The 72,089-nt window shown below is 45.4% G+C and overlaps 1 protein-coding gene and 2 pseudogenes across 1 annotated transcript; 1 reads left to right on the plus strand and 2 right to left on the minus strand.

Moving 5' to 3' along the window:
- Window positions 1-25,543: 25,543 nt before the first annotated feature.
- Window positions 25,544-28,017, minus strand: LOC123056095 (G-type lectin S-receptor-like serine/threonine-protein kinase At2g19130; annotated as a pseudogene).
- Window positions 28,018-50,713: 22,696 nt separating this feature from the next.
- On the plus strand, window positions 50,714-51,312 carry LOC123056096 (protein PHOSPHATE STARVATION RESPONSE 1-like). The gene is made up of 3 exons (XM_044479835.1): window positions 50,714-50,819; window positions 50,931-51,000; window positions 51,145-51,312. The coding sequence occupies exons 1-3, from the start codon at window positions 50,758-50,760 to the stop codon at window positions 51,310-51,312; spliced, it is 300 nt and encodes a 99-aa protein (XP_044335770.1). The 5' UTR covers window positions 50,714-50,757.
- Window positions 51,313-51,460: 148 nt separating this feature from the next.
- On the minus strand, window positions 51,461-54,618 carry LOC123056097 (CCA tRNA nucleotidyltransferase, mitochondrial-like; annotated as a pseudogene).
- Window positions 54,619-72,089: the final 17,471 nt, after the last annotated feature.

Consider the following 72,089-nt stretch of genomic DNA (forward strand, 5'->3'; position numbering starts at 1 on the left):
ATGATGCACATGATGATGAGCTGGTGCATGTGTATGACAAAGAAAACCCTGTCATTGAAGTAGGCAAGTTGTTCCCAAGCATGAAGGAGTTTATGATGTGTTTCAAGACTTATGCAGTGAAACATGAGTTTGATGCCAAGACTGTTTGGACTGATAGAAAGAAGTTTTATGCGAGGTGCAGGGGATTTGATGGTAGTGTCAAGCCTTGCAAGTGGTACATATCTGCTAGACTGCAACCTGATGGAACACTACTAGGGAAAACCTTATACACAGAATCTTAGCAGCAGCGCGGTACAAAAAGAGGTGCTACTGCTAATTAGCAGCAGCGAGGTTAGGAAAAGCGCGCTACTGATGTAAATTTAGTAGTAGCGCGTGATGTCTAAACCGCACTGCTACAAAAATCCACCGACAGTACACAACAACCTAAGTTTACCAGCAACGCGGTGTCACGAAGCGCGCTACTGCTAATGCAATAGGAGTAGCGCGCTTTTTAGTCAAGTTGCTGCTGCTAATTTTGAAATTGTCCACACGGTTGGCCCGTTTAGCAGTAGCGCGTGTGAGAAAAGCACGCTGCTGCTACGCTCTTAGTAGTAGCGCGTTTTTCCTCCCGCGCTACTGCTAAGATGGAGCACCCCACCAACTTTTTCCACCCGTCCTCCCCTCCCCCATCTCCTCTCCTCCCTTTCCCCTACCTCCCCCATCCTCCCTCTCCCACTCTTCTTCTTCCTCAATACTTCTCCCCCCATTACTCTCCCTCTTCTACCTACCTTTTTCTCTCTTCATTACTCCTAGCTAACTACACCACCTTCATTAATGCATCTCCTTTCTCTTTTTCCTTCCCCCTCCACTAGTTGAAGTTGTCTCCTCCCAAATTAGCTAGCTAGGTAGATGTAGCATTTAGTTAAGTGACCTATTTGCCCCCTAACTAGATCTATCTTTGTCAAGAAGAGCTTTGTGCACTTTTGATCTCCCTACATCATCATCTCCACCGTGTGCTCGATCTCGAGATAGAGGTGATTAAAATTTCATGCTTTTGCAAAATGGAAATATGTGTATGTGTGTGTGATATGATAATTGGGAAATATGATGAAAATTGTGTGTGTGGCATGTGCGCCAAATTGTGCTTTTGAGTTGCCTATGTTTTGCCGAAATGTCGATTTATTTCCCTTTCGGCGAATTCCGGGCAAACTCTAGATCTATATATGTCCTATTTTTAGGGAAGGTCATGCCGAATTTTTGTATGACTTTGATGCATGCACACATTTTTATAATCAATTTGTTTATTATTACCGTGCAGACATTCATGATGGTCAGTGGAACGATGGTGGACAGGTGGTTGCGGTCGGCGGTGCAGAACATGAAAGAAAATAACCGGACAGAGGTTTTATGTCCGTGTCGAAAATGCAAAGGAATAGTTTGGCTCGACCCCTATGACGATGGTCGTGTCGAAGCCCATCTGCTCATGACTGGTTTCATGGATGGCTATACTCGGTGGATAATTGAAGATGAGGATGACGATGTTGAGGACGCCGACGGGGCAGGCAATGACGACACGGGGCAAGACGAAGAGATGATCGATAATGGCGGCGGGGAAGAGGCCGGACATGGCGGCGGAGAAAGGGCCGGACATGGCGGAGTAGAAGGGGCCGGACATGGCGGAGTAGAAGGGGCCGGACATGGCGGCGGAGAGAACATGGACTCCACGCAGCAGAGTTCGTCGGTACTAAGTTCAATCGTGCGGGACCCTCATGTTCAAGCACTGCTTCGCAAGGAGACGAGTACTGAGAGAGCTGCTTCTAGAGAGGAGGCTAAGCTGGAGCAACTGGTGGTAGACTCGAACACTCCATTGTATGATGGTTGCAATCCTGAGGTGACCCGCTTGAGTTTCACGCTCCAACTCCTGAAGACGAAGGCTAAAAACAAATGGACCGACACTAGCCTCGATGAGCATCTCAAGTACCTAAAGGATGTTCTTCCCGTGGGGACTCTATGTCCTTCTAGTGATGAGGCCAAGAAGATCGTGTGCCCTCTTGATCTGCTGCATGTTAGATACCATGCATGCATCAACGATTGCATAATTTATCGGAAGGAGCACGCGGAAAAAACAAGCTGTCTGGTGTGCAATGCTTCTCGATACAAGAAGGCCGGGAAGAAATGTCCCCAGAAAGTTGTATGGTACTTACCGATCACTCCCCGTCTCCAGCGGTATTTCATAGATCCCAAGGAAGCAAAGCGAATGCGCTGGCACGCGGAGAGGAAGAAGCCCGACGATGGAGATGATCCGAAGCTGAGACACGTCAAGGATGGAAGCCAGTGGAGAGCGTTGAACAGCTTCTATCGGTATTTCGAATGTGATGCAAGGAACATCGTGCTCGGCGCGTGTACCGATGGCATGAATCCGTTTGGCAACCAGAACACCAACCATAGCACATGGCCCGTGTTTGTATGGATGTACAACCTCCCCCCTGGTTGTGCATGAAGTCGAAGTACATTCACATGAGCATGCTTATTCAAGGGCCGAAACAACCAGGAAATAATATTAATTTGTATCTGGGGCTACTTCAAGAGGAGTTAGACGCTTTATGGAAAACACTGGCCAAGACATGGGACGCCAGCAAAGGCGAGTATTTCTACATGAGAGCCGCGCTGATCACGAGGTGCATGACTATCTCGGTTACGGATATGTCGCAGGCCAGGTGTGCCATGGATATTGCGGATGCACGCGGTGCATGGATGATACGACGTCTCAGCAGCTAACGTCAAGGAAAGATGGCAGGTCTGGGAAAATCGTGTACACGGGGCATCGAAGATGGCTCGAACAGGACGACCCGTGGAGAAACCGTGGAGATCTATTCAATGGTCACGCTGAGCATCGAGGACCTCCACGTAAGCGGAGCGGTGCCGAAATCGATGAGATGTTGAAAATCTGGAAGGAGTGCCCCGCGCCGGGAAAGACGATGAAAAAGGCGCCGGAGCCGCTGCTGAAGGTATGGAAGACGAGGTCTGTGTTCTGGGACTTGGAGTACTGGCACAAACTCGATACACCTCATTGCCTTGATCAAATGCACATCTGTAAGAATGTCCTTGAGAGTTTGCTCGCGACACTGATGAACATGCCGGATAAGACCAAGGATGGGCCGAAGGCAAGAAAAGACTTGCAAGATTTGAATATCAGGGAAGATCTGCACATGCCGCCCCGTAAACAGTCAGACGAGACAGAGACGGAGACAGAGGCGCGGGAGAAGAAGGGCAAGAAAATAAAGAAAGATGATTATTGCCCCCTTCTTGCTTCACCTTAAGTCAGGCTGAGATCGATCAATTCTTTAAGTGCCTTACTGGAGTCAAAGTTAGTTTCGGTTACTATGGCAAGATAAGCAGATATCTAGAAACAGACAAGAAAAGGTTCAGCGGGATGAAGTCCCATGACTGTCATGTGATGATGACGCAGATACTACCTGTTGCCCTTAGAGGGATAATGGACAAGCACGTCCGTGACACGCTTATTGGTCTCTGCAACTTTTTCGACGTCATCTCTCGAAAGTCGACCAGTCTAAAGCAGCTCCGAAGGCTACAAGAAGAGATCGTTGTGATACTGAATGAGCTTGAGATGTACTTCCCGCCCGCGTTCTTTGACGTGATGGTGCATCTGTGTGTCCATATTGTGGACGACATAATAGACTTGGGGCTGTCATTTCTGCACACAACATGAGGCCGTTTGAGAGGATGAATGGGATCATCAAAGGATTCGTTCGTAACATGTCCCGTCCGGATGGAAGCATCGTCCAGGGCTATCTGACACAAGAGTGCATCTCTTTCTACGAGAATTTTCTATATGGCACAGACCAGCCGCCTGATGTTAGTGTTGGTTTGCCCGTTAACAAGCACGGCGGGAGGCTCGAAGGAGAAGGTCACTCCAACGGTCGCAGGGAACTGCACGTGGCATACTCAGATCGACGCATCAACTTTGACATAGCAAAGTTGGTAGTGCTACAACACCTAGACGAGGTAGATCCTTTCATGGCACTACACAAAGAAATTATCGCAAAGAAGTATCATGACCGGGGGGTATGCAGGACGGACGCCGAAGTTACTAGAGGGCACAACTCCACTTTCCTGCATTGGTTCAAAGAGCATATTATTGCTAATCCCCCGGAGGAGGGCTCTAAGGACGGATTGCTCATATACGTCTTAGCACATGGCCCCTCGCCCAACCTCCTAACCTATCAGGCATACAATATCAACGGATACATGTTCTACACAGAGGCCAAAGATATGGACAATGATGATCAGAACTCAGGGGTGATGATGGAATGCATGACCGGCATCGACAACGGTGCATGAAGAAATTGCCTTTCAAGTTCAACTACAAGCAAAGATATTGCATCCGCAAGGCTACTAGTTTTGTGAAGAATAGAGACACCCATAATGGGCAAAGCTCCAGCACAAGTAAAGAAATCTTGAATAACTCCTTTCCCAATAATATTGCCACTACCGACTCGAAACTTTTTGGTGTGCAAGATAGTAGGTTCCTCAAGAGGATCATCGAAAGCATCAAAGGTTCCCAAGTTATTATTATTGCCTTCATTGGCGATGACCTCCCCAGATTCAGACATGGCGAAAGAAAGACGAGCGAAAAGAGGCAAACGAAAAAGAGAGGGCGAATAAAACGGCAAGGGTGAAGTGGGGGAGAGGAAAACGAGAGGCAAATGGCAAATAATGTAAAGCGGGAGATAAGGGTTTGTGATGGGTACTTGGTATGCTGACTTTTGCGTAGACCTCCCCGGCAACGGTGGCAGAAATCCTTCTTGCTACCGCTTGAGCACTGCGTTGGTTTTCCCTTGAAGAGGAAAGGGTGATGCAGCAAAGTAGCGTAAGTATTTCCCTCAGTTTTTGAGAACCAAGGTATCAATCCAGTAGGAGGCTACGCGCGAGTCCCTCGCACCTACACAAAACAAATAAATCCTCGCAACCAACGCGATAAGGGGTTGTCAATCCCTACACGGTCACTTACGAGAGTGAGATCTGATAGATATGATAAGATAATATTTTTGGTATTTTTATGATAAAAGATGCAAAGTAAAATAAAAGGCAATGAAAATAACAAAGTGTTGGAAGATAAATATGATGGAGAATAGACCCAGGGGCCATAGGTTTCACTAGTGGCTTCTCTCAAGAGCATAAGTATTTTACGGTGGGTGAACAAATTACTGTTGAGCAATTGACAGAATTGAGCATAGTTATGAGAATATCTAGGTATGATCATGTATATAAGCATCACGTCCGAGACAAGTAGACCGACTCCTGCCTGGATCTACTACTATTACTCCACACATCGACCGCTATCCAGCATGCATCTAGAGTAATAAGTTCATAAGAACAGAGTAACGCCTTAAGCAAGATGACATCATGTAGAGGGATAAATTCATGCAATATGACAAAAACCCCATCTTGTTATCCTCGATGGCAACAATACAATACGTGCCTTGCTGCCCCTACTGTCACTGGGAAAGGACACGACAAGATTGAACCCAAAGCTAAACACTTCTCCCATTGCAAGAAAGATAAATCTAGTAGGCCAAACCAAACTGATAATTCGAAGAGACTTGCAAAGATAACCAATCATACATAAAAGAATTCAGAGAAGATTCAAATATTGTTCATAGATAAACTTGATCATAAAACCACAATTCATCGGTCTCAACAAACACACCGCAAAAGAAGATTACATCAAATAGATCTCCACGAGAGAGGGGAAGAACATTGTATTGAGATCCAAAAAGAGAGAGGAAGCCATCTAGCTAATAACTACGGACCCGAAGGTCTGAGGTAAAGTACTTACACTTCATCGGAGGGGCTATGGTGTTGATGTAGAAGCCCTCCGTGATCGATGCCCCCTCCGGCGGAGTTCCGGAACAGGCCCCAAGATGGGATCTCGTGGGTACAGAAGGTTGCGGCGGTGGAATTAGGTTTTTGGCTCCGTATTTGATCGTTTGGGGGTATGTAGGTATATATAGGAGGAAGGAGTACGTTGGTGGAGCAACGTGGGGCCCACGAGGGTGGAGGGCGCGCCCAAGGGGCGCAGGCGAGCCCCCTACCTCGTGGCTTCCTGCTTTGTTTCTTGACGTAGGGTCCAAGTCTCCTGGATCATGTTCGTTCCGAAAATCACGTTCCCGAAGGTTTCATTCCGTTTGGACTCCGTTTGATATTCTTTTTCTGCGAAACTCTGAAATAGGCAAAAAAAGAGCAATTTTGGGCTGGGCCTCCGGTTAATAGGTTAGTCCCAAAAATAATATAAAAGTGAATAATAAAGCCCAATAATGTCCAAAACAGAAGATAATATAGCATGGAGCAATCAAAAATTATAGATACGTTGGAGACGTATCAAGCATCCAAAGCTTAATTCCTGCTCGTCCTCGAGTAGGTAAATGATAAAAACAGAATTTTCGATGCTGAGTGCTATTTGGCATAATTTCAATGTAATTCTTCTTAATTGTGGTATGAATATTCAGATCCGAAAGATTCAAGATAAAAGTTCTTATTGACATAAAAATAATAATACTTCAAGCATACTAACTAAGCAATTATGTCCTCTCAAAATAACATGGCCAAAGAAAGTTCATCCCTACAAAATCATATAGTTTAGTCATGCTCCATTTTCGTCACACAAGAATGCTCTCATCATGCACAACCCCGATGACAAGCCAAGCAATTGTTTTATACTTTAGTAATCTCAAACTTTTTCAACCTTCACGCAATACATGAGCGTGAGCCATGGACATAGCACTATGGGTGGAATAGAATATGATGATGGGGGTTATGTGGAGAAGACAAAAAAGGAGAAAGTCTCACATCAACGAGGCTAATCAATGAGCTATGGAGATGCCCATCGATTGATGTTAATGCAAGGAGTAGGGATTGCCATGCAACAGATGCACCAGAGCTATAAATATATGAAAGCTCAACAAAATAAACTAAGTGGGTGTGCATCCAACTTGCTTGCTCACGAAGACCTAGGGCACTTGAGGAGGCCCATTGTTGGAATATGCAAGCCAAGTTCTATAATGAAAAATTCCCACTAGTATATGAAAGTGAAAAAACAAGAGACTCTCTATCATGAAGATTATGGTGCTACTTTGAAGCACAAGTGTGGTAAAAGGATAGTAACATTGTCCCTTGTCTCTTTTTCTCTCATTTTTTTGGGCCTTCTCTTTTTTTATGGCCTTTCTCTCCTTTTTTTATTCCTCACTTGGGACAATGCTCTAGAAAATGATGATCAACACACTTCTATTTATTTACAACTCAATGATTACAACTCGATACTAGAACAAAGTATGACTCTATATGAATGCCTCCGGTGGTGTACCGGGATATGCAATGAACCAAGAGTGACATGTATGAAAGAATTATGAATGGTGGCTTTGCCACAAATACTATGTCAACTACATGATCATGCAAAGCAATATGACAATGATGAACGTGTCATGATAAACGGAATGGTGGAAAGTTGCATGGCAATATATCTCGGAATGGCTATGGAAATGCCATAATAGGTAGGTATGGTGGCTGTTTTGAGGAAGATATAAGGAGGTTTATGTGTGAAAGAGCGTATCATATCACGGGGTTTGGATGCACCGGCGAAGTTTGCACCAACTCTCAATGTGAGAAAGGGCAATGCACAGTACCGAAGAGGCTAGAAATGATGGAAAGGTGAGGGTGCGTATAATCCATGGACTCAACATTAGTCATAAAGAACTCACATACTTATTGCAAAAATCTACAAGTCATCAAAAACCAAGCACTACACGCATGCTCCTAGGGGGATAGATTGGTAGGAAAAGACCATCGCTCGTCCCCGACCGCCACTCATAAAGAGGACAATCAAAGAACACCCCATGTTTCAAATTTGTTACATAACGTTTACCATACGTGCATGCTACGGGACTTGCAAACTTCAACACAAGCATTTCTCAAATTCACAACTACTCAACTAGCACAACTTTGATATCACTACCTCCATGTCTCAAAACAATCATCAAGCATCAAACTTCTCTTAGTATTCAATGCACTCATAAGAAAGTTTTTACTATTCTTGAATACCTAGCATATTAGGATTTTTAAGCAAATTACCATGATATTTAAGACTCTCAAAATAATCTAAGTGAAGCATGAGAGATCAATAGTTTCTATAAAACAAATCCACCACCGTGCTCTAAAATATATAAGTGAAGTACTAGAGCAAAAACTATATAAGTCAAAAGATATAAGTGAAGCACATAGAGTATTCTAATAATTTCCGAATCATGTGTGTCCCTCTCAAAAGGTGTGTACATCAAGGATGATTGTGGTAAACTAAAAAGCAAAGACTCAAATCATACAAGACGCTCCAAGCAAAACACATATCATGTGGTGAATAAAAATATAGCTCCAAGTAAAGTTACCGATGGAAGTAGACGAAAAGAGGGGATGCCTTCCGGGCCATCCCCAAGCTTTGGCTTTTTAGTGTCCTTAGATTATCTTGTCCTTGTTCCATAATCCATAAAATCTTTCACCCAAAACTTGAAAACTTCACAACACAAAACTTAGCAGAAAATCTCGTGAGCTCCGTTACCGAAAGAAAACAAAAGACCACTTCAAGGTACTGTAATGAACTCATTTTTATTTATATTGGTGTTAAAACTACTGTATTCCAACTTCTCTATGGTTTATAAACTCTTTTACTAGCCATAGATTCATCAAAATAAGCAAACAACACACGAAAAACAGAATCTGTCAAAAACAGAACAGTCTGTAGTAATCTGTAACTAACGCAAACTTCTGGAACTCCAAAAAATCAGCCAAAATAGGACGACCTAGACAATTTGTTTATTGATCAGAAGCAATTGGAATCAATATTTTATCACGTTCTGGTGATTTTTAACAATTATTTTCGCGAACAGAAAGTTTCTGGAATTTTCTGCAAGATCAAATAACTATCATCCAAGAAGATCCTACAGGTTTAACTTGGCACAAACACTAATTAAAATATAAAAACACATCTAAACAGAGGCTAGATCAAATATTTATTCCTAAACAGAAGCAAAAAGCTAAAAGCTAAAAATAAAATTGGGTTGCCTCCCAACAAGCGCTCTCGTTTAACGCCCCTAGCTAGGCATAAAAGCAAGGATAGATCTAGGTATTGCCATAATAATGGTATGGCAAGTCATGAAAACTTTTCTCATATTCTCTACGTTCAGCAGCAAGTTTTCTTTGAGGAAAGCAAAAATAATCAAAAGGGCTAAATTTAATGGTACAAAAGTCCCCAAGATCAATCTCGGGAGGTATGGGTTCCTTCCTTGGCCCTTTGTATTGCACAACCAATTAATCATTACAAGCATTTTTTTGGCAAAAAGTCACAAGCCTTCGTTCAAGAGAAAAACCTAATCCATTATTCTGAATAGCAAAATCATCATTAAGCTCGGAAATTCTATCAACTAGAACATCGGATGGAACCTTTTTCCTAAGATTTTCATTATAAGCAACGTGATCCAAAGATTGTAAACGCATCATGTCTTCTTGATTGAAAAGGATAGCTTCTATGGGAGGATGACTAGCATCTACCCTATAATGCGCAAAGATTTCTCTAGCCTCTTTCATTATGAATCTAAACTCATGAGCCAAAAAGATAGTGGCGGCACGCTTAACAGAAGAATGCTCAATATTAGAAAATTGTAGGAAATTTTTTGTATGCAAGGATGAATATGAAGAAATTGCCTTTCAAGTTCAACTACAAGCAAAGATATTGCATCCGCAAGGCTACTAGTTTTGTGAAGAATAGAGACACCCATAATGGGCAAAGCTCCGGCACAAGTAAAGAAATCTTGAATAACTCCTTTCCCAATAATATTGCCACTACCGACTCGAAACTTTTTGGTGTGCAAGATAGTAGGTTCCTCAAGAGGATCATCGAAAGCATCAAAGGATCCCAAGTTATTATTATTGCCTTCATTGGCGATGACCTCCCCAGATTCAGACATGGCGAAAGAAAGACGAGCGAAAAGAGGCAAACGAAAAAGAGAGGGCGAATAAAACGGCAAGGGTGAAGTGGGGGACAGGAAAACGAGAGGCAAATGGCAAATAATGTAATGCGGGAGATAAGGGTTTGTGATGGGTACTTGGTATGCTGAATTTTGCGTAGACCTCCCCGGCAACGGCGCCAGAAATCCTTCTTGCTACCTCTTGAGCACTGCGTTGGTTTTCCCTTGAAGAGGAAAGGGTGATGCAGTAAAGTAGCGTAAGTATTTCCCTCAGTTTTTGAGAACCAAGGTATCAATCCAGTAGGAGGCTACGTGCGAGTCCCTCGCACCTACACAAAACAAATAAATCCTCGCAACCAACGCGATAAGGGGTCGTCAATCCCTACACGGTCACTTACGAGAGTGAGATCTGATAGATATGATAAGATAATATTTTTGGTATTTTTATGATAAAGATGCAAAGTAAAATAAAAGGCAATGAAAATAACAAAGTGTTGGAAGATAAATATGATGGAGAATAGACCCGGGGGCCATAGGTTTCACTAGTGGCTTCTCTCAAGAGCATAAGTATTTTACGGTGGGTGAACAAATTACTGTTGAGCAATTGACAGAATTGAGCATAGTTATGAGAATATCTAGGTATGATCATGTATATAGGCATCACGTCCGAGACAAGTAGACCGACTCCTGCCTGCATCTACTACTATTACTCCACACATCGACCGCTATCCAGCATGCATCTAGAGTATTAAGTTCATAAGAACAGAGTAACGCGTTACGCAAGATGACATGATGTAGAGGGATAAATTCATGTAATATGATAAAAACCCCATCTTGTTATCCTCGATGGCAACAATACAATACGTGCCTTACTGCCCCTACTGTCACTGGGAAAGGACACGGCAAGATTGAACCCAAAGCTAAGCACTTCTCCCATTGCAAGAAAGATCAATGTAGTAGGCCAAACCAAACTGATAATTCAAAGAGACTTGCAAAGATAACCAATCATACATAAAAGAATTCAGAGAAGATTCAAATATTGTTCATAGATAAACTTGATCATAAACCCACAATTCATCGGTCTCAACAAACACACCGCAAAAGAAGATTACATCGAATAGATCTCCACGAGAGAGGGGGAGAACATTGTATTGAGATCCAAAAAGAGAGAGGAAGCCATCTAGCTAATAACTATGGACCCGAAGTGAAGGAAATATGCCCTAGAGGCAATAATAAAGTATTATATATTTCCTTATATCATGATAAATGTTTATTAGTCATGCTAGAATTGTATTAACCGGAAACATAATACATGTGTGAATACATAGACAAACAGAGTGTCACTAGTATGCCTCTACTTGACTAGCTCGTTAATCAAAGATGGTTATGTTTCCTAGCCATAGACATGAGTTGTCATTTGATTAACGGGATCACCTCATTAGGAGAATGACGTGATTGACTTGACCCATTCCATTAGCTTAGCACCCGATCGTTTAGTATGTTGCTATTGCTTTCTTCATGACTCATACATGTTCCTATGACTATGAGATTATGCAACTCCCGTTTACCGGAGGAACACTTTGTGTGCTACCAAACGTCACAACGTAAATGGGTGATTATAAAGGTGCTCTACAGGTGTCTTCAAAGGTACTTGTTGGGTTGGCGTATTTCGAGATTAGGATTTGTCACTCCAATTGTCGGAGAGGTATCTCTGGGCCCACTCGGTAATGCACATCACTATAAGCCTTGCAAGCATTGTGACTAATGAGTTAGTTGCAGGATGATGTGTTACGGAACGAGTAAAGAGACTTGCCGGTAACGAGATTGAACTAGGTATCGAGATACCGACGATCAAATCTCGGGCAAGTAACATATCGGTGACAAAGGGAACAACGTATGTTGTTATGCGGTCTGACCGATAAAGATCTTCGTAGAATATGTGGGAGCCAATATGGGCATCCAGGTCCTGCTATTGGTTATTGACCGGAGAAGTATCTCGGTCATGTCTACATAGTTCTCGAACCCGTAGGGTCCGCACGCTTAACGTTACGATGACAATTTTATTGAGTTTTGATGTACCGAAGGAGTTCGGAGTCCCGGATGAGATCGGGGATATGACGAGGAGTCTCGAAATGTTCGAGACGTAAAAATCGATATATTGGACGACTATATTCGGACTTCGGAAAGGTTCCGAGTGATTCGGGTATTTTTCGGAGTACCGGAGAGTTACGGGAATTCGTATTGGGCCTTAATGGGCCATACGGGAAAGGAGAGAAAGGCCTCAAAAGGTGGCCACACCCCTCCCCATGGTCTGGTCCGAATTGGACTAGGGAAGGGGGGCGCACCCTTCCTTCTTTCTCCTTCCCCCTTCCCTTCTCCTACTCCCACAAGGAAAGGAGGAGTCCTACTCCCGGTGGGAGTAGGACTCCCCCCTATGGCGCGCCTCTCCCCTTGGCCGGCTGCCTCCCCCTTGCTCCTTTATATACGGGGGCAGGGGGCACCCCAGAGACACAACAATTGATCCTTGAGATCTCTTAGCCGTGTGCGGTGCCCCCTCCACCATATTACACCTCGATAATACCGTTGCGGAGCTTAGGCGAAGCCCTGCGTCGGTGGAACATCATCATCGTCACCACGCCGTCGTGCTGACGAAACTCTCCCTCAACACTCGGCTGGATCGGAGTTCGAGGGACGTCATCGAGCTGAACGTGTGTAGAACTCGGAGGTGCCGTACGTTCGGTACTTGATCGGTCGGATCGTGAAGACGTACGACTACATCAACCGCGTTGTGATAACGCTTCCACTGTCGGTCTACGAGGGTACGTGGACAACACTCTCCCCTCTCGTTGCTATGCATCACCATGATCTTGCGTGTGCGTAGGAATTTTTTTGAAATTACTACGTTCCCCAACACGAAGGTCTAAGGTAAACTACTCACACTTCATCGGAGGGGCTATGGTGTTGATGTAGAAGCCCTCCGTGATCGATGCCCCCTCCGGCGGACCTCCGGAACAGGCCCCAAGATGGGATCTCGTGGGTACAGAAGGTTGCGGCGGTGGAATTAGGTTTTTGGCTCCGTATCTGATCGTTTGGGGGTACGTAGGTATATATAGGACGAAGGAGTACGTCGGTGGAGCAACGTGGGGCCCATGAGGGTGGAGGGCGTGCCCAGGGGGCGTAGGCGCGCCCCCTACCTCGTGGCTTCCTGCTTTGTTTCTTGACGTAGGGTCCAAGTCTCCTGGATCATGTTCGTTCCGAAAATCACGTTCCCGAAGGTTTCATTCCGTTTGGACTCCGTTTGATATTCTTTTTCTGCGAAACTCTGAAATAGGCAAAAAACAGCAATTCTGGGCTGGGCCTCCGGTTAATAGGTTAGTCCCAAAAATAATATAAAAGTGAATAATAAAGCCCAATAATGTCCAAAACAGAAGATAATATAGCATGGAGCAATCAAAAATTATAGATACGTTGGAGACGTATCTGTTATGAATTTAGCTAGGTTTTTTCTTCAAATTCTATATTTTTCTTCCTTTTATATGCAAATTTGAAGTGGACATGTGATGTTTTGGACATGTCATATTTGGAAATTTGGACATGTCATTTGGACATGATGATTATGTGCAGGGTAAATGATCCGAGTGGCCTATGTTACGCCGGAATGTTGATTCATTTCCGTTCCGGTGAATTTCAGGCGCTCGATATGTCCACTTTTTTGCAAAGGTCATGCCGAAATTTTTCGTGAATTTTGGCATGATTTGTGCTAGATAGTAGGCATATCGAGTGCTGGGAAATGACATTCCGGCAAACATAGATTTCTTTTTTATGCCAGTTCTTATTTTTTCATAGTTTTAGAATTAAACGAGGAGACTTAATCATAGGAAACATGTCGAACAACGAAGAAACTGGGCCTTTTGACCAAGATGCAGACGAGATGGATTATGAGGGTGAACAAGAGTACCTCAACTTTTTGACTGCTAAGAAAATGCAAAGTCAAGGTTTGCAGGTCGGCCTCGATGATGGTACTGACGCAGACATCGACACCGACGGCGCCGAGACCGGCGGGGAAGGTACCGGCGAGGAAGATACCGGCAGGGAAGGTACCGGCGCCGATACCGCTACCGAAAAGAAGAAGCAGAAGAAGCAGAGGATACGAAAACCTAACAAACTAGGGATTGGACGACTGGTGATCACAAAGATGGCACCTGGCAAGTTTGAGCCATTAGAGCCGGAAGAACCTCGCAAGTGCTATGGGAACCAAGTAGGATGCATCCTACGGGAATGCGCGAGCATCAACGACGATGACTTAAGGAGTAAAGAACATTTGACGCAGTTGCTCCTAACGAAGTTGCACAAGAGATTCAAGTTCCCCGATCGGGATGATAACATAGAAGAACCGTGGGATGACCCGAAGATGAAAAAGATTAACAATCACGCCATGGGAATGTTCAGCAATGATTTGGCCTCCTGGAAAGGGAGGGTGAAACGAGCTATTGAGGCTGAGTAACCCCTGTCCAAGATTCTGGAGGAAAATCCGACACTTACGGAAGAGGAGTTCGAAAAGTTCAAGGACACTTGCACTACCGAGGCAGCCAAGTCTAAGGCTGCGAAATTCAAGACCCTTCCGCAAAGGAACACGGGGAAGCATCGCCTCGAAAGCCGTGGCTACCTCGGTAAAAGGCCCATATGGGATAAGGAGGACGTAGAACGTGAAGCCGCGGGTATCCCAGACCCCTTCGCGAAGTTCACCAACCCCTTGGAGCGTGACTTCATCAGGGCCCGCTACAAGTGGGACAAGGAAAAGAAGGTTTTTTACATGGACCAGATCATGAGGAAATTGATTAGACTATTGGTAATTATTCTTTTACCACCTTACATTTAGCTCTAGATCTAGTCGACTACACATTCCTAAACGGTTCACGCTCCTTTTGTAGGAGAAGCAACACCAGCTTGCAGCCGAAAGCCCTACTTCTCCGATGAGGCCCAAGTGAGACACCCCTCTCAACCGGGCCTTGAACGAACTTAAGGGACTCCCTTTGGGCTAGCGGCCGCAATATGGTCGTGTGCACGGCACTGGAGACGGCGCCACGTGGAAGGTGTTTTACAACGAGGGTCCGGAGGCCAAGAAGCAGAAAAATAAGTTTAGTCAGGCGGACATCGACGAGAAGGTGAAGCTTGCAGTCGAGAAAAAAGCAGCTGAGGACGCGAAAAAAACAGCCGAGGAGAAAAATGAGTTGCTACAGCAGGCAGTCAATGCAGCTGTAACTGCCTGCAGAAATGATTTCGCTACTAACTTGGTTCCAGCTATCATCAACTGGACGAAGGAAAATCCAGACAAGACGGTACATGATTTCCCGTTGCCCAGTTTCGTCGGGAGCAACTCCGTGAACAACAACAACACCGCACCATCACTTGCTCACGCAACCGGGCCTCCTCTCGCAGTCGCTCCCGCTCATAGCAGCCCGTCCTCAGTCTCTGGTGCTGGGCCTTCGTCTTTGGCTGAGCTCGACACCCTCACGGTAATTACATGTCGCACCAACATATATATATGTATATATATAGAATATTCCATTTTCGTTGCCTTTCGGATGTTTTATGCCACAGACATGTGTTTGCAGGCCGAAGAAACCCCGTGCACCATACTCTACTTGATCAAAGGCCAGAAGGTGGATGTGGGAAAGCGGATGATAATGAACCCCTTGCAACCCACGTTCCACAACCACCCGATCCCCGCTGGGCACTTCAGAGTTAACTTGTCCAGTGTGAAATCGGGGCACGAGCATTTGCCTCCTCCAGTACAGCCTGTGGGAGAGGACGACGAGACCCCGCCGCGGATTGGAAGCTGCAAGGGTTGGGTGCTGCTATGGCCGAAGAATCTTATTCGTCTGGAGCCGGCCGAGAGCACACCAATCACCACACATCAACAACCATGTGCGGAGACCACCACCCCGCCTACGCAATTACCAGCTCTTGTAGTGCCGGGTGAGAGCGGCGGACGACATGATGAAGGGGGTGCAATAGTACTGGCTGATGTAATCGGTCCTGTAGAACATAGAATGGATGATGAGACGGAGGTTGACCCAATGGGTTTCCTCAATACAAATGCGTATGACTGTGACATAGATATGATGAGTCAACCATATGACGAATCGGGCTATCAGCATGCTAATGAGGATATGGATGATCTGCCCGGGCAGGAAGGTCGTAGTAGGGATTGCAAAAAGTCTCTCTTCATGAAATCCTCACAGGACACGCCTGAAGATGCCGCCTCAACACATGCTCAACTAGCGGAGGGTCGTACAGTGCTTAGCCCGGGAACACTGGGGCAGGGCTTAAGGAAGGGTCTGGAAGGTGTGCCCAAGAAAAAGCAAAGGAAGAGATCGGGGAAGATAGCTGCCTCCAAACAAGCCAGAGCACATAGCAGCCAGATGATGGATTTTGAAGAGCGTGTACCCGTGAAAGGTGCGGCCATGTTCCATCTCACGGGCGAGCCGATGCTACCGTCGAAACCGCTGGAGGCACTATCAGGGGATCTCAGGAGACTGCACGACCATGTGCTGTCGACTGAGAAAAGCCTACTAGCCTCAAAGGATCCAGGATATCCGAGATACGCATCTCGTGTGCCTGAGGGGAAGTGCTACGTCGACACACGGCCCGCGGAGGTGTTCTTCCTGCGGTTTGACCATATCTTTGAGATGTTTCTGACAAGGCGGCTCGATTTTACAATCGTCCGCCTTTTTGCGCTACATATGAGCTCTGTCATGAAGAGAGAAGAAGTCTCGCAAATTTGTGTGGCGGATCCGTACTACATGCACGAGTCTTTCTTGAGTCTCGGCGACTTTGAGCGTGAAACTGCTAGGGACTACCTCCAAAACTTCATGGTACAGAATAAGGACCAGGAAATTGTCCTCCTGCCTTAACATCCAAAGTAAGTCAGTTCCGGACAACCCTTTCGTACATTTCAATCATTCCTTCTCGTTCTTTACCCGCGAGTCTCCCACGCCGTGTATTTCGACCCTTCCAGAGACTACGAGAAGAAGGACTACACCCACATAATTAATATTCTAGATGATGCTCTCCAAGGCTTCAGCATTAGAGGTGGCAACATGCAGATCAGGAAACAAAGGAACAAGAAGATGGGTTTCGCGCATAAAACTAACTTCTGCTGCATCCATGTCCCAAAACCAAGCAAGAAGGATGGATTCTACATCCTCCATCTCATGATTGAGTTTAACACGGATCACCAAAAGCTTGGCGTGACAAGCAGAAATGATGATCATATCCACAAGTGGCTAGAATCTCATGGAGAAGCGGATTATAAACTTAGAGATGACTTCTTTCGCATCCAAAGGGACATTGCGACGATCATCATGAAAGAAGTCGTCGATGAGAAGGGGATGTTCCACCACGGCCCTATATCGCGAGCTGACGTCCGAACTCGCATAGGCATGCAACGTCAAGACCTCACGCCGTTCAAGAAGCTAGGGTCCATCCTCGATGATATGGAAGGATGGAACTTCTAGTGATTTACGATTCCGATGATGATGATATGTGTCGGTTGAACTTGTATACTTTCTGTAGCGATGAAACTTTGTGATGTCCACGGTCCCTGCCGAACTTGCGTAACGCTACTTTGTTTGTTTGGGTACGATGACCTGCGTACCTCTAGTTAATTAGTTTGCATACTGTATGTTGCATCTAGTTGCTAATTAACCCGTTCTTTTTCGTGTTGCTCTAATATATTTTGTTGCATATGATTGTACATCCTCTTGATGAACATGCATCTCTAACAGGTACCTAGTTTCTTGATCGCGAGATGGCGGTGCTATGTCGTGTACAAAGGGAAGGTTCCGGGGGTGTACAACGAGTGGCCTGAGTGTCAGGCGCAAGTGAATGGGGTCTCGGGCGCCAGCCATAAAGGCTTCAAAAGCAGACAAGAAGGAGAAGCTAGTTACTTGAGGTTCACGCTAGCGCGAGAGAGGACTCGTAACCGCCGCCTCATGTACTGCATAGTTCCGCTCTCACTCATAGTGATAGCTCTTCTCGCGTATACCATTGTTTAGATGGATGACATTGTAGTTGCAAGTATTCGAGACTTGCATGTATCGCTATTTTCGAGATGATGACGAGATACCACTTTGTATTGGATGATGATTATGATGAGACTATTTGTATGTATATGCTATGATTACATTTGTGGTCTCGCAGCCATTTGTATGTGTATCATGATGACATTTGTATCTGCTAAAGATTCTTGTATAAAGCCTGTTCAAATACAAAACAAATATGCAGAAAAAACAAAAACTACTAAAATTAGCAGTAGCGAGTGGAGAAAAGTTAGCAGCAGCGCCACAGTAGCAGTAGCGCGTCCCGACAAAGCGTGCTAGAGCTATTAGCAGTAGCGAGCTTCCACGAAGCGCGCTGCTGCTACACTTGTATAGCAGTAGCGTGGGTGTGCACGCGCTACTGCTACGGGTTAGTTGTAGCGCCTTATTAGTAGCTCCAGTCCCCGCGCTACTGATATACCTAGAACCAGCGCTGCTGCTAGCCTTTTCCCTAGTAGTGGAAGTACTGTCAGGGTTAACCAAATCCCCAATCAACATACTTGTATTACAAGTTCACAGAGAGTATCAACCATGACATCACAACTTTTGGTTGCAGAAAAGATCACCCCAATTTTAGCCAAAACACCAAACACTACTGCCAAGAAACTCAAAGTAGACTTGGAAAAGATGTACCCCATTAAACTGAAATATACCACAGTGTGGAAGGCAAAACAAAGGGCAATGAAAAATTTATATGGTGATTGGGCAAATACATTTAGGATGCTTTACAACTTCAAAGCAGAGGTGGAAAAGAGGTCACCTGGCAGTGTTGTGGAGATAGATACTGCGGTATCAGCCGAAGGTGAAGTCAAGTTCTCCAAGTTTTTTATGGCTTTGAAGCCTTGCATCGATGGCTTCAAAGCAGGGTGCCGTCCATATTTGAGCATAGACTCGTCATTTTTGACAGGCAAGTGGAATGGTCAGTTGGCAGCATGCAATGCTCTAGATGGACACAACTGGATGTTTCCTATTGCTGTTTGCTTGTTTCAGTCAGAAACAGAGGCTTCATGGACATGGTTCATGATCCAGTTGAAAAGATGCCTAGGGCCAGTGTCACCTTTGGCTATACACATAGATGCATCTAAGGGGCTGGAAAATTCAATGAAAAATGTTTTCCCACATGCTGAGCAGAGGGAGTGCTTCGGTCATCTGTGGATGAATTTGATCAAAAAATTTAGAGGAGAAGAATTTGGGCGCATGTGGCCAGCAGCAAGATCTTACACTAGACAAACACACAAATATCATCATGATAATATAATGGCAGCATGCGATGAGTTTGGTCCATGGCTGAACACCTACCATTCTTTGTTATGGTACATGTCAGGATTCAACACTGCCATCAAGTGTGACCGCATCAACAACAATTTGGCAGAGAGTTTCAACAACAAGGTGAAGGAGTTAAAAGATTTCCCTGTGCATGACATGGTTGACCAAATCAGGATAATGCTCATGCGGTTGTGGGAATTGAGAAGAAGGATAGGTGATTGTCTGCAAGGTGATAAGCTTCCAGCAGTGGCACAACAGGTGGTCAATAGGAGCAGAAGTCTTTCACATTTGTTTGTTGAAAAATCTTCACCTTGGGGTGCTGAAGTTAGAGATAACAAAACTGGAAGGAGACATGTTGTTAACACTGAATTGCATGATTGCACTTGCCTCGAGTGGCAACACACTGGTAAACCATGTGAGCATGCCATTCTTTTTCTTAGCATCCCAACCGAAGATAACATGCACCCATATTTGCATGAATATTATTCGGTAGCAAAATTCAAAGCTGCATATGCTACTCCAATTCCAGCACTTACAGATCAGTCTCAGTGGCCTGAAGTGAAGATTGAATTTTCCATGTGTCCTCCCTTGACGAAAAGAAAGGCTGGCAGGCCTAAACAGAGTAGATTCAAGGCATGGTTTGAGAAAGGTGGGAGTAGTAAGAAGGGAAAGAAAGATGGAAAGCGAAAAAGGGCCAAAAAAGGTAACAAAAACAGATGCAAGTTGTGCCAGAAACTTGGGCACAGAGTGGGATTTGTCAAATGCCGTTACACTCCTGATAAGCCAAAGTACGTTCTTGTTTATTTGTCTGTGTTTTGATTTGGTGCTTTTTTCCAATTACTATATCTATAACATTTTCCCAATGGCCAGGAGGAAGCGCGCAAGTCAACCCCTTGTTGTTGAACAGTGTTGGCCAACAAAAAAAGCAAGAGTCAATGGCTGTAGAAAGAAGAGAAGTGTGCCTGAGCCTGAGCAGACTGAAGAAAATCCTGCTGCAGTCAACATTCAGAATAAAGAATCTGATGTCGAGGTGCACACCGAAGAAACTGAAATTGCAGTCAACATTCAGACTGAAGAAACTGCTCTCGAGGTTGAAACTGAAGATGAGTGTGTCGAGGTTCAGACTGAAGAAACCCATGTTGAGGTACACACCGAAGAAACTGAAACTGCTGTCAACATTTAGACTGAAGACACTGATCTCGAGGGTGTTGGCGAGGTGTTGAAAAGACCAGTGAAGAAAACCAAGATGATCAGTGAACTTGTGTGTGTAGTAGAACCAAAAACAAGAAGTGCTAAGGCGAAGAAGGGCACACGACGTGGTAGGAAGAGGTAGAACAGAGAACTGTTTGAAAATTTGTGTCATGTAATAATATTTGTAACTTGTTGCGTACTGGTAGTCACTATGTATCCCTGTATTTCTATTCGAACTTGTTTGTTGGTCATTGTTTTAAATTCAAATTTGAATTACGGATGGGGTATTGATGTTTTAATGCTATCTAAAGTACCTCAACTGAAATATGTTTGCTTGCTGATCAATCCGAGCCCTTTTGGTAAGTTGAACTCATAGTCATGAAAAGTGTGTTTCAAATGACCTCCAAAGGTAGGGTAAACGACCTCATATTTAAGCAAGTTTTTTTGGCACCTTGTCTAAACCAGCCAAATAATTTTTCACATCTATTCTACCTACATAGTGTAAATCTAAAGTCTCACTATTTATTGAATTAATTTTCTATTATTTTATTTTCTTTTTGAAAAAACAAGGTTAATAGAAAATTATATATAAAACAAGTTTAAAACATGAAAATGAGAAAGTAAGTTAAGATCTTTCTTAGTCAATCCAAAATGAAGTTTTGGTGAGGTTTTCACACTTTTCATTTTCAAAACCCCACCTACTCTCGGGTGCCCACTACTCTCTCCCTTGAACTCCATACTACATTGTTCGAGGAATGACAATTTAGTGAAGGATTTTTCGTAAAAATGTATGTAAACCATATTTATATATTTTTCTCATTACTATACGACATAATAAGACTATGTGCGCAAGTTATATATATTTTTTGATTTTTTTTTTGAATTAGTTATGCTCAACCCTAAATCCCTAATCACTCAAAACCCCTCAAAACCTCTCAAAACCCCGCACACTACCGGGTCGTCGATCGTTGTGCGTGGACGGTTAAGGTCAGGCGCTAGGGTTAGCTACAATGTCCTTCGATCCGCATGAGACGCGCTAATTGGTTGAATCAGTGGGGTTTGGATCAGCCTCTCTCGCTGGGGCATCAGTACCGTTCATTTGAATCCAACGACACGAGTTGACGCGGTGCATGGACCAAGCCTACGCAGTGCCCTTTCCATCGTTGCATGCGTGCCTACCCGCAGCGCCGGCGCCCGTTGCAGCATGCATGCCCACCCGCAGCACTGCGCCTGTTGCATGCATGCCCTCGACGTAGCCCTGCTCCACCACCCCTCTCGACGCAGTAAGCTGTCGCATGCCTACCATTAGCATCGATGTAGCGTCGCATCAAAGCATGCACCCGACCACAATGCAGCAGTCAGACCGCGATGAAGAGACAACCAAAATGCCAACGGTGCATGGGGTGCTCCTCTTTGAAGGACACAATACTGACATGATGGGTATCGATGCAGTTCAAATGACGTGCTGCTCGTTACAAGATGGACAAATTAAGGCGTCCATTATTGTCACGTCTCCCATCGACCGAACGTTGCCCTCTAGCCAGGCCCTAGCAAGCAGGCTACATTGCCATGCATGCATGCACGGGCGGCACACGCAGAGAACCCGGGGCAGGCGTGTCCCCTTGACCCACGACGGCACAGACGCGTGCGTGAGCCCGTCCCCCTTGACCCGCGACCGGTGCCACAGAAGTGTCGCAGCCCGTTTCCCACGCTCGTGTACACACTTTGATGGGGCGCCACCAAACGCCGCTAGCCCATTAATTCTACCTAGTGAAACCACTCGAAGAAATCAAAAACCACGTCGCACTTGGGCTATTTAAGCCGGGCACTATCGTCTTCCTCTCCCTCCTCATCTATACCCCGTCCTCTACCTCCTCTACCCTCCTTCCTTCTTCTCCGTCAAACCCGATCGAGCCCTCGACCACCATGCAGTACAATGCCCCCACCTACCGCTTCCCCCCAACCGTGCCGGAAAGGCTCTACCCGGTCGGAGTCTATGTAGAGAGAACCCTTAGGGTGTAGGCGATCTCAAGGTGGAGGGGCGCAACGGAGTTAACGGAGTTCTTCCTTGCGGCCGGCTTCCGCCACCTCCCCCGCAGCTCTCCAAGGATGTACCATCTTGAGGAGGTCAACCACAATGGCATTGTGGTTGGACTCCTCGCTACGTTCACTAACCCCTTCGATGCTTTCCACCTCCTCGGGCGAGTGTATTGGCTTGGTTGTGAGTTCATAGCTTTCACCACCCATAATATCTTCACCGACTTCAACAGCATCTTCCCCAACAACGGCGTTATGCACACGCTCCCGTACCCCATCAACAACGGGGAGGAGTGAAGGGTGGCGCCCGGAGGAGCTAGGTGGCGTTCACTCGGAGGAGGAGGAGGAGAAGAAGAACCCGAAGAAGAACCCGCATTTGGTGCCCCCTGATCTATCTAGCTTGCTATATATCTATCGTATTAGTATTTTAAGTTGTAATCGTTATGCTACTATTATTAAGTTGTATTAGTATTTTAAGTTGTAAGGCTATCGTGGAGTTGTAAGGCTATCGTGGAACTATGGGTTGCAATCGTTATCCTTCTATATAATCATTATGCTACTATATATATTGTGTGTTTCGTGCTATTATTTGTAGATTGCTATGGGTTGTTCTTGCTATTATTTGTGTATTGCTATGGGTTGCTACGGGCCCGGGTTGCTACACCCCAATCACCACACACACCATCTTCAAAATATTGGCCAAATAATGGGTCATGACCCAAACCATGGACATGCAACTAGGAGCCCCATGCAAACCCACTATGGACATGCAACTAGGAAATGGAAACTAATTTACTTCATGCAAGCATGCAACTCATTTAGTTCATGGAACCGTAGACATGCATAAAAAACAAGTAATATTTAGTTTTAGTGCATCAAAAAATGATCCATCACAAAATTTAGTGCAAGAAAATGGCCAAAGTAAAAACAAGTAACATTTTATTTGCCGAAGTTAGAGGTGGGCTGGTGCCCCTACGCGGGTGGGCTGGTCTCTATTTGGGCATGGTTATTTTCTCACGGCCCAACATCTATTTGGCAGCCCAGTTTTGTTTTTTCTACTAGAAACTGAATTTGGGTGTGTACTCTGTTAACCGAAGAACAAAAACAGAGGAAACAGAGCATGAACACTGAATAATTTGTGTTCCAAATTGCTGCTTCAATTCAGATACATAACTTGGCATGGCGCACAGATCACATCCTCTACCCTGACAGGCCTAAATGCCCATTCTAATGACGGATGAACAACAAATAAAACAAAACAGAGCAATGATACAACAATAGAACCCCCCTGCCATGATATTTGCTTGCTTCTGTAAATCGATCATCTGCATTAGATGTTTCTTGATCTTCTTCAGTTCCTCGGTCAGTTCGGACTCTGCATGCAGTTCAGCATTACGCGCATACATCGCCATCGGCACGACTCTGCCCGCCCCTCCGCCCGAGCTCCCCGTATTCTCCACAGCAATCGGCGGCACCCCGCCCAAATTGAGCTCCCAGGTTGCGGCCACGCTCGAATCAACGTAGCCCTCAAACTGAATCCTATCAACATATTCATCAATCCACTCGAAATGGTAACATTTCTTCAAGATCTAAAAAGAACAACATGAACCCTAAATACCAAATTCGAGGAGAAAAAACAAAATATGGAGAAATCAGAGCAAAAGACAACGAAAGAACGGGCTAAGAACTGAGATCTAACCTTGCCATCCCTTCCTGCCATTGGTTTGCTCAAGCATTTCACAAATTCCCGCCCAAGATTGCCATTGTCATCCCTCTTAGTGACCAACCGTTTAAGAGGGTCTGGGCGTGGGCAGTCAGGGCACCTTGTGAGCAGCACTGGTCCATACTGTCGCCATTTTAAGTGCGTAGCGGAGGAGGTAGACATTTGCGCTAGGTCGCCGGAGAAGAGAAAGATTGGGGAAAGGGGATGAATGGGCGGCGGCGGGCGGACGGGCACGGGCGCTCGTCTCTTCTAGCTGCGAGGAGGTGGGTCCCGCGAGTAGACAAGTGGTGGGTCCCGCGCTTACGTGGATAAGTGGTGAGTCCAGCCCCCAACAGCTAACGAGGGCATCAGTTCAGTTTAACAGCCATGTCGTGCGTGGGCTATTTACCTGCTCAAAATTGTCGCACCACAGCCATTCGCTTGAACAACGTCGCACTCTTGCCAATTCACCTTAAATGTGTCGCACATGAGCTATAAGCCCCAAGGCCCTGGTGGAACAACATTGCCGGTGGCCGCGAACCCACGCCATGCGCCGATTTCACCGCACCACCGGAAAAGGGTCGATGGCTAACGACCATCCAGCTGGGTTCCATGGCGGCATTGTGGCCCCGTTTGCCGGAGGAGCGTGCCTCGGCCAGAGACCTAGCTAGCGCTGCCCCGTCGAACGGCGCTAGCCACATCGCGCGCGTGGTACAAGGCGGAGGAACGACGGGGAGATGGTCGCCCGTGCCGGGGCGACATTAGGAGGCGTCGGTGACGTGTGCGGTGCGGAGGCCGCGCAACGTGCTGGTCCAGCGCCTTTGTTCTTTCCGCATGCCGTCCGGGGAGACGGTGGCGTCGCGGCCGTGCGGACCCGACGGGCCAGAGATGTCGAGCGGGGTAATCAAGGTAGGCATCCTGAGGCCAAGCATTTCGGTATTGTCCATTTTAGGGCTCGGAATTTGGGAAGAAAAAAAAATCTTAGGATTAGCGTTTCATGATTTTGGGGGGGAATTTGACATTAGGGTTACTGGAAATATCTGCAATTCCCCTCTTCTTTGTGCTAACCGAGTCCCAAATGTGCTAACATTAGCATGACTCCGATCATGACATAGTTGCATTGACCGAAAATATGAAAGCATGAGTGTGCTTAATGTGCAGCGTAACTAATTCTGCCTCAGCCCAAATGTAGCCAGGCCTTAACTGAATCTTAAGATTAGCATAGTGGTTTTCATAGCATGTTGGGGAGACCAAATTACAAGGGAAAAGCAATACGCGCAACTACCATATAAAAAGGGAGATTTAACCAGAATCCAAGCTTAAGGACTACATTATCTTCTGATTTGGCTGTCCTGCAATAGCTTGAAGTAACCTTGGTACTGGAGGTGTCTCAACTTCAGACAGACAGTCGAGAAACTGCACCACCTCAGTCATCGTCGGTCGATCAAGCTCATCATCTTGAATACACCAACATGTGACTTTGCAAACTCTTTCAAGCTCCTCCAGATTCACATCACCCAGCAACTTCGCATCCACCAGACTTGCAATGTCCCTATCAACAAGACTACGTGCAACTTGCACCGGAAAATATCCTTCATGAGCACCATCTTGGGAGGATGCTTGCTTGCTGGACTTCCTGCTGCCCGATACAATCTCTAACAGAACCATCCCGTAGCTGTAAACATCAACTTTTGATGTGATTGCAGTTCCGCTGATCCATTCAGGAGCAAGGTATCCAATGGTTCCCCTCATTGTGGTAACGACCTGACTGAAATCCCTTCCCAAAACTTTGGCCATTCCAAAGTCCGCAACTTTAGGGGTGAAAGACCCATCTAGAAGTATGTTCTCTGGCTTGATATCAAAGTGTATAATGCAGCCCCGGCAACTTGAATGCAGATAGGCTAGTCCTCTAGCAACGCCAAGGGTTATTTTGTGTCTGATGGCCCAATCCAACACCATGCCATTTCTTTGGAAGAGATGGTGATCCAGGGAGCCATTGGGCATATACTCGTACACAAGCAACCTCCTGTCACCTTGGCAGCAAAAGCCAATCAGTTTAACCAAGTTGACATGCTGGACGACTCCGGTTGAGCTCATCTCAGCCCTGAATTGCCTCTCCCCTTGGCGGACTCCATCAAGCCTTTTCACTGCTATGGCTGTCGAGTCACTCAGCGAACCCTTGAACACTGAACCAAAACCGCCGGCCCCCAACTTCTCTGAGAACTTTTTTGTTGCATACTGTAAATCGGCGTATCGAAATGCAATGATCCCCATGCCACCCTGAGTATCATCACCATACTGCTTCTTTTTTCTCATCCAAATCATCAGTAGAAAGATCAAACCCAAAGCGGCAGTGCTTGCACCAACAGCAACGCCAATGATCAGTCCCCTTCTGTTGGTTTTACTGCTTGGCACTTCTTTTGCAGCGAGGCGGAGGTGAAGAACACTGTTACCTTATTCCCGAAAATTGAGTAGCTTGTCGTGCCAAATGGAGTAGGCACCTTGATCGTACGAATACGCAGTGCAGGAGCAGCTTCCCAGGCACGCAAGTGAGCATTCATCTGCAGTGGTGGCCGTCCCAATGTTCCTGGCATCAGCAGGAAGTTGGACAGAAGTCATAGGGTAGAACTTATCTGTCTCGCCGCCGGCTCTACTACTGTTGTTGCTGTTGCAGTAGAGTGGGGTATTTCTTACGCATCCAGCCGACCGATCATCAAGCTCCCAGTCTTGAGGTGACCGTATGGAGTAGCCCTTCATGCAGCTGCAGGAGGGGGACGGGACATCGCTGCAGACCGTGAAAGGGCCACAGGTAGCATGGACATCACACTGAGATTTCGGCACCGTGTAGACGGCTTGCCAATCTTGTGAAGACCCCTCGAACCACAGGAGCACCTTCATTTGACCGGAGACGTCCATTATGCCGCGTGACAGCACTGTCGGATCCTCAATGGCATACTGGACGTACTACTCTTCTTTGTTGCTGGTGAACTGAAGCGAGAGCCATTTCTGCCCCACGCTCTCGGGGATGTTGCTGAAGTATTGGCCGCCCCACTCCCCGCTGGACCAATATTGCTTGGACGAGTTGAACGTAGAAACAATGGAAGTGTCACCACTGTGGCCAAATAACTCGTAAGAGTACATGCCGGGAGTCTGGTCAACGGCGTTCTTCCTGGAGACGAGACGGCGGATCAGGCCGGTGGAGTTGTTCCAGCCTATCTTCCCACCTTGGAGAACAGTGTCGGTCGGGTGATCGTAGCTCTGCCAGAAAACATCAGACGAATTGGACGCGCCGCTGCCGCTGCGCAGGACAAGGTTTCCATTGTCGAGGAGAGCGGCGACGGTGGTGTTGGACGTGGTGTTGGCATTGTGGACCAGACCGTGGTGTTCTGGTGGTGGACGGCAAGGTTGCCGTCGCGGGAGAGCACGAGCTTGCACGCCGTGAGATTGGCGACGGGGTTCTCGCCGTTGGCGACCCACACGGGGTGAATTTGGGGACCGTGTGGAACCAGATCCCGAGGTACCACTTGGGTGTGGTGCCGTCGGAGAAGTTGCTCCCGGTCTGGAAGAAGCCGAGCGCGAACCTGCCGTTGAGGGAGACCAGCTTGTCGCGGCCGGCGAGCTCTTGGTTGGGCGAGAGGGTGTCCGTGGCGGTGTGGCACAGAGGGAGGACGATGAGCAGGAGAAGCCCGAAGACCGGCGGAGACATGGCTGGATGCATGGAGGAAGAAGACGAATAGTGGGAAGGAGGACTACTGGCGTGGTGCTTCTCCTACGCTTGGAAATGGCGGTGTTTTATAGAACCACCTTTTATAGAGAGCTTTTTTAACGGTACCCTATACTGCTGAAGTAAGAGGGACCAGTATAATACCATTGATTTCTTGAGGGTAGGATATGCATCAAAATTAAGGGCGACATGTTTTCCTTTTGCCACGGGCCTAGGTTTCAGCCCATTTTGTACGCACACAGCATACCCAGTCGCGCCACTCGATTGATTCGCCTCCTTCTCCCTGCCACCGCCGCCAGTCGCCGCCGCCCGCCTCCTTCTCCCTGCCGTGGGCGCCGCCGCCAGTCGCCGCCACTCTCCCACGCACAGCCCTGCTCCTGCGGCCGCGCCACACAGCCCTGCTCCTGCGGCCGCGCCACCCTAGTCGACGTAGCTGCTTCCGCCCTTGTATATCCACGCTCGCCGTCGTGGACCTCCGCGGCGCGTCCCTGTATCTCGACGTGGTAAGGATTACTCTTGTGAACACTACACTAGAATTGGCATGTCTTCAGTTCATGGACAAATCATGTTGAGTACTGCTGCAGGATGGAAAAAATCATAGTTAATTAGATCCTGCATGATGGGGAAAATCAGAGTTAATTAGATCCTGCAGTGCACGCTCGTCAAAAGAAATGTTCTTACGGAATGCATTGTCGTCTGGTACATGGTGTTTATCAGTGAGTAATTTGTGCTGGACAGTGGGGGGGAGTAGCCACGGTTTATTAAGTGTAATGTTGTTTTGTGCTATAATTTTTATGCATGTGTACTGCTGTCTATGAACGTCAAAACATAATGGCTCAGTTTCGGACGATAACAAAAATAGTACCAAATGCTGTTCAATGACATACTGGAGTATATGTAATGTTCTGTTTGATTATATACGCAAGCATTGTTACTGATGCATTTTGATCTTACTGTTCATACTTTTAGCTCGACATACTAAGGCTATCTTATTCTTCGTACTGAAACGAGTTTCAGTTTCACAAGTGGAATTCAAATAAGTTAGATTTGATTCTTTATTAATTGCAGTGTTTGACATGGAATATGGGAGTGCCACCCTGGAGGACATTGCAGAATATGACACGGTGATCAGTCAAATTTTTGGCAGCGAGGAAGAAGGTTACAATTACTATAATGCATATGCTCGGTCAAAGGGTTTTGGTGTTAGAAAGGAAGAACTGACTAGGAAGTCGGACACGAACATAGCTTTTCGGCACCTCTATGTCTGCTCTAAAGAAGGATATCGGGCGAGGAAGCACTTTGAGAAAACTAAACGGGTGCGAACTCCTAGGCCGCTGTCACGTTGTGGATGTGGCGCTCGGATGGAGATCGAGCTTCGTATGGATAATGGTGAATGGTTTGTAAAAGATTTTTTGGACGAACATAACCATCCACTCGCTAAGCCTGAGCAGACAACTTACATAAGGTCACATCGTGGGCTGAGTGACGTGCAAAAGGCTGATGTCATTGAGTATGGAATTGGTGGCCTTCGAACACATCAAATAATGGAAGTAATGGAGAAGGATAGTGGTGGTTTCAGCAAGGTAGGCTTTACACCTCGGGACCTGTATAATTTTGTTGCCAAGTACAAGAACGAAAGGATAGAAGGCCGTGATGCCGAATTTGTGCTCCGTTATATGGCAGCCCGAAAGGACATGGATGGCGAATTTTTTTACAAGTACACCACTGATAGTGAAGGGCATCTGCTGAACATCTTTTGGGCAGACGCACAGTCTCAGATTGACTACGATGCCTTTGGTGGCGTCGTGATCTTTGATAGCACTTACCGTGTGAACAAATACAACCTGCCATTTGTCCCCTTCATAGGAGTGAATCACCATCGCAGCACAACCGTGTTTGGCTTCGGTATTGTCTCAGCTGAGACCGAGGCATCTTTTGTGTGGTTGCTTGAAGCATTTTTGGAGTCAACTCAGCAGAAACATCCTAGATCAGTAATCACAGATGGTGACCATGCAATGGCGAAGGCAATAGCGGCGGTTTTTCCCAATACAGATCACCGGTTGTGCAGCTGGCACATCGAGCAAAACATGATACGACACCTACGGAAGCAAAAGCTCAAGGATTTTAGGAAATTTGTTTATCACATCTGGGATGTCGATGAGTTTGAGAGACGTTGGGTTGAGTTTATGGTGGATTATGATATCTCTGAAAAAGATGCTTGGATTATGACGATGTACGAGCTGAGGAAGAAGTGGTCTAGGGCCTATACGAAAGGTAGATATTTCCTTGGCATGCAGAGCAATCAGCGTAGCGAAAGCCTAAACTCTAGGCTTCATAAGAATCTGGATAGGAGAATGTCACTTGTTGATTTGCTAGAGCACTCAGATCACTGTTTATCGCGTATCCGCAAGAATGAGGCCGAGTTGGATGCTACAGCTTCACTGACAGTACCTTTTACTGAATTAACAGCTGATCCACTTGAGAGAAGTGCTGCTCTCATTTATACTCCAGTGATGTTCAAGAAGGTAAAACATCAAATCATGCAGTTGTCAAAATGGGAAGTAGCAGAAGTGACCAAGAATGATGCTTTTGTTCTGTATATAGTTGCTCGCAAAGAGAGTAGGCATGTGACGTATGATGTGAGGTTTGTCATGGCAGGCCCGTTTCTTCAGAGTGTGAATTGCCGTTGTCTGAAGATGGAATCGGAGGAGATCCCGTGCGCTCACATTTTTTCTGTTCTAAAATACCTTGGCTTAGTCAGCATTCCTAGGTGTTGTGTCTCAACAAGATGGACGATGGTAGGCAAGTCCGCATTTGACTCAGAGAGGAATGGTAATATGCATGAATGGTCTGAGCGGATGGATCGTTACCATGAACTCCGCAACATTTGTAGTCTGTATTTATTCAAAGCTTCAAACAGCCAGGAGACGTCACAGAAGGTGGTGGATTTTCTCAAGGGTATTATAGCTTAAGGCGGCGAAGATGATGGGAAAAATGAGGCGGCATCACTGGGCCCTCTTCCAGCATATTTTTCAGGGTCAAGCCAAGCATGTCCAGGAAATGTCCGGAATCCAAATATAATTAAACCGAAAGGTGCTCCATCCAAGACATCCAACAAGAGGTGGAAACCGTTTAACGAGATTTGGAATGAAAAAAATGTTCCGAAGAAGTGAGTTTTATTTTTATAATGCCTGACTTTTATAATGCCAGACTTGTATGAATTGATTTTTTTAGTGGTGGTGCCGCTCATGTACTCGTCTACTCATGCTATTGATGCATCTCCTGAAACCATTATTTTGTTGCATTGTGTGGCAGAAGATTTATTGTGTTGGTGTTTCCTGAATGATTTATCTTATGGCATGAAGGTCATTTTATTGGGATTAGGAAGTGCATAGTAAGCGTGTTCATATGATCTCGCGAGTCAATTTCTAATTTCTTGGGTGAGTTATATATTCTGTTCTTGAGCTGAAAAGTTGGCTATGGCGGTATCTGGACGGATGGTTGCACATGTATGCAAAGTATACACTGAAAAGGAGGCAATAGGTGAAAATCACAAAATGAATTATCGTTTTGAGCTACAGATAATAAAATATAATTACAAGCAAAATATAAATAATGTCCATAATGGGATTCGAACCCGTGACCTTGAGGATATTAGTACACAACCTAACCAGATGAATAAATATTTTTTATGTAAATTTTCAGATATATAGTTATTTATGTCACTTCAGATAGCTCACAATAAAAAAATAGGAAAATATTATAACTAGGCTCGCAAATTATTTTCTACAGATAATTGGAGTCACCTAATATCCCTCTGTACATCCTAAAAATTGGAAAAAGTTTGGGCTCATTTGGTTGAGTTGGAAAAGAAAATGCCTTTGAGACTTGGCCTCCGGCAGATCTGAACGGTCCTGGTTGCACATGATGTACGTGATGGCATGCATGAAATGACACCAAATTTTGTCAGCATGTGTGCATGCCCTATCTATAACCCCACGCAAAATTTGGACGAAGCCGGACACTGAACGCAAGTTGCGTCACGTCCGGGCAGTGTTTTAGGGGTTTTTCACCGGGAAAACCCTAGAAAATGCATCAAACGTCGGGAATCAACGAACATTGGCATGCTTTCTTGCCATGGTGCTGTGAGGGCGTGGAAAAAGTTTGGGCTCATTTGGTTGAGTTGGAAAAGAAAATGCCTTTGAGACTTGACCTCCGGCAGATCCGAACGGTCCTGGTTGCACATGATGTACGTGATGGCATGCATGAAATGACACCAAATTTTGCCAACATGTGTGCATGCCCTATCTATACCCCCACGCAAAATTTGGACGAAGTTGGACACCGAACGCACGTTGCGTCACGTCCAAGCAGTGTTTCAGGGTTTTTTCACCAGAAAACCCTAGAAAATGCATCGAACGTCGGGAATCAACGAAAATTGGCATGCATTCTTCCCATGGTGCTGTGAGGGTGTGGAAAAAGTTTGGGCTCATTTGGTTGAGTTGGAAAAGAAAATGCCTTTGAGACTTGACCTCTGGCAGATCCGAACAGTCCTGGTTGCACATGATGTACGTGATGGCATGCATGAAATGACACCAAATTTTGCTAGCATGTGTGCATGCCCTATCTATACCCCCACGCAAAATTTGGACGAAGTCGGACACCGAACACACGTTGCGTCACGTCCAAGCAGTGTTTTAGGGTTTTTTTTCACCAGAAAACCCTAGAAAATGCATCGAACGTCGGGAATCAACGAAAATTGGCATGCATTCTTCCCATGGTGCTGTGAGGGTGTGGAAAAAGTTTGGGCTCATTTGGTTGAGTTGGAAAAGAAAATGCCTTTGAGACTTGACCTCCGGCAGATCCGGACGGTCGTGGTTGCACATGATGTACGTGATGGCATGCATGAAATGACACCAAATTTTGCCAGCATGTGTGCAAGCCCTATCTATAACCCCACGCAAAATTTGGACGAAGCCAGACACTAAACGCACGTTGCGTCACGTCTGGACAGTGCTTTAGGGGTTTTTCACTGGGAAAACCCTAGAAAATGCATCAAACGTCGGGAATCAACGAAAATTAGCATGCATGCTTGCCATGATGCTGTGAGGGCGTGGAAAAAGATTGAGCTCATTTGATTGAGTTGGAAAAGAAAACGCCTTTCAAACTTCATCTCCGGCAGACCCGAACGGTCTTAGTTGCACATGATGTACGTGTTGGAATTGTTGAATGAAAATTTCGTAAGAAATAAAAAAATACTTGAGATATGAAAAAAAATTGAGGGGTAGTCAAGATACGAAATTGGTTAGTACGTAAACCCGATTTGCTACCACAGTGAGGGGATATATATTGGAGTTTTTATTTAACTTTTTTGACACTTGGGATATGTATTGCAGACTGCCATGCACGGGAGTTAGGTATAGCTGTCCCGCAAAAAAAAGGGAGTTAGGCTGCCAATATCCTGAGAAAGAAATAACAGAAACCCATCGTACTACTAATACGCTCGATCTAATCTCCCTCCAGTTTCCGCCGCCGCCGTTTCCACGTCGTCCTCCAGAAAGTTGCCTGTGTGACATTGCATAGTTCGTTCATGGAGCATCGCTCTTATCATCCGCCACCACGGAAGACACCACGAGGGAACCCGCCACCACCGCCATCAGTGAACCCGCCACCTACGAACCAGCCACCACCGCCATCAGCGAACCCGCCACCACCGCCAGCACCCAACCCGCCACCTGCGAACCAGCCACCACCGCCATCAGCGAACCCGCCACCACCGCCATCAATGAACCCGCCATCAGCGAACCCGCCACCACCGCCATCAGTGAACCCGCCATCAGCGAACCCGCCACCACCGCCAGCACCCAACCCGCCACATGCGAACCAGCCAGCACAGAACCTGCCACCAAGGTACCAGGCACCAAGGAATCCGCCACCTCGGAACACGAACGACAAGGCGAAGTCAACAACACCACAAGGGAAATCACAAGCAAAAAGGAACACTGTAAGGAAATTCAGTACCTGATCAATATTACGGCAGAGTATTCTGTTACGTAGATGTGCATATTATATCAGAGTATTTCGTTTCTTAGATTTGTATATTAGAGGAAAGTATTTTGTTTCGTAGGTTCTGACAGATTAATATCCACGCCTATGTTTCCCAAAGATCAATCTTCATCATCCATATTACTGTTAGACATGGTGAAACTCTAATCTATCTGGCAGATGTGCATAATAGATCATAGCATCTTTCGAAGCTAGATTAATGACATATTCGAATACGAACCTATATGTTTCCCATAGAGTAATAAGCATACAAAAGAAGGGTTAACTTATATACGATGACGAACAGTACATGCTAAAAAGCCTCATATTTGTCTTTTTTGTGTAGCTCACATTTTAATGTATTTCAAACTGATTTCATAGTTGTCAGATGTGCAATCAAACTTGGGTTGAAGGAATTGTATAGTAAAGATGCATGGTTTACTGCTACTATCTTTATTATGTAATAATGCTAATTGATATCCTTTTTGATCCAATGATCAGGAAACACAAGTCTGTTCCCTTGTAGCATATCATGGAGTTACTAAAGATTTCACTACAGACCAGACAAGAGCCATAGAAGAGGTCGACCTAGGTGGCCTACTGAGGATCCTTCCTATCAAAATTCACCGGAACATGTGCAGATCAATAGCGGAGCTATACGACCCCACCTGTGATGCCTTCATCATTGATGGGGAACCACTGTCGATAACCACACGGGATGTGGAGCACATATTTGGTATACCTACAAGGGAGGTAGGGGTTGAACCCGAAGGAAAAGATGTCAACCGGGCATACAGTGTCTTCCGAGAATATGGAGACGAGAATAGCATTTGCAGAGCTGCAGAATATGTTAAAATCACATATAAAGACAAACACACATGGAATAGAGTTCCTCCAATCCTTCATTTTATATTCAATTGGGATCGTACTGTGCCCAACAACTCAAAGATACGTTAGCTCAGCTTATGTGCCGCTTGTGCAGACAAAGGAAAGTATCAAGGCCATAAACTTTGCAAAGCTCACGCGTGATCATATAATGAAGTGTATTATAAAGTATAATGAAGCGAGAAAAATCCTGAAAAAATAGCACTCCAGGGTACAGTAAACCTTGAGGGAAACCTTCCGTTGCTGCAGGTTGACCCTCACACTAATCATATAGATGTATGATTGTAGCACAATATTGTACAATGACTAACGTCCACATTTTGCAGTTTTGGTTCTGGGAGAAGCGTCATCTAGATAGATTAGACAGAACAATTGATTACAGCAAACGAGATAGACCACTCGTACAATACTGGGACGAGCTGAAGGTGCGCAAAGTCTGTGCTATTTTTGATAAGCACGGCCTTCAGGCCGGAGAGGTACATAAATTACGTATTGTACAACATTTGTATTTATTCTTCCATATTTATTTTCATTATAAAATAGGAACTAATTTCATCAATTTATTTCAGACCGTACATGACCTAAAGGAGCCATGGGAGGTACCAAGGTCGCCGACACCTGAGTTGTTTGATGAATTGCCACCGACAGATTCAAAGGTAATTTGTTATTCTTCAGTTTTGTACTTCTTCGTGCACCAAAGGGTTAATAATTTTCTCATTAATATGCCTGTAGCTGGTGATGAAGCTTCATGATCTCGTTTGCCGAGTGAGAACAGACTTGATGGAGCAGCACCTTCAGACCCGCGTACAAATGTTGCGCAAATTCAGGCACCTAGAGCAGGAAAATGCAAATTTGAGGAACTGGTTATACGCCAACCTGAACGGCAATGTAAGTACCCTACCATCCAAACACGCACTTAATCACTCGTTTCTTCCTATGTACAAAATAATGACAACTAGGCACCTATGCAGGACTATTGGAGCCGACCAGAATACGAGTACAATGACAGCGACAAATTTGTTGCGTCGCCCCTTCATGGTCGTGACTTGGCCTCAGACTTTGATGTAATTTAGTAACTATATTAATTATATGAGTTATTTTTCTCATTTTACAAGCTCCTCCCTATGACTTGCAGGGTGCTCAGGATGACATCACTAGTGAGCAAAACTTTCAGGGTGCTCAGGATGACATCACTAGTGACAAAAACTTGCAAGGTTCTCAGGATGACATCACAAGTGTGCAAAAGGAGTTTGAGAGAGACGATGCACGAAAGTCAGACGTAAGTAAGTATATTAATTATGCGAGTCACTATTTTTTTATTAAATCTCCTACCTTGGACACGCAGGGAACAGGAGGGTCTACGATGACAGGACAGAAGAAGAGACAAAGGAAATCCACATTTGCAAATAATGAGGATTTTATTTATTTTGATGAACCCAAACAAACTAAAAGAGGCAAGAAAACTCCGAAAGACATGAGTACTCCCATAACGGGAACGGATGATGCTTCAGATGAGAAGATAGTTGAAAGGTCATTGAGTATGTCAATACATCCCCCTCTTCGAAAGTGTTGGTACAAATTGATGAAATTCATCTCTATCGCGCTGATCTTAGATGCTTGACAGCACCAACCTTTCAAAATAGTACGGACGGATGGCTGCAATGCAAGGTATGTGCTAACTTCTTAAATAGTTAACAAATTGTTATTTTCTATTTCGATTCCTTACTACTTTGCAATTCAGATCTTGGATGCAGCCATAACATGGCTACGCCACATGCGCCCCAATCCAGATGTACGGGCCGACGGGAATATCTTCCTAGAGAGAGCATCAGTAAGCAGTGTGCTAGTCAGAGACGGAAGCGTTCCAAGTTATACCCATGCTTTACGGAACAAAACGTCTACTAGTACTTATGGCAAAAAGTACCTTTCCCATGATATGGTAAGTCACAGTAGTCTAAGTCAATTACTAAATGGTACATAACTAATTATGTCTAAAATGCAGGTTTCTCTTCCTGTGAATATGATGAATAAGCATTGGTACGTGGCGGTTGTCAATGCCAAAAAAAGAGCAGTGCAAGTTCTGGATTCAATGCCATCAGCAATAAAACAGTTTAAGAAAGGCCACCCGGAACTAGAAAACATGGACATTTTTCAATGCTTAGTAACTACATACCAAGAGTTAATTTTCATATTATATGTCTTATGCTTCTTAATTTATTATAGCTCAAAGGCATGCAACTCCATATGGAAGTAGCATATCGGCATGGTGGCCGAAAAGTCGATACTTGGAAGGATTTCAACATCAGCACTTGGAAAGTTCAAGTTATCAAAAACATACCACAACAGAAAGACAGGTACTGTACACATCATTTAAAATCACACATTTAGTATTCATAGTAAAAAAATATTTATAAACAATCCATATGATTGCAGCATGTCATGTGGGCTTTTTGCGGTAAAGAATATGGAAAAGTTTACAGGCAACAATCTAGATGGAGCCTACACAGCGGTACGATGTCCACACTTAATTTAACCATACCATTCCCGTTGTTACAACTATAAGACTGACTCCACCTATTACGCAGGATGACATCCCCGGGTTCAGGAAACAACTCACTGCCCTCCTAGTGGAGTCTCCACTGAACATGAAAGGACGGCGAAATGGCGAGGACTAAGATAGTGAAAGTCGTGAAGGAAGGATGAAGAGAGCTGAATGCTGTTACAATTTGCTACTTTTTCTAGAATAAAATTTGGATTATGATTTGTTTAAACTTTACGCTCGTATTTTTGAAGTTCTGATTGAACTTTATAAAGTTTTACAATTTAGAATTTGCCACTTTGAACCATCCACTTGTAGGATTGCAGCTTACTTTGGGAGATGAACTAAATTTGTCTATGAACTATTGCATTTCTAGGCTTCCTGTAATGCTCTATCATGTATTTTAAAAGCATGCCTTGGGCAAGCTTCTATATCACCACCCTTCTCCACACAAGGCATGTTCAAGTCATAAGCTAGTGTTGGTGTTGCTGTAATTCGTATGGTCAATCAGGTAATCAGTGCAAGATGCTTGTCATATGTGTGGATGGAACCGAGAGTGCATATGCACATTAGATGTTGTGAATAAAAGGTTGTGTGCTTGGTCAGTAATTCTAATATGCGAGGCCTCCATTGGCTATGTATCATATAATGTTCTCTTGCCATGTATGTGTTGAGTGTTGGTTAACAAAATGATAATGCTAAGTGAAATTCTTCAATATCAAACGAATTCTTTGTACAGAGTTTGTTAGTGTCTGTTTAAAGCAAAATATATTGTTTGTGTCTCCAAAACCTTCATATGACAAAAAAGTTCTATCAAATGTAGACATCATTACAAAGTGGGAACAAATACTGCAACGATGAATTTATGTTTACCTGCTAGTGCAAACCATCAAGTTCAGCATCAGAGAATTAACTCACATGCCATTTCAAGCAATGTTGAGCCAGCAGGTGCTACAGCTGGAAGAGGTGCCTGGAAAAGGTTTACATGTTAGTCTGGTTATCAATCTTACTTGGAATCTCGATTATCAGTGTATAATTTGAACCAGACTGGTATTTCAAAGTAAAAAATAAGTCAGCAAATAGATCGGTCTAACATCACTTGGTCATAATCTGTGAGTGAGAATTGAGATTTATATTTTACGGGACAATTGGTATTTACTTTGGGCCTGTCCGCCATTTCTAGATTTTTTGCCAAACAAGTCACGCTAGATCATAAAACGGACACAGGGGGGGTTTGGACTCCAAACATCAAGTAAAAAAGACATGGTTGGCTATCCAACATTACCCTATAACCTCGCAAAGCCAAGCCGGCATTACCATATTACCGCCCTAAACATACATCCTGTACACAGCTACAACTTCGACACCACACATATAACTAAGCAGCAACCCATGTCCTCTCCTAAGATAACCTGGATGCTCCTCTCAACTGATGTTAGTGACCAGCCATCTAACCTTCCATCACTCACAGTGGCAGACCACATATGTACATTCACAAAACTGAGCCAAAAGCCAGCTGTTATTTACACATGATCATCGCGCCCCATACATATAGGGCTGCTCTGTTCTCGACGCCCAAATAAAGAAACAGAGCCGACAAGGTGAAGGACAAACCAAGCATTACTTTCTGTATTTCACCATATCAGTGCTGCATTGCCTAGCCAAGCTCGTAGCTTTGTCGCATGACCAGCGTGTTACCGAGCCATGCTCGTAGCTGCGCCGCCTGGTCCAGCTCTGGAGCTGCCCCCTTCTCGTTGCTCACGCAAGTAACCTAGCAAGGTCTCAGCCTGCAAATCACACAACTGAACATATAAGTGGCTACGAAATTCAGGAACAATTTTTAGCTTGATCTAAACTAAATAGAAGGCAGTCATGGGGTGCGATCCCTATTTTTGAATCATTTAGTCATGACAAAGTAGACAGACTCTAATGGAGAAACTTATAATTATAAAGCACGTACATGAGTATTTCAGTGGGAAATCTCAAGCACATGGTTTTGCACGGAATTTTAAGTTTGATCGGTTTCTAATGACAGCAAGCATTGTTTGACCTGGAGGCCTCTTTGACCTGTAGGAGAGAGAGCACTCATCCTCCTGTACTTGCAAGGTTTAGCAGATCCTGGACTGTAAATAACAAGTGTGAAGTTAAACAAGTGCATATCTCGGCCATGTGAACTGAATGTACAAGTCAACACCTTCTTGATCAGTACTACCAGATAGAAGAAATCTACCAAACACTCAAGTACATGCACGCTCAAAGTGACGATTTCGTTCCACACTGTTCAGTACAATGACAGTTGCATCACAAGCTCAAACCTTAGACTGATATGTCAATAAGTACTCATACCAATAGCCAGTTGTTGCAAATAGAATAAAATTAAGCAAATCACATCCAATTTCAGCCTAATATTTGCAAGGAGGATTAGAACGTATACATAGAGCTTGGCACGAGCAGAGCCAGACTGTGACAGCGCAATATTGAAATTGCCGTGGCCGCCAACTGGGTTCGGGCGGCGCGTGCTGCCGGAGGGGAGGTCGGCCCACGGCTCCGGCGTGGGCCGACGGCAGGGGAGCTCCGTGGAGAAGACGAGCCGAGAGAAGTCGGGGGTGAGCGCCGGCCTGTCCCGGAGCGTGACGGGGTCCAGGAGAGCAGCGGCGTCGGGGGACGGCGAATCCTCCTCGAGCGCCTCAAATGGCAGCCCCTCGTCGGCGGCCGCCGGAACCCTAGTGAGCGCGGTGGAGAACGAAGGCAAACGGTGGGGAACGAAATCGGAAAACTTTTTTTTGAGGGAAGGAAACGAAATTGGATGGGGAGGGCGGGGTGGGCTAGTTGGACACGAGGGGCGGATGGGCCTGTTCGACACGCGGCCGGGCTGATGCCTTTTCTACCTCTGTCAATTTTTTCTTCCCAAAATGCCCTCAGGACATCTATACTGGAGGACGGGAGCTAACCAGTGCATGGTCTACCACTCGCGCGAACTGGCGCAGTATGTGTCACCACACACCGTACGATTTCACGAACTGACGATCATAATTTACCCCAGGGTACCATAAAAGAGCTCTTTATAGAACCACTAGAACCCCAACATGGTGATCGAATGATTCGTTTCTCATACACATACACTGGATGAGAAACATAGTGGCCAACTGGCTTATGGAAAAAGGCTAGTGCTTTAGCCGCGTTCGCTGCACAGAGGCACAGTGGGCTAGTGGCACGCGTCAGGATCATCCATGGGAACCCAGTGGGAGGGTTGCCGGAGACTTCAGGTCGGGTCACCGTCAGTGCAATGCATGCGCGTGGGTCTTGGTCAACGGCTGGTAGCAGCCGTTGGGGCCAGTGGATCATAACAAGACACTTGTATCAATCAATCAATCAATCAAAAGATTATTTGAACTGCAACTTTGTATTCTAAATGTATTTTCGTCAAGCTAATCGGTGACTATCCTCGTGTTTAAGTACACACACGCTGTTGATGAATCTTTCTCGACCTGTTAATTTTTTACTTACTGTTGGTTGATCATCGATGGTATGGGCAGTATCAGTGATGGGATGCCCTTTTTTGCCTCAAGTATATGTATGCTGTTCGAATTTCCTCGAGTATAAACATGTCGAGTAGCGAATAAAGTATGTGTGTAGCTTATGGCAAACAGAAAGAGCAAAGCTAGTTGAGTCTAGAGCAAAGCTCCTCTCTTCATCCTCCAGCAAAAACAAGAAAATGTCTCCACTCATGCCGTACCCGAGCCTTTGGAAAACACTTGCACATGCCGCGTTCGTTGTACTTGCACATGCTGGGAACCAGGGATCAAATGGGACCGAGCAAGACTGACCCGTGGGGTCTGCAACTTTCACACGTTTCATCACACATATGAATCTTGTTCACATGCATTTCCGCTAGCTACACCGCAATTAACATGAAGCACTTCTAATAACATTTTTCTTACTTTATGAGTGTATTTTATATTCATAATACTTCTTACATGACCACCAAGAGGGCATACATTCAATCAAGATGATTCATACTTAAATGACCACCAAAGAGAACATACAAGATGTTCACATGTGAGCTCTTGTGCGGTACATGAACCACAAAACGAATGAATACCGAGCTCTTGTACAGTTCATGAACCACAAAACGAATGAATACCGTACTCACATGCAAGCTCACACCTGAAGGATGCCATCCCTGTACTATATATATATATATGCTTCTAGGAAGTTGCTTGAAACAAACACTACATGTAGATCAAGCGTGACAATTCGCGCTAATGTGTTATGCTTTGCTTGCATTCGTTTCCACCCCCATTCATATATGTCCATGAGTTCTGAGATACTGGAGGAAAACCGAGGAAGTGGAAGGCCCTTCATTCAATTTATTTCTCTGTTGTTGTACCATGCTAGCTTATTCACGTAGTGTGGTGCGACTTGTTATTGCTTTTTCAACATAGTGGGTGACCTTCTTGATCGAAGTATTGTACAATACGGAAGCAGTGGCGGAGCCAGGAAAGTGGAGTATGGGTGTCCGAAGTGTTGTTTAGCTTTGTTGGGGAGGGCCAGCTCATCAAATTACACCATTTTAGCAGGAACTAATCATCTTTTAACGTGCATATCTCTAATACCTAAATAGTTCATCCCATTAACCTATTTTTGTTGACATGCAGCCTATCCACCTCAGCAGGTCTGCCACGTCAACATTTCATACCGGCTTACGAATGGGCCTGACCACAACACCAGTCCGGCCACATCAGCTTCTATTACTGCTTGGCCAGCAAACTGAACCGTCCTTCTGCATCGCAACCCAGCCCTCAAATCGTTTCCCTGTCTACACTAGAGCGCACCCACCCACCCTGCTTGGCCACCGGAGCGTCGACAAGCCTACTCGCCGTCTCTTGGGTGAGATGCGCCACCCACCCACCTGGCCTCTAGAGTCTAGACCTAGAATCCAAAATCCCAAATTCAATTTTCACCACGGAAATCGCTCGCCGTCCCACTCGAATCCGCTCGTATATTTTTTCTGTTCGAAAAAAGTATACATAACCCCCTTAAGTATCACGTTTCAGCCACATCACCTCCTCACCTCTAAAACCAGATTCTTAATCCCATGAAGTTTTTAAAACCGGACAAAACACCCCCTAAGCCTGTTTTAAACGGTTTCTGTGGGCGGTGTTGTCTATCCGGCAGTCAAAGACCAGTCAATGGCTCTGGGCAGCCGTCGATGCGGCACAGGGCAACGTGGAGTCGTTGGGCTCACCAGCCAAGGGCCGGCCTCGAGAGTACGTGCCCTCGCGGAGCCCCGGTGCAAGAACTGGTTGCGGAAGCAGGTGGCAGTTAGGAATCCTCGACGAGCGGCTCCTGGTGATGCTGGCCGCCTCTTTGCCGGTGAGGGGGTTGCCATGTACGAGAGGGGCGAGGGCGGGGGCTTGCGCTGGCCACGGCGTCAAACTCGTGCGCCGGTGCGACACGCGGGTTCTCGTCTCGTGTGTATTTCCAGCCAAAAAAGCGATCGAACCGACCAGCTTCCATGTACGTGTGCGTCTATGGATTGATCAGCTAGCTAGTTCATGCAAGTGAATTCTCTAGGCAACCAGAGCTAACTTTGGGTACCTGCCTGTTAGGTATCGGAGTCGAAAAGTATGCGATGAGCTGGGCAGGCCTATGCCAACAACGGACACCGGCGTGGCATCGTCCGTCGACGCGGGCAACCTCGTGGACCTCGCCCCCGTGGAGTCGGGGTGTGAGCCCAAGCTGGTGATCACCAGTTCATGACCTACGTCAGGCTGAACAGGTGCCGGTGTCATCCACGAGACGGGTCATACAATGCTGCACCCATTATCGAAAAAGCTTTCGCCCTGCTTTATATACTAGAAGATACCCCGCGCGTTGCTGCGGCAACCATGATGATAAAACGAATGCAAAAATTGGCTTTATATACCTATCTTTAAAAAAAAAGGAGTTACAGTTTGTAATATAGATACATGAAGCAATTTAGTAAATCCTCCTCAACTGTTCCACTATAAAAAGAAGTGACTTTCTCAGCAGCTATCCCAGAAAGTATATACAAACTAATGGGAGGAAGCATACAATGAATCAACTGTTGTGTGTACCTTATATCGATAAATTTGACAAACTTTGCGATGAACAGTCACAAACCTGAGATATAGGTTGTATCAGTATAACCATTAACTTATCACATGTTTCTTTTATACCCAACAAAAGAAATCATGTGTGTGTCAATGGAAATGGTGACAATTAAATTTATGTAAAAAGTGGACCAAGATGTTACTTTGTGAAATCAATTAACCTATGTGTTTTTTTCTTGCAAAAGAAAAATAATTAACCTAATATTTTTTTCAGTAAATTAACCCAATGGTTAAGAAGGTTTGTATTGATGCAGCAAGATTGTCGGATAGGCTATGTAACACACATAAGAAATCAAATGATTTTGCTATCTAAGATATGCAGAATCAAATGCAAAGTGCACGTGTTGGGCAAATTAATAACAAATTGAAATTTTGGGAAAAGATGGGGCTTGTACACACCAATCCTGCCAGATGGTTATATATGAATTTCAGAATTAGGATTAGGTTGCACATCAAGAAGCACTAATTCATTTTCTGACCCTTGAAATTATCCCAAGAATAGCAAATAGAATTGGGCTGCACAGGGGTTGCAGCATGTACATCTGCACAGGAGAAAAATCAACTGAACAACAGGAGCACATGACCTTAAACTTTAGAAGCGTTATTGGTCGGAGCTGTGCAGACCACAGAAATCGAACAAAAAAGACAGAAGATTAATCATCCAAAGCACAACCAGAAATCCAAAACTACACCTGCTAATGAGTGCATGAAGTGACGGCCCAATCACCAGGAAAAGAGAGGCTTACGTTCTTCTTTAGTAGGGCTTGCGGGCGTTCATCGTGACGTCGAGAAGGCAGGGGGAGGCCAGCGGGCTTCTCATTCCCGAACTCATCCGCTGGAACCAGGGGGGCACGGCGGGGATGACCGTGGTACGTCTGAGAACGTCGGCGTGAGGAGGGCATGGAGAAGAGCAACACGTGCAGGCTGGCTCACTGGGCTTCGCGGAGATGCCTACATCAGGCGCGACTGAGGCCGCCAACATGAGGAGGCATGGAGCAGAGTGTCCCACTAGAATCAGGGCCGCCACGGAGATGGCCGCGTCTGATGCGCCCGTGGACGCCAGCGCGAGGAAGGCCCGCAGCGAAGCAGCGCGTCCGCCGTCCGAGCTTGCCGGCATGAGGAGGTCAGGAGTGCGCAGAGGTTGTTTTGTCTGCGCAAGGATGGCCACATCGATGACACCTTCCATGGAAAACGTGATATGGATCAAACGTGAGCGCCAACCCAGGATGGATAGCTAGAACTCTGATGTGCCTTAAATTGGAGGGCATTGGCGTCGAATTGCATGAATCGTCCACTGGAGATTGGGGATCGGGGAAGTTGAGGGGAGGGAAGGGGAAGAATAAGCGGCGGGCCAAGAGGGGAAGCTGGGAAGGCCAACCCACTCGTTTGGGCTTCCAAACTTGTATTGATTGCGTGGCTCGGGAAGTCAGAAGTAGAAGATACGCTGAATTGTGCCGGTGAATTGTGTCGAGGTGAAGAGAGGAGGTTGCCTTAGATTACCCACAGTGGGAGTAACATAGGTGGTAACATCACACTTATTTAGACAAAATAGATGATGTGGCATGTGATTAATGAAGAAAGAGAGGCATGTGATAACATAGCTAGTTACTGTAACATCACACATATCAAGAAAAGATGAGTCTACAACGTAATAAATGAAGTGATGTATGACACAACACATATGTTACTAGTCTAAGTTACTACCCATTATGACTAGTGTTAATCGGATGACTGCCTATGATGCATATCTTGATCGATGGCTATAATTAATTGGGGTGATGTGGCTAAGGAGAGGCTAGAGAATTCCATGTATGTGGGGAGCTCCTATTTAGATATAGTAGATAAAGCAATGATTATCAACAATCCGGTACAAACACATGCTACCACAACACACACCCAAGGCAGGATATATAGGCGCTGAGCGCAGCAACACCATCCCTAGCACTAACACCATCACGAGGAGATGAAGCCGCATACGACAAACCGTGAACTGCAAGGCGGCGCCTTCAGGAAGGTTACGACACCGGAGTGCCGCCATCGCCCGATCCGAGGATCAGAATTTCCTCCGGAGCAACATGACGGGCAATGTGAGCCGCGACAACGCCTTCAAGAAGAAAACGAGTTTCGCCGCCGCCGGTCCGTCTGAAAATAGAATAGGCTTTCACCCCGACCAACACTCTCCGCCACCGAACGCCACACCTCTCTGCTACCATGCCTTGTACGGTACATGAACCACAAAAGGAATGTTTATGAACTACAAAACAAATGAATACTGTACTCACATGCAAGCTCACACCTTTTAGAGGATGACATCCAGGTACTATATATATGCTTCTGAAGTTGCTTGAAAACAAGACTACATGTAGATCAAGAGTGACAATCCGCGCTAATGTGTTATGCTTCGCTTGCATTCGTTCCCACCCCCATTCAATATGTCAATGAGCTCTGAGATACTGGAGGAAAACCAAGAAAGTGGAAGACAATTCATTCAGTTTATTTCTCGGTGGTTGTGCCATGCTAGCTTATTCACGTAGTGTGATGCTACCGGTTATTTCTTTTTCAGCATAGTGGGTGACCTTCTTGAATCTTGATGAAAGTATTGTACAATCCGGAAGGAAGGAGAGTCTGTGCATAGCATGCCGCCCCTCGGTGTTAGCTCTACCATTTGGAAATCAGGAAGCCAGCAACGAGAGAGTTCGCGGTCATCTCATTTCTCCAAATTCACTAGTATTTAAATGTATACATAAGTGTCTATGAAACACAAGTAAAACACTCAATTCTATGAATGTTGATTTTGACACTTATCCTCAAACATTGTTTGCGATGGAATACTTATTTGGATTAAAATTTTAGTATTCTCAAAATGATACTCTGACTCTGAGTGCTTGTTAGCAGCTCTCACGATTTGAGTGAAAAACACATTTTTGTGTGGGCAATGCAAACATGGTTGGGCTGGCTGCCCAGTCAAGAATTCAGAACTGCCTGGTACCTAGGAAGGATTCTCGCCCGTCGTCGGTCACTCGTGCAGGCCGCCATGGTGCCAGAGCAACATGGGCACACGACGGGTAGTAGGTGAGGATCTGGTAGCCAAGACCGGCACGCCACATTCCCACCTTCAGTGTCAGGCTACGAGGACGAGTCGGCATGAGATGCGGCTTCAGGTGTCCCAGGGGCTCGGGCATGAGATGGCATCCCACAAACTTGAGTACTATTACCCCCGTTCCGAATTACAAGATGTTTTAGATATTTCAATGGACTACATATAGACTGAGAGTGAAACACACACTAAAACGCTTCTATATACATCAATTCAAAAAGAAAGTTAGAACATCTTATAATTCGGAACAGAGGGAGTATGAGCGATGGGCCGTTGGGGGGTTACAACAATAGCAAGCAAGCGTTCCAGCTTAGATTTCAGCTTCTTCTCTAGGTGGTGATGTGCTCTGTGAACCACTACACGTGCATTATACCAGCTTAGAACTATGGAGGGAGAGTTTATACTTCGTGTTGCTAATCAACTCCCGTTTTTATTGTCTTCCGATGATTTCAGCTGTCGTTTCGTTTGCATGAACACCTACCCGACTCATTACCAGACACTGTCGTCTTGGTCACATTTCAAGCCAGGAAGATTGTTCTTATCAAAGTATAGCCATGCACACGCCCCACTCTCAGTCAGTGTCACAAAGAATGGATAAGTTGAGTTTCTCCTCGCACAAGCACTCAACATCATGAGACAAGTCACATTCGACGGTTGCTGGTTGCATGCAGGGCCACACTCCCTTCCTCTCTTCCACACCTTCTATCCCCATCATATCCCTTTGAGAGTCGACAAGGGCGGGCGACCCGATCCCCTGCCTCTTCCAACAGTGTCATCGGCCGAAGATGGCTTGGGAGAGGAGCTCGACATCCTCCTGTATATATTATGAGTAGTTTGTGTGTTGCCTCTGTTGTGTTTGTGTATATATTAGATGCCTGTTCGGAGGGTGTTGTCGGGGTTGCAAGCGGCCTCCGATGCATGGCAACCATCTTCATCCTCTTCGCGGTGCTCCTAGTCCTACGGATGGAGCCAGATGCGTAGAGAGAGTACTACTACGGATGGACCCAGACCCCCTGCATCTTTCGACCTCTTCCAACAGCCATGGTGGTCCATGGAGAAAGGTGGATGAAGCGAGGCTCCATCTTCACCCTTCACCGAGCTGCAAGAGCAATTCTTTCCTGGAGTGTATCAGGTGGGATTCAGGGGCAAGCTACGACGCCTATCGCTCATTCCACTGGCGATGAGCTCGCAAAGATGTTGCAGTAAGACCTCCACTCAAGTGGTTCATCCCCAGTGGCGGTAGTCTTGGTTCTTGGCGATGGCTCTTAGGTAGGATTAAATTGCCATGATTGTAATTTGGGGTCCTTTCTATAAAAGGTTAGGACTAGATTGCAGTTCATAGTTTATGTTGAGTCCCTCTGTAATATGTATTGATATTGCTTATCTAATGAAACCCGTGTCCTTTGTGAGTTGTGAGTTGTGACCCTTCCACCATTAAAAAAAGTGCAGGGCCACATGGTACATGCTAGACGAGTGATCACCCCCATCCTTCACCACAACCAACACCATGCACCACAACTAAGACCAAGCACAAATAATATTTGTTACCACTCAAGTACAATTTTTTAATCACGGTTTGACCACCAAAAGAACATGCTATGTGAATGAATGCGAATCTCAACTGCAAGCTCACACTTCTAGAATTTCTTCTAGGAACTTGCGTGGAAGCAAAGCAACATGTAGATTGAGAGTGAAAATCCTTGTTAATGTGTCATGCGATTCGCAAATTTCTTTTTTCTTCCTGTGCAATATACATGTGATCCTTGAGATTCTAGAAGAAAACAAACAGACTGTAGCATGGACAATCTATCAAATTAATTGTGGAATCAATCAGACTAAACAGATCTGTAAAGTTGATTTATCCATAAAGGTAGGATGTATGTGGCCCACAATTTAGACAACATGACATTATCACTCAATAAATGAAGGCATAGTAAGTGTTTTCACTTTATCACAAAGGATATTGCAAATTGCAAACATGCTTTTTGAAATTGGTGCCGAAATGGGGCAACCGCGATGAAACTCAAAATCATCGATTCATTGTTAAATTGATAAAATGAGATGGGACAATATTGGTATTAGTATTAGTATTTGTGATATATCAGCCTCAAGGTAATCATGTTCTTGATCTGGTGGCCCATAATCTTGCTTTGGTCCTTAATTGTTGGAATCATAGTGTTCCATGAAAATGGAGTGCCTATTTTTTAGGTGATAAGGTCATGTTTGGGACTGCTCCGAACTCAAGCCAAATGGGATAGCAACATAATGCCACGCTCCGCAAAAAAAACTAGAATCTGAGATACAACTCAATGTTTTTCATGAAGCTCTTTAGAGGGTGCTCCAAAAACTCTAGTTCAAAAAAAGAATCCTCGTGGAGTTGGGAAAAATTACCCATCACTGCCACCGATAAGTGGGCAACCCTTCGCCCCCCATGCCACATATCCCCCAATAGATCTTCCCCACCAAATTTCTCATTCTTGAAGCTGTAGCTAGCTGCAAGCCAAACATGATAAACTGCTCTATGATGGAGCTGCAAAGCTGGAACTGCTCCAAAGTGGATTTGATGGAGTGAAGCATTCCCAAACAGACCCAGAAATGATTTTTCCTCCGTAGTATTTGTTGTAAGGGAGATTTCTGGGATACTGATCAAGGGCTCTCAATCCTCATCGGATGCACACCGGAATGCCAAAAGATAAGAATTTACCAGTCATGAAAGATAGCGTTTTCTTTTCTTTCGAGAAGGCATGGAAGAGAAAGTTATTCGGACACACATGACCCTATAAAAGGCACACCGTGAGTCATTTCTATCTCATCCCCCCCCCCCCCCCCCCTCTACATGAAAAAAGATTTCTCTAAAGGTGTAGCCTAAACCTTCTTTGAGGATATCTATTCGGACAACTGGGTTGGAGTGAATGCTACTCGATCATTGGGCTCAAGTGGAAACAATAGCTAAGGAAGTCATTTTTATGTCGATAGATTGTCCGTTGATAGGTCTTTAGGTTGACATCTTGTACACATCTTCTCCAAATTTACATAACACAGTGAATTGAAAATCCAAGCAAGTTCAAGGCCACTAAGTTATGACCCACTTTTCACTAGTTATGCAAATGATATTTGATTCATATATAAAAAAGTGATGGCGTTACAAAGTATTTTTCAATATAGAACCAATGGTGTCACTTTTCTAACACAAAATCCACATATTACTAGTGAAATTTACCTTTGTGTACTGTACGTGGGACAACCCCTCTTTTCGTTCACATGGTGAACGAAGAGCGTCTCTTCGTCCAAGGGAACCAAGACATCTCTTCGGCCTCTACATGAACGAAGAGACGCTCTTTGTCCTTCACGTGGACGAAAGGTTACTCTATATCTGCTAGAAGAACGACCGGATCATAGAATTGAAAAGGATTTAAAGCAGGGCATATTTCGAGATTTCACTATTTTTTCAAAAAAATCACATGCTATTTGAGTACGAAGCTATCAGATCCAGCTGCTATAACAAATTTCTCGATGTGCTGCATTGTGAGAGCAGAAAAATAACTAATAATGCTTTGCTAGTAGGGGCTGTCTCAGTAAGATGTATGATTCCCTCATTTTCATCGTGGCTCTTGTAATGCAATGTCTTGATTTTGGAGGCATATGTACAGATCGACATCACATCCAGGAAAAACTAAGTTCATAATCTCGCATGTCTATGTCGGGATAGAAAAATACAAGAACATAGAGAAGAATTGGATACGGGCGATGAGCTAGAGGCTATAGAAGGGCCAAGGCAACCCCAACAAGGATAAGGAGGAGAAGGGTGAAAGCTCCAAGGTGGCCGGCCAATTGTTCCCTACTCCATTGTCTGACGTGTCTGAATGAAATGTATATATCTATATCTTTGCATATTTATATTCTTGGCACTTGCTCGACCGGTTGTTAAAAGAGAGCCATCTCTGCACTCATCCTTCAATCCCAATTTTCCCAATTCTCCCACAGATTCCAAATACAGTGTGTAAATAAAGTTTCCACCCATGGCCTGTCATGATGTGAATCAACAGGAGGAAATGGCCGTGGAGAATCTGGACCCGAAAGCGTACGTATCTTTCGCTATAACTACTAGCAACATCTTTGATGGAATCCTCCTGCCGTGTGACCATGGCATGCACTAATGGTTTAATGGTGTCGATACTCGTTCTGTGTGCAGTGGAATGCGCTTCACGGAAGCGCTCCGCGTCCAGCTCGACGTGCAGCGCCGCCTCCACGAGCAGCTCGAGGTAAGAGGAAATTAGCTCAAGCACAAAAGTAGGCTCTACATGCGAGTGATACCCCGCTCGGCTATCGATGGCGTTTTTCAGAGCAGTTCGCTGGCCTTAGTAGTCTTGTCTGACTTTGTTGGTCTGCACTTCCTGGTGCTGCAGATTCAGCGGGGTCTGCAGGTGAGGATAGAGGAGCAGGGTAAGAGGCTGCAGAAGATGTTTGAGGACCTACTCAAGGCCCGCGGGAACGTGGCAAGATCGCCAGAGCCGGATGTCACTGTTGGCATCCACATAGAGCTGCAGGACGTCGTCGTCAACGACGAGGCGTAGCTTCTGTCCTGGTTTTCTCTGTTGACAAATATTTGTAGTTCTCTCTGACCTACCAAGAGCAACAAATATGTTAAATCTGAATGGATGTCATGTGAATATAAGCACTAAAATTCTACAGACCGTAGATGTTCAGAACGTGAGATATATATTATAATAAACAACTAGGGCATTGCGTTGCATTAACTGAATGTTTGTCTAACATCATGAGGTTAGCCTTGTGGCCAATACGTTCTCTGGTAATCTTTCAAGTAAGACCTGACTTCACGGTTTCGTCAGAGCTGGCCTCTTTCAAATCTTCAGCTAATGTAAAGCTGAACCTAGCAGCAATCCGGATCGCTCGAAGAACCCTGAGGGGATCATCCAGGGACGTAGCTCTGGCACGTAAAGGAGTAACAACAATAAGGCCTTTTTTCAGATCTTCAAGACCTCTTGCAGTAAAACCTTTTGATGATTCCGTGTTGATAGATACTGAAAAATAAGCTATTGACTGTTTGGTCCCTGCGAAATGCATCTTCTTCGGCCACACGGTTCTCCACAGTTAGGTCTCTGTTTTCAGCGTATTTTTCAGACCTCAAGTTGGCAAAATCAACCCAGATGCCAAATATAAGCATCCCTGAGGTTTCCAAGTGCCTAGATTGGTCCGGATTGCATCGCATTATAACAACTCCTTTCTGCTCCTTGCCGTTCAACTCCCCGTACTCATTTACTTTCTGACAGAAACTTTGGCCAGTCATTTTATCAAGCGTGATGTCCATGTCGGCAGTCTTTCCCCAGTAGCTTGTCTCTGATCTGGGTGTTGAATAGCGCAACAAATAGCAGCTAAGCCAACCACATATATAGAACTTCTAACCGGGGGTGAGAAACCAATGGAACTAGGACATAACCGTCGTTGCCCAAGTTCGAGCTGCCGTCGTTCCTGAAGGTCCACCCAAGCCAGAGCTGCTGGCTTTCGCGAAGCTGGAGACTGCAAATGACCTTCAGAAGCATCTCCTTACATTTCTCCGGGAGCAGCACCCTCCAGTGCGACAGGAAATCAACAGTTTTAAAGATCACCTGGAACGCTGAAGAACAAATTTTCCATTCAAAAACAGCATCATTCGCATTCCGAGTAATCGAAATAGACCGAAAAATCTCCCACGTTCCAGAGTTCGACTTGGCCCCCGCCTGAGCTAAAAGGAATGACCACAAAGTCATTAACATCCCTGTGTATAATTTTAGAAAGCAGAAAATGGGTTTCATTATTTGGATAACGATGCTAGCTAACTCAATGAAGGCAAGGGGGGAGGAAACACTAGCTAACTTCATACTTTGGCTTGCCTCCGGTTGGATGCACAGGGAATTTTTTTGTGCGTAAATAAATTAGTGGATACACAACAAGTATGTACTGTAGTAAACGGATAAGAAAATGATTTAACTGGTACCCGAAAGACACTCAACTAGAATGAACAACGATGGTCCTCTTAAGCGGAACTTCATTTGAAAATCTCACAACCCTGCGCGGATGTGTTCTCATTTGACACACCAAAAACAGTAGAGAGAAGATCAGCCAGGCCAGGGCCATGTAGTATTACTACTAGATCAAGCAGGGCTGTGTTCAGACATCTCCAGATGAATCAGGCTTGAAGTTACTTTTTAAGTGCTGAATTGAATGGAATCTTGTTGGCTAAATAGTTAGGCCTCGTGGATTCTGGACAGTGATCTTTTCCTTTTCAGGTCACGACGTTCTATGATACTACTGGTACACAATGCCGGCAATTTAGTGATAAATGTATCATTATTCGTGTGAGTAGTTACCAACACCGAACCTTCAATATCAGGGTTAAGCCCCTGCTATGAGCTTGTACATTGTCAAGCCCACAGTAAAAATGCATGCTCGAGTATTTTGCATTTGATCCGGTCGGACGTTCCAACTTGGCATCTTCGATTAAGTAGTGACAAGTTAAAGTAACAGTCTGAAAAAGGACAGTCCTGAACTACTAAATCAATGCATCATCCTCCAAGATATAGATTTTCAACTAATAGCTGAATTTGTGAGGAAACAGAGATCTTACGTCAGTTCTACCTGAACTTTATGCTTCCCTAAAGTTTAGAGAACCCTCCAAAAGAAAGGTTCAGATACCAATTTGTATCATGATAAAGGCGGCAAAACTAAAATGCTCTGAAACCTTATGTAAAGTGCCAATTCCACATATTTTCTTTTCCACCCCTTCTATTTATTTTTTACAAGCAACCCAATAATGTTAAACTTCGGATTCTTGAGCTTTAGAATTTCAGAGGCCCCACAAATTCCGCTCAGGTATTTTATACCATTGCTACAGTAAAGTACATATAATATTTTAAATCTTTCTATACCTGGCACTTAGATTCAGTTTTCTAATCTTTTTGTTTTCTACCAAGATATTCTTGACCTGATGTTGCTCACAAGAAAAGAGCTACTCTCTGAATCCTTTATCTATTTATACCGCAAATTAGCACTCTGATGCCGGACTTGACAAGTGATCACACTGTGTTGGAACCAAGGATCGACAAGAACACAAGGATACGAATTTTGCTGGGCGACGAACACCCACCCCGGCGATGAACGCCGGGGCCTTTTTCTTCCTCTGTATTCACTCGGCTCCAACCGAACAAGTCCATTACATTGGCTTATATAGCCTAGCACACAGACGCACGCCCAGCCATCGCATGCATCTGGCCACTATCCACGCACGCACGCACTAACTGATCGGCCTAGCATGCACTAACCACTAAGCCACATGCACGCAACGCGGCGCCTTCACTCTTGCTAGCCCGCCCGATCAGCACGCCATAGCCGGCTCGCACGACCCGCTTTTACGCGCTTGGACTCGCAACAGATCGTCTACACGGTGGACTCAGGTGCACACACACCATCGCGACACACGCGCACACACGCCCTGAACGGACCGCACCCGGCGCACCAGACGCCGGTCGCCAACGCACGGACATGGCTTATTGCCAACACACTGTTATTTGCTGGAATCTGCAAGTTGAGGAGCTCACACTCAAGAACACTGTACCAAAACCCAAAACACAAAAAACAGTGGCGAGAACTCAGATATAACAGGCAATTACACAAAAATATCTGTATACACATACTTCATATGTATATCAAATACCTGCTGCAAACTGCCTAATCTTTTGCACCAATAATAAATAAGCTTCACATGGAGCACTTCCTGAATATCTTTCATATATGTTCAAGTAGTTCACTGTCTCATCCTCCACGCACACGTCGATGCGCTGCCCAACCTGCCTTTGCCCAACACAACCACACACTGTTGGCATGCAACATTAGACAAGGAGCTACCAGATCTTAACCTCATCAGTACTAGCAACGAGCTCTCCTCCCAATTAAGTCCTACTATATTTGCCAAAAATAATAATCAAGTCCTACTATTAATCCTAGCATGAGTATGATTAGGCCTAGCAACAACAAGAGTAACGGTGATCAGGACGAAAGGGATCAAACCAACACCCCCAAAAAAAATGAAAACTGAAAACCGAAAATATTGTATTCCAATTCTATACTTCCTCAAGTATTTACCTGGGTAAACCTTTAGTATGTATAGATTCCTCAATTTATAATTGCATCAAGTAATCATTCCAGATCAACAATAATTCCACAATAAAGTAACTTCCAAATGAAATTAAATAGTTGTAGGATACATAATTCTTACATTACTAGTAGAAAAGAGGGCTTTGGTTCAGGCCGGGTCAGCCCATTAGTCCCGGTTCAGTCCAGAACCGGGACCAATGGGGGCACTAGTCCCGGTTCGTGAGGTCAGGGCCTGCCGGGCCTCGTGGGGGCATTGGTCCCGGTTCGTCTGGCCCCTTTGGTCCCGGTTGGTGGGACGAACCGGGACCAATGGGCCTCGCTCCTGGCCCACCACCATTGGTCCCGGTTGGTGGCTTGAACCGGGACCACAGGCTGCCCTTTAGTCCCGGTTCATGCCACGAACCGGGACCAATGAGGTGCCTATATATACCCCTCGCCCGCGAGCAGAGCACTCCAGTGCTCTGTTTTTCTCTAGCCGGCGAGGGGAGGGCTTTGTGGTGCTCTAGCTCACCTCCTATGCACATGAGGTGTTCGATGAAATGCCCGAGCCACACTAGTTAAGCTTTCTCCTCTCGAAGCTCGACCTCAAAGCTTCATTTTCCTCGAGATTTATCTAGGTTTAGCGGCCCGTCACGTCCCATTCCCGTCTTCACCGCCGTCGATCGCCCGCGCCGATCTCGTTGCCGACACCACCGTGGTGAGCCTCTTGTTCTTATCTTCTTTCTGGAAGAAAAAAATTCTTATTTTAGATAGATACTTGTCTACACTAGTGCAGAACAGGCCTTTATCACTGGTTCGTAAGGGCCTTTAGTGCCGGTTCTGCAACCGGCACTATGGAGTGGAGACTAAAGGCCCCCCCCCTTTAGTACCGGTTCGGCACGAACCGGCGCTAAAATGCCACCACGTGGCACGAGCCAGGCCCGGGTGCTGGTAGACCATTAGTACCGGTTGGTAGCACCAACCGGTACTAAATGTTTGGGGGGGGGGGTTGGTTTTAATTTTTATTTTTCTATTAATTTTGTGTTTTCCATTTAATTCTTTTTTGTTTGCTGATATTTTACGATACTACATATTGTACACATTATGCATATATATAAATAGATTTTCTCGTAGAACTGATCATATATATAATCAAATGTCTCACAACCACCATTAATTATTCACACATACACATGTATATATATACAATTTCTCCTACATGTTGCCTTGGTGCCTTCGGAGCACGACGACAAGTGGTTCATGGGGGCGGTAGCGGGTAATAGTATTCTCCTTTGGGATCTATGACCTGGTCGAGCAAAAATCCCGCTATTTCCTCTTGAAGTGCTCGTATGCGCTCCTCTGATAGGAGCTTGTCCCGCACCTCTTTAAACTGTTAAGAAGGAGATCAATATGCATGTGTATTAGTTGTCTGACTAGATATCGACAATCATGTAAGATTTGTGAATAGTGTTCTGTCAAACGTACCCAGTCCTGTCTATCAGATCTGCTCCTTTCGGACGCCATCATGCGAATGTTCTCGCAAACGTAGTATGCACACACTTCAGTCCCCGGCGCCTGCTTCAGGGCCTTTACGACAATACAATTTAATCAGATAATAATTAATCAAGGAAATTAATTAATTAATGGTATTGAAACAAGAATTAAAGAGATGGTAGCTAGCTAGCTAGTACTACTTAATTACTTACCTTGGGTCGATACCAACATAGCTTTTGTCGCCATTTTCCTGGAGTCACCTTGATGTACTTTGCCCAAGCCCTACCCGCCGGCAAAGAAAATTAATAAAGGAGTTATTAAAAATAGTTCATATCAGAAAATGACGAACTAAATAGGCCGAGATATAGTTAATAATGATTGAAATAACTTGTCGACTATCCCCTTCACGATGCTGTAGTCACTATTTTTTTTAAGTAGTGAGTCCAGTACTTCAACTTTTCCTTCGTCTACTTTAATGTCTAACAAGATCCAGTGGAAGCTGCATGCACATACGTTTGCATGTATAAATTAAGCGGGCATGTGCATAACACTAATCAACTATAACCCTAAACCCTATACACTTATTAACATGTAGCTAGTAAGCAAAAACAGAATTTGTAGTACAAGACAGTGTGACTCACTCGAAGTTGTAAGGAAATAGTATATCTTCATTGCTATTGAGGCGCTTCAAGAACTCTACCATATTTTTCTCTACATCTTGTCTACACCATTCCAATTTCCATGTGTATTCATTAACGGTATTTGGGTCGATGAACCCAATGCCATAGCGTCCAGCTTTTTTCATTTCATACATCTTCATCCTGCATAATACCACAGAAAAGAATATATAGTGAGGATATATAATTACAGGTAATTAATGATCAATCAATGAGCACTAGAGCTAGCCTGAGACTTAAATTACAGAAAGAAATCACTTACAGACAATAGCAACTGACGATAGATTTGTCGAGTGCATCTTGATTGAATAACTGAAATAGTTCTGAATACTCAACGGCCAGAGCTTTCTTATGGAAGTAATGATCTTCCTCGACTTGCACCATGAGGGACTCTCGATTGGAAATCTTGGTAATTTTCATGTACCAATCATGCAATTCATACATTCTCGTTGGGAGGTTCTTGACCTCCTCGGGCTCGACCAAAGGTTCGCCGCGGACATATTTCCGTTTTATTTCCTCCTCTCTTAGCGGAGGCATGGGCTCGATATCGAGGAGTTGTCCAACAGTGATCTTGAGCATTTCAGCCTGCATTATATGCTCCTCGGTTATTACCACATCGCCCAGCTCGGGAAGGTAAACGGTTTGCCCACAATAATATTGGGCGCGCGTACTCTCATGTGTTGTTGGCACAACAAGCGGGGGGGGGGGGGGTCGATTGCGCCGCCTGTTCTCCCAGCTGGGGAACGGTTTTCCCGCATTTTTTGACAGCTGCTTGTTGGCTCGAGCTCGAGCTCGCTTCTTTCTGTAGTCGTGCTCGATGTGCCTTCCTGATTTGGCGCTGGTGGTCTAGCCATACGAATGAAGTGGTCAATCTTTTCCTCAGGCACTTTCTCCCTCGGCGGCATTGCCGGTTTCGGTCGAAAATGAGCGTCCACTTCGGCCCGCACTATTGCATCGTTTTAGTCCTCGGTCATGTCGTAAGGCCTCTGAGGAAGAGGAGCGAGGCTGCTTGGACCATATTTATATCGCTTGTCTCCGCCTGTACTTTCTGTACTACCTCGACTCGTACCGCTACGCACCATAGCTGCGGCGTGTCTCTTCTGCGATTGCTTAGGCGGCGGAGACGCCTGACGTGGCTTAGTTGGAGCAGGAGGAGTGGCCTGACGCTGTGCCGGACTTGAAGCAGGAGGTGTGGCCTGACACGGTGTCGGACTTGAAGCAGGAGGTGTGGCCTGACGCTGTGTCGGACTTGAAGTAGGAGTCTGCTCACGCGTTCGTGGACTTGGAGGAGCGGGAGTCTACTGACACGGTGGCGGACTTCGAGGAGGAGTCGGCAGACGCGGTGTCGGTGGACTTCGAAAGATGATGCAATCCTTTTTCCATAGGATGAAACGATGTATGGCCTCTCCCAGTGTTTGCTCGTCGTCACCTCCAGGAATGTCAAGCTCTAGCCCCGAATATGGGCCCACCACCTCATCAACCAAGACACGAGCATAGCCCGCTGGAATCGGGGCGCAATGGAAGGTTGCGTCGGGGGTAATTGTAAAAGCAACGGCGTTCACCACCTTCATGGATATGTTCTTCATTTTGAAGTGTAGCTCACAGTTAGTGTTCTCTATGATGTCATCCAGAGGGTATGTATCCAACAGTGCGTCACCCGGGGCGGAACCAACGCTGCTTCTCGGCATGGATGGGACGGTGCTATCCAATGCTGGATGATCATCCGCTTGCTGCTGCCGCTGCTGAGACCCCCTTTCCTGGCTAAGTGAGTCGATCTGCTGCTGCTGCTGCTGCTGCTGGAATTTGAGTGCCAAGTCCGCGTGCCTTGCTTCTAGGCCTTGAAGGCGTTCCGCGTCCTGCTTGCTCTGCTCCTCCTCCAGCTTCCTCTTCTTCTTCTCCTCCATCTTCTTTCTTGCACGGGTCCTGTAGTCGTCGTTCCATTCCGAAAAGCCCTCATACCAGGGAATAACGCCCTTGCCTCGTGTTCTTCCCGGGTGTTCAGGATTTCACAGGGCGCGCGTAAGCTCGTCGTTCTCTCTGTTGGGCGTGAACACCCCCTTTCGAGCATCTTCTATTGCGTCAAGTAACTTTTGTTCTGCTCCGTTTAGACTTGCCTTCTTCAAAACCAGGCTTGTCTTCGACGCCCCCCCATGCGCATAGAACCAAGTTCTGCACCTGGGGGGCCAGCTCCTAGTAACCGGAGTGACCCCTGCATCCTCCATCTCTTGCTCAGACTTATCCCACTTAGGCATTGCCACCGCATAGCCACCTGGACCCAGCCTATGGAACTGCGTCTTTTTTGCGGCATTGGCCTTGTTTTTTCTCGACCGTTCCTTAGATAATTCTGATTCCTTGAATTTCACGAAAGCAGGCCAGTGTTCTCTTTGCTTCTCCAGTGTTCCCTTGAATTCTGGAGTCTTCCTTTCTGCAGCGAGGTAGTTGGCCCATACAGTTTTCTTGTGGGTGTTGAATGCAATTGCCATCTTCTTAAGAGCAGCGTCCTTGACTTTCTGCACATCTGCAGCAGTGAAATAATCTGGTAGGGTGAAATGTTCCATCAGAGATTCCCAAAGCTTTTGTTTTGCTCTGTCGTCGACACAAGTAACATCTGGGTATTTAGTTTTTGGCTCTTTCCATTCTTGAATGGAGATCGGGAGTTGGTCCTTCACAAGAACTCCGCACTGATGAACGAAGTTGCTCACAATGTTCTTAGGCGTGAGGGGTTCGCCACTAGCTTTGATGGAATCAATGTTGTACTTTACACCCTCCTTCAACTTTTTGCTCGGGCCGCGCTTTGTCCTGCTGTCTGTAGAAGCAGATTTGCTTGATCCGGAGGGCTGAAAGAAGAAAGATCGATTCGTTAATATATCTTCAAATAAAAAAACATGTGATGATCACTAGATGCCTGCTTATATAAATATACCTCGCGCGGTAGTCTTTGTTATTTTAAGATCAACATTGTATTCGTCATCATAATCATTGTGTGCGTCATCATAATCATAATCATAGTTCATGACTTCATCAGCTCGGTCGTCGAGATCGAATATCTTATCATCACCCTCCCCGGTATTGTTCAGATATTGGGAGCCGTCATTTGCTTCATTCAGATCATCTGGCCTGCTAGGGCTGCGTATGATCTCGAACAGGGCCTCTTTTCCCTCTCTGCCGGTATTGTCCGCCATAGCTTTTATTTAACTAATACAGAAGAAATATAAAACAATTTAGTATTCAAATTACAATGCATGGATGCAATCAATAAGGAAAAACTGAATCATATAGTACATAATATGCATCGTCTAGAATAATATATAATCTCGAATACATCGTCTTGAATAATATATAATCTCGAATACATCGTCTCGAATAATATATAATCTCGAATACATCGTCTCAAATAATATATAATCTCGAATACATCACTAGCTAGGTAGCTAATAAAGATCGAATACTATAGAAGAATCTAGGCCACTTGCGGTTCCTGGGGCACGGGCGGTGGACACCCAAAGACAAGGAACCATCACATGATCATATCTCCGGTCATCTGCCCAAAGAAACTGCCAGGTATTGGAGAACCTGACGTCCATAGCAGCCATGTAGCGATGGATGTGCTCGTCCTCCTCCCTGACACGACGACGCACCACCTCCGGCGGGGCCGGCTCCCTCTGCACCGAATGTGGCCCACGCGAACGCCACCAAAGGAGATCAGGGTCGACGACGGGACCCGAGGCCGGGTTCCTCACCAAGCGTCGCGCCCCTCCAGGTAGCACCTCCCAGTGCCAGCCCGACGGAGCCCAATCCCGGACATGGGTCCTCTGAAGCAGGACGTCGTCGCGAACGGGTTGACGGCGAGGATGCGGGCCGGGCATCGTCGACAACAAATACTATATGCCGCAAAAGTAAAGTAACATTTTTTAAATGATTGGATTGTGATTTCTTATATGCAAATTCTAAATTTTATAACTAAAAATATAATAAACTAAAAAAACATCGACCTTATCTAAAACTAACATTTCTAACATTTCTATAACTAAAATTGTATAACTAATTTTTCTTTAACATTTCTATATAACAAACATTTCTATAACATTAATACAGAAAAAACTAACATTTCTATATATAACTAACATTTCTATATAACTAACATTTCTATAACATTAATACAGAAAAAACTAATAACTAATAACAGAAAAACTAAAAACTAAAAACAGAAAAACTAAAAACTAAAAACAGAAAAAAAATTGTGTATGTGTGTGTGTATGGCGTGTGTGTGTATGTGTGTGTATGTGTTGTGTGTGCAGGCGACGGCGACGGCGAGCCAAGGCGACGGCGCCGGCGGCGCGCGCGGCGGCTTCGATTGGAGGGAGAGGAGAGGGGGGGACAGAGGCTCACAGCACGGGCGAGGTCGAGGCAACGGCGACGGCGACGCGGGCCGGTGCGGGGACGGGGACGCAGGCCGGTGCGGGGATGGGGACGGGCCAGCGACGCGGACGGCGCGACGAGGACGGGGGCGGCACGGAGTCGACGGGGACGGCGCGACGGCGGCGGCGACGGCGCGAGACGGGGCGGTTGCGATGAAGCAGAGAGAAGTGGGAGGAAACTGACGAAATTTTCATAAGTGCTTCTTATATAGGATGGTCCTTTAGTACCGGTTGGAGCCACCAACCGGTACTAAAGGTCGATTTTGGCCAGGCCAAGCGGCGGGAAGCGCCCACCTTTAGTACCGGGTGGTGGCACCAACCGGTACTAAAGGCCCACCCTTTAGTACCGGTTGGTGCCACCACCCGGTACTAAAGGGTGTGCGCTGCCAGGCGAGGGGCGCAGAAGTTTAGTCCCACCTCGCTAGTTGAGGAGCGCCAGGACCAGTTTATAAGCCCCGACGCGTGCACTGCATTGAGCTCCTCTCAATAGCAGGCCTTCTGCCATCACCCGGTACTAAAGGGTGTGCGCTGCCAGGCGAGGGGTGCAGAACTTTAGTCCCACCTCGCTAGTTGAGGAGCGCCAGGACCAGTTTATAAGCCCCGACGCGGGCACTGCATTGAGCTCCTCTCAATAGCAGGCCTTCTGGGCCTACCTCTCCTACTCTGCCTGTGGGCCTACTGGGCTTGCGGGCCTGCATCCTGGCCCAACTACAGGTTGGGTTTCTAGTCGTATGCAGGCCGCTCTGGCCCAGTAGGTGGGCTTTTTTATTTTCTTATTTTTTTTGCTTTATTTATTTTTGCTTTATTTATTTTTGAGTTGTTTTTTGCTGTATTTAGAGTTTCTTTGGGAATATTTTTTCTTTAGGTACAAAATATTACAAACTTTCTGTTAGTGCCGGTAGTTTACAAATTTGAATAGTTTACATTTTGAATTATTTGAAATTTGTGTGAATCACTAGTTTGTGAATAACTTAACTTTGAAAATAGATTTTCAAATATTCCTTTTTCTTATGTTTAATATTAGTGTGTTTTATCATTATATTCAATTTGGTAATGCTTAGGTTATTTAAAAAATGAAATCCCTTTGTAACGGATGAGTTTTCGTCCGAAACCCTGATACTTCGAAAGAGATTGTCCATTTTATACACGAAGTGCATCCAGTTTTTGCGGTAACCCTCTCTACTTTTTTGCACATGCTATGTGGGTGAAATTATGATACCGTGCCAACTTTCAACCTTTTCTGAGTTCATTTGAAATGCTTTTCAATTTCAGAGTCATTTAGCTCAAAAAAAATCAGTAAATGCATGAAAGAATTTGTTTGCACATAAAATTTCTTCGCGTTTCAAATGCCAAAACACATAACTACCCTAACTATTAGAGAGATTCCCTCCTGGGTGTGAAACACGGAAGAAAGTGATGATAGTGAAGCCGATCACATCCCAAATCTTTGGGTGTGAAACTTTTTCTTCTCGTATGTCCCTTTGCGCCGTAGTCATGGAAAATCTTCATCATTTAACTGGATGCTCGGGTCAATATTCACTGTGAATGGAGCAATTTCATCAAACTTTTTATAATCTTCTGACATGTCTGTCTTGTCATCCACTCCCACGATGTTTCTCTTCCCAGAAAGAACTATGTGGCGCTTTGGCTCATCGTATGATGCATTCGCTTCCTTATCTTTTCTTTTTCTCGGCTTGGTAGACATATCCTTCACATAGAAAACCTGTGCCACATCATTAGCTAGGACGAATGGTTCGTCTGCATACGCAAGATTGTTGAGATCCACTGTTGTCATTCCATACTGCGGGTCTTCCGTTATCCCATATCGTGTCATATTGAACCATTTGCACCGAAACAAAGGGACCTTCAAATCACGTCCATAGTCAAGTTCCCATATCTCCTCTATGTAACCATAATGTGTTTCCTTTCCCGTCTTGGTTGTTGCATCAAAGCGGACACCACTGTTTTGGTTGGTGCTCTTCTTATCTTGGGCGATCGTGTAAAATGTATTACCATTTATCTCGTACCCTTTGAAAGTCATTATATTCGAAGATGGTAACTGGGACATCGAGTACAGGTCATCTTCAATAGAGGCGTCATGCATGGTACGTGTCTGCAACCAGCCGGCGAAACTCCTGGTTTGTTCACGTGTAATCCAGTCATCAGACCGCTCCGGGTGTTTGGAGCGTAGAAAATTCTTGTGTTCGTCCATATACGGAGCCACCAAGGAGGAATTCTATATAACTGTGTAGTGTGCTTCAGTGAGAGAATGTCCGTCCATACATATTTTTTGATTCCCTCCTAGAGTGCCTTTTCCATCCAGTCTGCCCTGATGCCGCGATTCAGGAACACCAATCGGCTTATGGTCAGGAATAAAGTCAATACAAAACTCAATGACCTCCTCATTTTCATGGCCCTTGGAGATGCTTCCTTCTGGCCTAGCACGGTTATGAACATATTTCTTTAAGACTCCCATGAACCTCTCAAAGGGGAACATATTGTGTAGAAATACAGGACCCAAAACGCTAATCTCTTCGCATAGGTGACCTAGGACGTGTGTCATGATGTTGAAGAAGGATGGTGGGAACACCAACTCGAAACTGACAAGACATTGCACCAAATCATTCTCTAACCTTGGTATGATTTCTGGATCGATTACCTTCTGAGAGATTGCATTGAGGAATGCACATAGCTTCACAATGGCTAATCGAACGTTATCCGGTAGAAGCCCCCTCAATGCAACCGAAAGCAGTTGCGTCATAATCACGTGGCAGTCATGAGACTTTAGGTTCTGGAACTTTTTCTCTGCCATGTTTATTATTCCCTTTATATTCGACGAGAAGCCAGACGGTACCTTAATACTGAGCAGGCATTCAAAGAAGATTTCCTTCTCTTCTTTGGTAAGAGCGTAGCTGGCATGACCCTGATGTATGCCGTCTTTTCCATGCATACGTTGCTGGTCCTCCCGTGCCTCAGGTGTATCTTTTGTCTTCCCATACACGCCCAAGAAGCCAAGCAGGGTCACGCAAAGATTCTTTGTCACGTGCATCACGTCGATTGCAGAGCGGACCTCTAGATCTTTCCAATAGGGCAGGTCCCAAAATATAGATTTCTTCTTCCACATGGGTGCGCGTCCGTCCGCGTCATTCAGAACAGGTTGTCCGCCAGGACCCTTTTCAAAGACTACCTTCAAATCCTTCACCATATCATGTACATCAGCACTAGTACGGTGGCGAGGCTTCGTCCGGTGATCCGCCTCACCTTTGAAATGCTTGCCTTTCTTTCTTATGGGATACCTGCTCGGAAGAAATCGACGATGTCCCAGGTACACATTCTTCCTACAGTTGTCCAAATATATACTGTCGATATCATCCAAACAGTGCGTGCATGCGCGGTATCCCTTGTTTGTCTGTCCTGAAAGGTTACTGAGAGCAGACCAATCATTGATGGTCACGAACAGCAAGGCCTTTAGGTCAAATTCTTCCCCCATGTGCTCATCCCACGCACGTACACCTGTTCCATTCCACAGCTGTAAGAGTTCTTCAACTAATGGCCTTAGGTACACATCAATGTCGTTGCCGGGTTGCTTAGGGCCTTGGATGAGCACTGGCATCATAATGAACTTCCGCTTCATGCACAACCAAGGAGGAAGGTTATACAAACATGGAGTCACAGGCCAGGTGCTATGGTTGCTGCTCTGCTCCCCAAAAGGATTAATGCCATATGTGCTTAGACCAAACCATACGTTCCTTGCGTCATCTGCAAACTCCTTCCCGTACTTTCTCTCAATTTTTCTCCACTGCGACCCATCAGCGGGTACTCTCAACTTTCCGTCTTTCTTACGGTCTTCTCTGTGCCATCGCATCGCCTTGGCATGCTCTTTGTTTTGGAACAAACGTTTCAACCGTGGTATTATAGGAGCATACCACATCACCTTGGCAGGAATCTTCTTCCTGGGGCGCTCGCCCTCGACATCACCAGGGTCATCGCGCCTGATCTTATAGCGCAATGCACCGCATACCGGGCAAGCGTTCAAATCCTCGTACTCACCGCGGTAGAGGATGCAGTCATTAGGGCATGCATGTATCTTCTGCACCTCTAACCCTAGAGGGCAGACAACCTTCTTTGCTTCGTACGTACTCTTGGGCAATTCGTTGTCCTTTGGAAGCATATTCTTTATCATTACCAGCAACTTTCCAAATCCCTTGTCAGATACACCATTCTCTGCCTTCCATTGCAGCAATTCCAGTGTGGTGCCCAACTTTTTCTTGTCAGCTTCGCAATTCGGGTACAACAATTTCTTGTGATCCTCTAACATGCGCTGCAACTTCTTCTTCTTCAAATCACTTGCGCAGTTTCTCTTTGCATCGGCAATGGCCCGACCTAGATCATCAGCGGGCTCATCTGATGCCTCTTCTTCAGCTTCTTCCCGCATTGCCGGCTCAGCTTCTTCCCCCATTGTTGTATCATCGTATTCAGGGAACCCATGGCCAGGATAGTTGTCGTCGTCCTCTTCTTCTTCATTGTCTTCCAGCATAACCCCTCTTTCTCCGTGCTTGGTCCAAACATTATAGTGGGGCATGAAACCAGACTTAGACAGGTGGACGTGAATGGTTCTTGACGTAGAGTAATTGTGATCATTCTTACAGACTAAACATGGACAAGGCATAAAACCATCCGCCCGCTTGTTTGCCTCAGCCGCAAGCAGAAAAGTTTGCACGCCATTAATGAACTCGGGAGAGCATCGGTCATCGTACATCCATTGTCGGCTCATCTTCATTACACAACACCGAATAGACCAAATTAATACAAGTTCATACATAAAGTTCATACAAGACTTAAATGCAACAAACAAATAACTCTCTAACTAAAGAATTTAAATGCAACAACAAATGCTATCAAGATTGCAACTAAGGTAACAATTGATCTAACAGCATAATGATACCAAGCCTCACTATCAATGGCATATTTTCTAATCTTTCTAATCTTCAAGCGCATTTTCTCCATCTTGATCTTGTGATCATCGACGACATCGGCAACATGCAACTCCAATTCCATCTTCTCCCCCTCAATTCTTTTCAATTTTTTTTCAAATACTCATTTTCTCTTTCAACTAAATTTAACCTCTCGACAATAGGGTCGGTTGGAATTTCCGGTTCACAAACCTCCTAGACAAAAATATCTATGTCAACTTGATGGGCATAATTTGTCATAAACACGAAATGCAGCAATTAGTTTTAAAAGAGAATATACCACATCCGAATCATAACAAGGACGAGGGCCGACGGGGACGGATATCAAAACCATGGCACTATGTATAACAAACAACGTACGGGTAAGATAATTATACGAGTAACTATATATCCAAATCACACAAACATCAATTTGGTAATGTAAAACATTCATGAACAAGAGGCTCACCACAAGGTGGTGCCGGCGACGGAACGGTGCGGGCGATCGACTGTGGTTACGACGGAGATTTAGAAGGCACTAAGTAAACCACACCTACATATGCAAACTAAGTGTTAGTTTTGACCACAAATTGCATATAAATCAAATACTAGCACATATATTTTCTACCAAATTACTAAACTCATAAATTAATCACTATACAAAGCATTGCAAGAGCTAATCTAGCAATGAGAGATGAAAGGACAAAGTTGCTAACCTTTGTGATCATTTGAATGGATGGGGGCCTTCAAATCTTGACAAATTTTGGGCAAAATGTGTGATGAGCTCGAGAGGAAGAGGGGAAGAACAGAGAGGAGAGGGGAAAGGGGAAGAACAGAGCGAGCTCGGGTGGACGAAGGGCTTATGTAGGACGACCTTTAGCACCGGTTCGTGCCATGAACCGATACTAAAGGTGCTAGAGGGGCCCCGGACTGACAACATCCTGCCACCACTCACTTTATACCGTTCCGTGGCACGAACCGGTGCTAAAGGTCGGCCACGAACCGGTACTAATGAAAGCGGCTGGCTAGCCGTTGGAACCGGCACTAATGCACACATTAGTGCCGGCTTAAAAGCAAACCGGCACTAATGTGCTTGACATTTGACCCTTTTTCTACTAGTGCTAATTTTCTTACTATTTTATTGCTTGTTATTATATAGTGCGATGGTTTTGGTATCCGCCCCCGTCGGCCCTCGTCCTGTCTATGATTCGGATGTGGTATATATTATCTTTATAACTATTGGTTCATTTATTGTTTATGAAAATTATGCCGACCAACGTGACTTCAGCACTATATCAGTCAAGAGGCTTCAGCACTATATCGATGCAACGCACCAAGGAACGTTCGTTCCAGACAGAGAGAACGACTTGCTCACAATGGCCCTCGGGAATCCTGAGCACCCTGGACGGACACGAGGCACGCCAGGCTCCGTTCTGTGGAAGGCTGGTTTTCCGGACGCATTACAAATGCCAGGAGAGGAGGAAAAAAGTGGAGCAGACCCAAATTCAGAAGCTGCACGAAAGGGTTCAAGCGCTAGAGGAACGAGACGTAGCTCGCAGCAATCGACCTGCCGAAACTACCCCCGAAGCTACCCCGCCATCTCAGCGGAGAAGTAGCGTGGCTTCCACCGAGCTGCTTCAGCCGGAGCATGTCTTGACGGCTCCTGCTAGCTACCCCGTGGATGCTATCACGGAGTCTCAACATTGCCACCTTATGGCGAAATGGCAGAACTTGAAAGTCAAGGCGGTTGTTGGCTCTGTTTTACCTACTGAACCCGGCGCAACCTACCACTGCCGGCAGATTCCAGAAGGATATGCTAGGGTGATGGTGGATGAAATAACGGAGGGATTTGAGGACCTCTAGCTTGACCACCCTACCGGTGAAGGGGAGACTCGGCTGGGTTTAGCTCTGAAGACTCCATGCCTATGGCGGAAGGAGCTCATCAACCTTCCGAACTGGACGCCTCTGGCGAGTAAGGGCACTCTGCCTCCTCCTCCGTCTCCTCCTCCGGCGAGTGATTAGGGCACTCAGCCTCCTTCTTCGGCGCGTGGCGGCACTCCGCCTCCTCCTCCGGCGAGTGATCAGGGCACTCAGCCTCCTTCTCTGGCGTGTGGCGGTACTCCGCCTCCTTCTCCGCCTGTGCCGGCGCGCCCGAGCAGCCAGCCTCCTCCTTCTCCGCCTCGTCAGCAAGGGAGGAAGAGACCCGCCGCTGCTCCGGCTGCTCCGGCGCGTCGTAGTCCTTCTCCTCCACCTCGTAAGCAAGGAAAGAAGACAGCCGCAGCCGCTCCGTCTGCTCTGCCGGCGTCTAGCAGTACAGCCAGAGGCGGGAGGCAATACAGATTCGGTCCTTCTCTGAAGACTCCAGAGAAGTTACCATACGAGAGGACCGAGGAGGAAACCACGAAGATCGTGCGAGCCGAAGTGACGAACTTCTTTGAAGGGGTGAAAGCAAAGAAACATCCACCTCCGGAGGAGAAGGTAGATCCGGTGAAAGCGAAGCGCACTCTGGCTGCCCTGACAAAACCACCAAAGTCTCCGCCGAAAGGCAACTATGAGCGCATTCTTGCAAAGACATTTGTCGAAGCGGAGCGGTCGGGAAGTACTGTCAGTGATCAAAGGTTAAAAGAACAACGAGCTGGGAAAAAAATTGCCCAGCTCGGCGAACAAGCGAACCAATCGTGCCCCCCGCTCAAGGTGTCTAGCGACATCGTCGCTAATGATCCGAGGATGGTGGCCGGTTATAGCAATCTTGGAGATTACCTGCCCGACGATGTACATTATGATTTCTTGGAGGTGGACGAACACAAATACCATTACGGGAAGCCTCTCGTCAAAGATGAAAGATCTCTAACAACGATGATGCGAAGATTACATGATTGGTACATGAAAACCCGTAGAGAGTCTGGGGGGAGGGATACTTTGATGCTGAGAGTTAAAGAGGAGCATGACCTCGTTGGAATTGAACTGTTGAATGTTCCATTTGAGGAGTTCTTCCAGTTTTTCAATCAAAAGGCCCTCGATAAATCAACAGTCACTTGCTACTGTCTGTAAGTAGTACTACTTCTGTCATTAAGTCTCTCTATATAGGTCAGCTCTTTCATTGCATGTATTTATAATTATCCTCACTATATTATGCAGATTGAAGATCGCCGAATTGAAGAAAAGACAAATAGGTGATATTGGATTCATTAACACAAATCTTATAGATGCAACTGAGGTTAAATATCATGCCGAAAATACCGAGGCCAACTTGCTACGATCATTGGTAATAAATGAAAACAAAGATATAATACTCTTTTCTTACAACTTCAAGTGAGTGTTACTGTCTTGTGCATATTCGGTTTCCCTTATTAGTCCAGGTTATAGTAATGTAATTGATGGCTTATGCATGCGTGCGCAGCATCCACTATATTCTCCTAGAGATTAAGCTTGAGCAGGGAGTAGTAACCGTCTTAGACTCGAGACGAAAAGATCCCCAGGACTATGCGGACATGACTCAAATGCTCGAGAAGTAAGTTAAATCGATCAGTATCCATCATATCAGCAACTTTGTTCATTTCCTGATATCAAGTAATTGTTTTTTTTGTCTGGCAAGGTTTGGAGAAAATTCACCAAAAAAGCTCCGGGACTGCCGAAGAAGCTGCAATTTAGACACCCGAAAGTAAGTACTATAGTAGCATGTTCCGCGCATCTCCTAATGATTCAAGCGCTAGTTTCATCAATACCATTTAGCATGCTTGCTTATCAGTTTGATTGACCTCTATTTCTTGTAAAGTGGTTGCGGCAGGAACAAGGGAATGATTTCTGTGGATACTACGTTTGCGAGTCCATCCGCCACATGACCTGTGAGCGGGGCTACTCTGACGAACAATATGAAGTGCGTAAGCAATAATATTCATAATTTTATTTTATTACCATCATTTGTGTTGAGTTTCATTTATTCATATATATATATATATATATATATATATATATATATATATATATATATATATATATATTGACCCCCTTCTTCAAATTAGATATTTCGGATGCGGGATGAACTCCTAGCACCAGATCGTATGCGAGCAATTCAAGAGGAATTGGCGGCATTCTTCCTTGACCACGTGATCGCTAAAGACGGAGAATGTGGACCTTGACTTCGTATATAATTAGGAGATTATATTGTAAGAGATAATTATTGTATATATGTAGCCAGTAGTGTCGGATAGATATACGAGAACTTGTTGTTCGACCAATCTCTCGGAGAAGGAGAGGTGGTCATATCACTTCTCTCTGTATGCATATGTTCATGACGATCTTCTGTTTCCTTCATTTTCTTACTAGCTAGGGTGTCTAGTCCTCTCTATACGTATATAGTACGTAGCGTCGACCAAGCACGGAGATAAGAGAGGACACTTCTCTCTATTAATTAGCTAGCTAACACAATATATGAAACACCTAAATTAGCCCCCAAAACCCCCAACCCCCCCTCTTTAAAAAAAACAAAAACCCGAGCCCCTGAAATGCTGACGCGTGGATGCCTATTGGTCCCGGTTAGTGCCACCAATCGGGACCAAAGGCCCTCCTGCCTGGACTCGCCGCACCGGCCACGTGGAGGCCCATCTGTCCCGGTTCGTGTAAGAACCGGGACTAAAGAGTTAGGGCATTAGTAACGACCCTTTAGTCCCGGTTTAAAAACCGGGACAAAAGGCCCTTACCAACCGGGACAGATGACATTTTTTCTACTAGTGCATTTGAAATAAGTGCAGTTCTCTCCGATGGATATCATATTGCCCGCCCTGCAAAAAAATCAAAGGAATGGAAGGCGTTAATCAACGTAGCAAATATCTGCCCCGCAAAAAAAAGTAGCAAATATCTGTAGTCTTTGGGGCAAGGAACGTGGTCGATTCAGAACCATTGTCTAATGAGGTAGTAGTACCAAAATGGATTACATATCAAAGCATGCATGTGGGTGAACCGACCCAACTTAGATATCAAAACAAATGAGTGGACAAATATCTAGCATGTGCCTTACACCTCCATCTGTGTACTTAATGCCCACTTGCAGCAACAGCGATATAGCAATAGTGATATCTGAACAAATAAGACATAGCAGCAGTGATATTTTAGTTTCTAGTATCGGAAATCCGGGAGAAACCCTTTCTTAAAAGAAAGCAACAATGATATCTGAACAAATACCAACTGCAACAGTGATACATACTTAGTAATAACATAGCAACTGGAGTATTGAAGAAAGAAAATTTATCTGTGCCAGAAGCATTATCTTGTGACAAATCAAGCCAAATTCTATAGAACATGGAGATTGATGACATGGCCGATGTAGTAGTAACTTTATTTGGTTACCGATGGAGACGGAGTCGGCCGGACCAGACAGGTCAATCGTCATGTATATTTGTGTGTTTCTCCGTCAAAGTTTTTTCAAATGTTAGGCACAAGGGGCCAATCAGCACGATACACTGAATAAAGAAAAAACATATGACCTATGTTCCTGTCAAAACAAAGATTTTTTCCCCTCTTCTTTAGAGGATCCAATAGCACCACGTATGCAGGACCGATATGGCAATGAGTTCCATGGATCAAATTTGGCAGTGATGGGTATATGCCATGCCAGCAGGACCGATATGGCAGTGGGCTCCATTGACCAAATTTTGGCAACGATGAGACACGACGTAAAAGG

This window comes from Triticum aestivum, chromosome 2D, assembly GCF_018294505.1.
Source record: "Triticum aestivum cultivar Chinese Spring chromosome 2D, IWGSC CS RefSeq v2.1, whole genome shotgun sequence".
NCBI lineage: Eukaryota > Viridiplantae > Streptophyta > Magnoliopsida > Poales > Poaceae > Triticum > Triticum aestivum.

Excerpts from the sequence above, each read along its gene's own strand:
- LOC123056096 (XM_044479835.1), top strand. The coding sequence starts at position 50,758 with ATGGCCTGTCATGATGTGAATCAACAGGAGGAAATGGCCGTGGAGAAT. Across the intron at positions 50,820-50,930 it reads GAGAATCTGGACCCGAAAGC|TGGAATGCGCTTCACGGAAG; the intron begins GTACGTATCTTT and ends TTCTGTGTGCAG. Across the intron at positions 51,001-51,144 it reads GCCTCCACGAGCAGCTCGAG|ATTCAGCGGGGTCTGCAGGT; the intron begins GTAAGAGGAAAT and ends CTGGTGCTGCAG.